Source organism: Saccostrea echinata, unplaced genomic scaffold, assembly GCF_033153115.1.
Source record: "Saccostrea echinata isolate AGI-Se365-2 ecotype Australia unplaced genomic scaffold, CSIRO_AGI_Sech_v1 ptg000054l, whole genome shotgun sequence".
Classification (NCBI taxonomy): Eukaryota; Metazoa; Mollusca; class Bivalvia; order Ostreida; family Ostreidae; genus Saccostrea; species Saccostrea echinata.
In genome coordinates this window covers 30,917,266-30,989,354 of record NW_026889803.1, presented here as the reverse complement: position 1 = coordinate 30,989,354, position 72,089 = coordinate 30,917,266, and the positions used below count along the sequence as shown (strand labels likewise).

The following is a 72,089-nucleotide window of genomic DNA, read 5'->3' as shown; positions in this document are numbered from 1 at the left end:
TTGAAGTATTTGGAGCAGGTTCATTCCCAAGTAAGTGTAAGCCCCAATCTAAACCAAGTTTGTATGGATGATGCATCTAGGGATGTACATTTTAAGACTGGCATCAGATGCTGGATCTGTCCTACATTCCTGGATATGTGACCATGTTAAAGTTTTAAGAGGAGTTTTATTCCCAAGTAACTAAAAGCCCCGTGGTCACCAAAATTGCATGGATTGCATGCACACTTCCTGGCTTGCTTCAGATGCTGAATCTGATCTAATTTTCTGAGTGAGGTTAAAGTTTTTTTGAGCAGGTTCAAATCTTTGCTGAAAGCTGGGGTTTTATTTGGATAAAAACTATTTACACTGGATATATTTGGAATATTTTAGCCTGGATAAATTGCTCTAATGCATATAAGGATTTGTGTAACTTTTCTATCTAAAAAAAGTTGTGTTTCGACTTTGTTTATAAATTGTGTGCTACTTTCGATTCTTCACTTGAATTTATTCATGTTATTATATGTGTAATAGAGAACAGAGCAGATAAGATGCCCCTGTGTAACGTGGGAATGGAAACTGCTTCAAAAACATGAACCTGGTCATTCTTCTGGAAAATACTGGCTGAAGATGAGTATCTGAAATCCGATTGGTACAACAGTATATATATATATATATACATATATATATATATATATATATATATATATATATATATATATATATATATATATATATATATATATATATATATATATACAAGATACACCATCCTTGCAACTCTGATCAATATACAGTATAAAGTTACCGAGAAATAAATCTGCTCCAACAACTTTAACCTGGGATGCTGTCATCAAGGGAATGGAATAATCTCGGAGCTCCCACAACGTCATCATTCAAAACATTTGAGTAAAAACTGTGTGAGCTCAAAAAGGCTGACTTACAAGAACATTTTTAAATCAAATGAATCTTTGCATGCAGAAATGTGAATACTATATATACTCGAGAAACCACCGTCTCTTTCAGTACTCTTAGTTCATTGATTCTGTTTTGACAGTATAATTTAACTGTATAACCAAAAGCTTATGGGAACATGGTGCCAAGTACCTTCTTCAAGATCTTGTATCTTGTGTGTATCCAAGAAAATACCTACAACCCCCCCCCCCCCCCCCGGCCAAACCATGGTGCTAAGTACCTTCTCCAAAATCTTGTATCTTATATGTATCGAAGAAAATACCCCCCCCCCCCCCACAAAATATATATATCCAAGAACATATCCCCCCTTAAAAAAAGCTATATAAAACATGAAATCAGTATAGAGGGTTTTTAAATACTTGTCCTTCAAAGATTGACTACTATTCTGCCTTTTCCCCTCCATAATTCGAAAGATATTTTGTTAAACATTTTATTAATGTTGAAAGCATAACAACATTTAAAATAGACATTCTCTAATGACACAACTGTAATGCAGCACATTTTCTTTGTAGATTGTTTCAAGATGGATCCTTTTAAAAAGATTATGCATTTGTTCACTTGAAAGTTAAAGATCAATATACATAGTAAATAGAATAGATATTTTTTTATAGACAAAATTTGTAGAAATCTAGATCTTTCAGAGAAAAAAAACCCACAGAAATACCAAGCATATACATGTAAAATATAATAATGTTCTCCAGTTAAGGAAATATGAAATAAATAAAATATGCATACAAATGGATTTCCTCATGAAATAAAAATAAAGTACAAGAATAAAATATCACTGAAATATATATATAACATAATATAAATGAGCAATTTGTAAAACATAGATCGGTTTTGTTCAGAACTAGTAAGTTTTTGGAGAACAGTTTTTTTTACAACAAAAACAATGACTATAAAGAGAGAAAACAAGGAACAACACATACCAACAAACATTTAACATTTAAATTTAAAAACCTACTTCTTACACACAGTTGCATTCGCCAAGAAAAAAAATCTTCATCTAGTTATTAATATAGTCTAACCTTGCTAACTCACACTTGAAGGGAGCTGAGAAAAAAAAAATTGAAATATCCATGGATTTGATTTGCGATACATGTAGGGTTAAAAGATATTTTTTTAAAAAGTGGTTTGGACTTCCAACTGACTTCAACATATCAATGGTATCCAAGAATTTTTTTTTTGATACAGAAGTTCAACTATACAGGATTGTAATGGAGACTGTTTTTATAATGTGCAATAAAATCATTACAAAAGCTATAGTTTTCTTTAGGCCACACCAATAAAATTTGTTTGTCGGACCCACATGCTCGTATTTAAGCAAAACTATACAAATAATATTTATTTCGATTTCCCGCACCATGGAAATTCTGTGCTATTTTCTATTCAATTTCCGCACTATTTTTCATATTTTAAATCTGCTTACTCTGCAAATCAGAAAAAATATAATTTTCTGCTCAAATTTTTTCACACTCCTCCTAAAAATTTGCCTACAAAAAAGTAATAATATTATTATTTCACCGCTTGCCTGCTCATTTTTTCATCAAATGTCCAATGAACAAGAAATTAAATTGTTGTGCCCTAATTAAATATTATTTCCAGCCACAGTTGAATTTCTAGTCCTGTACATTTAAATTACCAATACGTCTGTATATCCATAATTAAAGAAATCTGATATGAGTGTTAATTCATGAGGTCAAATCTAATAACTAAAACATATCTATAGAATGTATTTTTTTATATAGAAATTCAAATATTTTTTTTTTATTCTTAACCCCTACTTTTAATTCATCATCCAGAAATAATTGGGAGGAGTTCAAAAGAATGTTTTGGTTTTTTTCCCAAGGAATAATATAGAAGATGAACAGAAATAAACGGCAATTGATTTTAAGATAAAATGTATCTACCTCCAAGGTGCCAACATGTCTTCATTATGACAAATGTGGCCAAAGAATGATTTTCTTTTTTAAAAAAACACTGTTACAAGAATTCACTAGTATCTTTCTTGTGTCTTTAATTTTGAAAATTACTCAATATGTGTTGATGATTTCAATTATTAGATGTTGATCATGAAAAAAAAAATCCAAACTTCATAACATGATTGACTAAACAGACAATAAACTGACAACAAAAATAGAGACAAGTCACAATATATAGTAATAACAATTGAGCACTAATAACACATCAGATCATCAAACTACAGCTTATCAGGCTTGTTAAAGAGCAGCCATGCCTCATAATTTTCTAGTTCTACATCACTGAAAGCTTCACATAATTATTTTAAAGCCACACTCTTTAAAGATAAATAAAATTAAAACATTAAGGTTCATTGATACTCTGATAAGAGAGATAACTCTTAAATTAATGATATAAATGTCTATTATTCCTTTATAGATTTGTCAAGTTGAGACGTCTTTTTTTTTTTTGTTTAATTTTGCCTCACAAGCCATGATTTAACTGTTTGTATTTTACTTGTTAGATACAGATCTTTTGGAAAATCATAAAAGTTAAGGCAACATTTAATATGAGTGAGCAGAGGGTTTATGAACCTTAATATAATATTGATTACTTTTAAAACAACACAGTCGAAATCTATAACAATTTAACCATCTACATTTACACTATATCATTAACATAATCCTTCATAACCAGCAGATCATCAGGTACTCTCCCTTCTAGTTTGAAAGGGGCATCTGTTAAATCATGGTTGCCATTATAACAGTCTCCATGGTGATTGGCCTGTTCCTGAGGTTCTATTTTTATACTGGTTACTGTTTCCATGGTAGTGTTATCCACCACAGTTAATCTCTCTGGTAAAAGGGCATCAGTACTCACATTACCTGTACATCCATTTTCAGGTACTGAAGAAATATCTGGTTCTGTTACGGACATTTCTGAATCCACCTCCTCATTTTTTATGATCACAGATGCTTCTTGATCTCCCGTCTCCCATTCAATAACAAAGTCACCTACAAAACAACAAAATTAATAAAATATTATTCCTTTGGGGACAATATTGTGCAAAGGCAGAATCTTTAGTTTATCTACTAGTAATCAACAATTTACAAGTACAATCAAACCTCGTTATCTCGAACTCAGTGGGATCCAGAGAAAACTTCAAGATATCTGAAGATTCGAGATATCGAGGGTAAAATACATGAGGAATAAGTGGTTGGGACTTCCAAAACACTTTGATATATCTATGGTATTCGAGATATCAGTGTTCAAGACACCAAAGTTCAACTGTATGTAATTTAAATTACGGTAATTTGAAATGCAGAGATATTTTCATCTGGAAAATAATACTGCCTTGTTTTTTACAAATGTATGTGCCTGGGTACATTTAATGCTTTTACATTTCCATTTCTCTTCCATTTTATAATGCTACAATAATACTTAATAATTATCAGTATATCATTAAAAATATCTCAATCTATGTAAGTGTACACATGTATGACTTTATGCCTCACCCTTTGATCTTCTTCCTCTCTTCCCTTTACCAACTGCAGACTGTTTGCCAGTGTTCACATCTTGAGCCTTTTTTCTTCCACCTCTCTTTGAAGGGGCCACAGCAGTTTTCTGGGATATCTTACATTTTTTCTGGACACATTTCTCTAGTTCACTCTTCTTTGGTCTCCCCTTCTTTTTTACTTTAGAAGTTCCTTGAGATTCTCTTCCTACTTTCTTATTCTTAATCTTGCTTTGCAAATTACTTTTCTTACTATCTGATTTCTTATCCTTAAGGTGAGATTTTTTCTTTGTTTGGCTCTTTTTCCTCTGTGGTGTTTTTGTTAAGTTCTTCAGATCACTTTTCTCTTTGTTCTTTGTTTTTGGTCTCCCTCTCTTTTTAAAACATACTCTTATATTACTTTGGACATTTCCCTTCTTTGATTCCTCAATAGTTTTCACAGATGAATAATTCCTCAATGGTTCCTTCTTTTTATCATCCTCCACATCATTTCTTTCTTTGTTCTCCCTACTTTCACTTTGCATGTCCACTTTACTTTCCTCTTTTTGTATACATTCATACTCTTCTTGCTGGTCTGGTTTCTTTTTAAAAATGAGTTTTGGTAAAGTTTGTCCAGGAATGTCATCCAACAATGAAGATGCACCACTCCTGGATTGCTGTTGTGTATCCCCAACATTCCCGTCTTCCTCCACAACTTTTGTGAATCTGAATGGCGCCTTACCGTGACGTCTTTTTACTAAACTCGATGCACCTATCGCAAATCTTTTGGCTGCACTTTTCCTTCGTCTCTCCAAGCTTTCTAGCACTTTATTCCTGCCCACCAGCTTCTTTCTATGTGCCCTTAAGTAATACTTATACTCTGTGTCCTTTCTGGCTAAGTATTTCATCTGATGCTCTCTAGCTCCCTTGTGCATGTTGTCAGGATTCATGAACCAAGATTTGGGCTTTTTCCCAGTTTTGTCAAAATTGAATTTAAAGCCTTTTGTGGCCAGGGGCAGTCTAAATCCTCCCTCATAAATGGTTAGAGTTGCAGGAGCTTGGGTTGAATCTTCATTCTTGGAGTTCTCTGAACCTTGAACGTCTTCTGTTCTTTCATCGTGTGTCAGTGGGGTCAATGTGACATCTGTATTCAAATTTTCAAGAATACTGTCATCCTTGACATCCTTAACATCATCATTCCCTGCAGCAATTGACAGTTTTTCAGACAAAATAAGGTTTTCATGTAACTTTTCAATATCACTCTGTACCCTCATGTCTCCCTGTTTCACTTTCAGCTGTTGTATTTGAACACTAGGTTTGTTTTTCTTTGGTCTGCCTCTCTTTCTTTTTTCCTTAATTATGCGGGCATTGGCAGCATCTTCCAGTCCTTTGCCTTCAATAACAGTTGCCAAACATGCAAAATCCTCATTTCTCTTTGCTTCTCTTAACTCAGAGGGTAACTCATTTTCTTCTTTGATTTCCATAGCTTCCCTTGTTTTTGAAACAACAGAATTTATACAATCCTCAACCCCAGCAATTGTGTCTTCATCAAAGGCATAGTCTGTAAGTGTACCATCATCTGAATTTCTTTGACGTATATGATTTTCTGTTTTTAACTTTCCAAAATCAACTTCAGGGTGCATTCTTACATGGTGCACTTTTAGTTGCCCATATCTCTTAAATGGTTTCTTGCAGGCTTCACAGAAATAAGCATAGGAATTACCGTGCATGGATCCTATATGAGATAAAAGATGACCTTGGATTTTAGCTGCATATGGACATACGGGACAAGGGTATGGCCTGTCTGAGTAATCATGGGTTTTCATGTGAACATTTTTATTAGACTTGCTGGAAAACTTCTGTCCACACATTTCACAGGAGTATGGTCGATATTCTGAATGTAAAGCAACATGTTTCCTTAGGGCAACTTTGACTTTGAAAGCTCTATTGCAAATATCACAAGAAAATGGTCTTATATCAGAGTGTCTTTGGAGATGCTTAGATAAGCAAGCTCTTGTTCTGAACCCCTTTCCACATTCATCACAGATGTAATCTTTTTGGTTTGTGTGGATTTTCATGTGTTTGGTTAAGTCACTCTTTGATTTGGTCCTTTGTGTACATCCAGGGTGGGTACAAGCATAGTTCCTCACATCACTGTGTTTGAGCTTATGGCATTTGAGCTCAAAATTGGTTTTGCATCTAAAATCACATTCATCACAGGCGATTGGTTTGTTGTCATTATGGCGATATAAATGATACTTGAGATCTTGAACACGTTTAAATGACTGAATACAGAGATGGCAAGGATAAGGCCGCTCATCTGTGTGACGCAAGACATGATGGCGGATATTTCTCTGCCATTTTGTTACAAAGTCACAGTTTTCATATGGACATTTGTATTTCTTTTCAGTGGAGTGTTTAGATTTGTGTCTTTGCAAATCTACATTTGACCTAGAAGCATAACCACAATCTGGGTGGTCACACTTGAATGGTTTCTCATGGGTATGCTTAGCTTCATGTTCCATCATAACCACAACAGATTTGGCTTCAAAATCACAGAAGCGGCAGGACTGTTTTGGGATGGCATGGACTTTCTGATGTGCTATTAACAGTCTCTTTGTTGGGAATGAAGCCTCACATTTTTTGCAAGGATTGTCTCCAATTTTGGGTGGACGCCCTATACGATGCTTCTTTCTTCTTCCGAGCACTGGAGATTCTGCTTCTTCTTTAACTGGAAAATAGTCTGGGTCGTTGTCAAAATTGTCTTCCTCTGATGACTCAGGTTCTTGCTTTATGTTAATGTCAGTTTCAAAAGAAAATTCAGCTCTTGCCTTCCTTTTCTTTTGTAAATTGGATTCTTTGCAAACTTGACTGCCTTTTTTTCTCTTAGAATTGCTTTTGCAGTTTGCAATATTCTTTGAAGATTTTTGGAGACCACCATATTCATTTATATCCCCAACACTGTCCTTCAGTCTTGAGATCTCAACCCTCATTTCTTTGGCACCTTTGAATTTATTGGTTTTGCTATTTTTCTTGCTCAGATCTGTACACAATGCTTTATTCCTTGTTGATTTTCTCTTATTGTCACAAACTTGTTCCTCTTTGTTTTGAAAGGTCTTCTTGGATTTCATGGAGCTGCTTTTACTGGAACTTTTACCTTTAGGTCTTCCCCTTCTCTTTGGTGCTGATTTTAAACTTTTTGGTATATCTTCAGATTCTGTGTCAAGTTCATTGAGATTCATTCCCTCATTAGCTGCTATAGGTCTTCGTTCCTTATCTATATTTTCAGTCATTGAAACAAAATCTTTATTGTGATTGCACGGACTTTCCAAATTTTCAATGCATTCTTCCTTAACTTGTATCTGGAAACCATCTTTGTAGAAACTAATAGTTGAGTTTGTTAAACTCTCTTCTATTTGATTGTGCACACTTTCTGAATCATCTGCTTTGAGTATTTGAAGATTATTGCAGCAGGAATTTTGTGAAATATTATGCTTTTCAAAATTATCATTGATGAGCGCCCTATCAGGCTCTTGGCTTGTTTCTAACACCTGTTTCTGGTTTACATCTTTGGTTGTTATAAATGCATCTGTAATACCCTGATTGGTTGTGTCATTTTCTACTTGATTCTCTGAGCTATGAAGGTCTTGGCTGATCATTTGATTTTCGCTATTTTTGGTTATTACTTCATGGAATTCAAACTGTATATTTGTTACGTCCCTGTCTGTTAAACATTTCTCTACCCCCTTTCCAATATTTTTCTGTTCAATGTGTTCTAAATTACTCCTAGTTTCTACATTTTTCTCTGAATTACATATTTCTGTTGGACTTTGGGCATCTATAAGTAAGTCTCCCTTGGTTGCCTCTGTATCCATGTCTCTTTTTCTTTCCTGATTTCCATCCAAGTTTGTTAAGATTTTCTTTTGACAGACAGCTTCTTCCTCCATTTTTTGTCCTATCCACTCTACTGGTCATAATTCTACAACAATAAAAGTATTTTATCAATCCTTATACACGAAATGTGCTCAAGCAGTTTCAAATTTTTATCCACTGATTATTAATGAAGGAAAGTCGTTAATTTTGTTTTGAATTGAAATAATAGATATGATTCAAATTAATTTTTTCTTTTTAAGAGATTAGATCTGCCACTAGATCTATGACTTCATTGTAAAACAAGAGTTCCATGTACATATTTCTGATATTATATGAAATAAATAGTACATAATAATTGCTCAATTTTCCCACCACCCATCCTACATTATGTAGAGAAAATGACAATGCAATAATATAAGCATCCCATTTTTTATTCAAAGGAACATGTACATCATTACATCCTTATTTCTCAACTAATAAAAAAGATATTTATCGATATATAGTTATGCCTCACTAGGAATGACTTTACCAGTCCCCAGAAAAACATGCTAAAATAAAGTGTCATCACAGGTGACTTCAATATATATGAGATCGAGTAAGGGATCAAAAAACAATAAAAAGTACAAGGTTTTTGGCCTTTTTGACCCCAAAAACAAATTCTATGGTTAAAAGTTTAGTTTAAAACTTTGTTTTAAATAAAGTTTTTTTTACCTCGTTCTCTGAAAAAAATAATGAATATTGTTTATTCAGTGAAAAATTGACAAAAAAAAGAAATATTTACATTACACATGTATTTTGCTTTAAAAGTGTGTGGAGAGCTATGTCATTCAAAACACCATAACAAGGACAGGGGGTCAAAAGGTTAAAGGATGCATTTTACTTTGATGTCACAAACACTGAACGCCATGGATGTGCAACGTCATAAGTGAAAATATAAATTCTCATTCACATTGAACAGAAGCTGTTGCAATGGCTCTTCCATTAACTACAACTTACCCGAAGGATAATACAGGGATTTCGAAATATAAACTATATTTGCGGTCAAAGCTAGGAGTTAAAAAATGTAAACATAAACAGTGGTTCATTATTTTTTGAAAGATATAGTCTCATAACTGCAACGGTGTGTGCAAACAAATTTTCATGATGTGCTAACACATATTACTCAATTTGTTAGCACACACCGTTGCACTTATGAAACTAAATATATCTTTCAAATAATAATAATTCAATTAATGCTTAATAGTCAACAAAGTGTGTGTGGCGCATGCTTAGTAACATTTCTTTCCTACTTAAACTTTTTTTTTTTTAATGTAAACAAACCAATAAGTTGCCGTTGAAGCTGAATTAAGATCTAGCAAAAAATGCACTCTATGCAACTGAATTTCTTTCACATGTTTAAAAAAATTAATCTAAAAGAACAAGACAGTGAATACACTAACCCTAATCTCTCGGATGGTATGCGAGGTTTAACCCAAATCCGTGAGCGGATGCTAGACTAACCCTAATCAGTCAAATAATGTGGGAGGACTAACCCTAAGCTCTCGGATGGATTCGAGGCTAACCCTAATCAGTCGAATATTCAGGGGCGTAGCTTGACTTTAAATTCTAGTGAGGCAAAACCATACATATAGCAGCAAGAGGTCTGGGGCCACCTTAAGCCCCCAGCAGGTTCCGGGTGGTGTCATGGAAAGGGGGGGGGCACTCCGACAGAAAATGGAGTTGGAGGTTTTAAATGCAATGAAATTTCATTTGTTGTACTGGTTTCTTTATTTAAGACTTCAGCATGATTCTACATATTGTAAAAGAATGTAAAAGAGTTAATAAATATGTTTACTAAAACTTTTGAAACATTTAAAGGTGAAAGCGCATCTTATTAAACTTTGCTTTTATTTCTTTAAAACTTCAATTCAACATAATAGAACTGCTTAAAATCTTAAAAGAAATGCCATTAATTTTACATATTATCTGCAATGTATTGTTGATTATGGGGAGGGGTGGTGGTGGTGAAAAATCTAGTGAGGCAGTTGCCTCATTGCCACAATGGAAGCTACGCCCCTGATATTTGTGCAAGAACTAACCCTAATCTCTTGGGCAGGTGCAAGACTAACCTTAACCAGTTGATAAGTGTGCAAGACTAACCCTTATCAGTTGGGTGACATAAATCTTACGTCATAGTGCAATGAGTACCTGGATCTTGCGGATCTGGGGACCGGTAAGTAAAGTCTACTCCCTCACTAGTTAATAAATTAAGAAAAACAAAAGATTACAGTTTTAATTCTTACCTTTCCAGTTATATGTATACCTAAATATTCTTTAAATGTGTTTGGAACATCTGGCGAAAAATTTCCAGGAGACCTAAACATCTGTAATTTAAAATATGATGAGAATTCTATGAATTAACGTAAAACCTGAAAATCTATCATCATGATTATCAAAAAGTCTTAACTGTAAACTTCATAACAAAAAAAGTACAAAAATATTTAACAAAGTATTTATAGGAACCACTAGTCTTGTGCAAAAAAATAATGATACTGAGTGAAATTAATTCTTCACAATTTATAAATCCATCATGAACAAAGATTTAAAATTACCAATCTCCAATCATCATACCAATCAAGTTGTTCTACTGGAAGCATTTTTTAAAAAATATCATACAGAGCTTAAATTGACAAGTTAACAGTGGCTGCCAAATTGGCTAACCTTGTCGCCTACCTTTCTTATCCAAAATGTCTGTCTGCATAAATTATCTTCGTGATATTCAATGTTCATAGATATTTTATAATTGAACAAAACATTTATTTTCCAATGAAACACAAGCAGTACACTGTTACTTTACCAACCAAGATGCACCTTAATGATTCCTTGTTGTGTTCTTCTTGGTGAACATCACTTTTTTCCAAAATAAATAATGCAGGGTGCGACTAATTGCTCCATAGACGTTACGACTAGATATTCAAGAATATGCAGCATGTGATGTGCTCATCAGCCTACCTATTTATATAATTATTTCATTTCAAATTTATTTTGACATAAAGAAGATATTATTTCCGATAGTATTTTCATATTAAAACTGGTCCCATTCGCAATATATTTTGCAATAATAAGTATGGTATTTCAATATTATTGAATGCTAATATGATTGTACTAAACCTGTATTTATTTCACTTTGTAACACATTAAAATTAAGTATTAGTGGTGAATTGTTTTTATATTTTAATATTTAACTAATTGCGAACGTGCACAATACTTATGGTTAAGTACTTGCATTTTACTGATATTATATTGTCAGTAATGGAACTCTTCTGACAGCGAAGTTAAAATAGGTTGTGTAAATAACGCCGGTTTGGAAGAGAGGACTAAGGGGAAGGGGACACATAACAATCAGCCGTAATCCTCTTGTTACAAAACCAGTTTCACCAAACGGAGGTTTTGGGATGAATTAGCATATATTTTTGTTTTTAATTTCATTTTTATCGGAAACTGTGTCTTTTCAATATGTCTGAAATTGACAACGAAACCGAACAGTTTCACGAAGATAATGAAAATGATAATGAATTCGACGCCGAAGCTCAGTTATTGGAGAGTGGGGAAATTGAAGGAGATACAAATGCCGCAGACGATTCTACGGCAGATGACCCTGTAAGTAATACACTTTAATTTCAAATAAGCGTGTATACATATGATAACAGATGTGTATTCCAGAAGTCCCACTCTGTTTACATTTATATATCCCAGTTTTAACCCGAGCACAATTAGGTGCCCATATGGGTGATATTTATAGCCAAAATAAAAAATTTCATTTTTTTGCACTGTAAATTTATATCCCATTAGGTATATTATATCCCAAACGGGCTATTATATCCCATTTGGGCGATTGGTCCCAGTATGATATGCAGTTTTTCACGAAAAAGTTTTTTTTGGTAAGAAATAGGCAAAATGTTGCTAGTTTTGACTATTCATGTACATGTACTATTTTACCATGGATTTAATATAAAAAAAAGCAACCCATATAAAAGATAGTTCTACCATTGCAGCTTTTGAATACTTTTAAGCTCAGACAAAGTGATTCCGGAAATCCTGCCATATATTGCTATATTTTCAGCTGTATTGTGATATATATTGCAATATTTTCAACAAAAATTTAAATGGTATTGTTATATTAACCTCCTTTTACATGTAGAATGTATAACTATGATTACATGTAATAAACAATAAAATATATCTTTTGTCTTACTGTTTGGCATGATCGCAAACCTTTCTTTATATTTTATGATTGAATTCGTGAATCCAAATATTTTGCCAGTATATCGGTATTACAAAAATGTATTGCAATTAGGGATGCGCGATTTTATCGGTATACTGGTATATCGTGATTTTTTATAACGTGATACGTATCGTGATACGGAGACTAAAATACTGGTATTTGGTATATAATTATAAATTCCAGAAATTATTCATTTATTTGTTCAAACCATTGAATATCAATTACAGAAAGTGTAAAGAATGTTGAAAAAATTTAAACAATGGCACCCAAACATGCTTTATATTATAAAAATGAAAATTTAAAAAGTGAAGCTAAGATTTTATAGCATCTTTGTAAGAAATATAATGGAAATTCATTGGAATTTGTTGTAAAAATTGTGTGTAAAAATATCACAATATTATCGTGATATTCTGGGAAAAAATTGTGATATATCATGATACAAAATTTTATGCGATACCCATCCCTAATTGCAATATGATATTTTTTGTCAACATACCACAATATACCAGAACATCGGTATTATTGCCCAGCCCTAAAACCAACAGCATAAATGGCTTAGCATTGTAAAAATATGATACTGTAAAATTTTAGATGAATTTTAAAGCATACATTAGGCCTGAATATTAAAGCATACAGTAGGCTTGCAACACAACACAGTATTGTGAATTGAATGCAAAGTTTTAATGTATAACACTTTCACTTTAGTACTTATGTGTTTAAAAGAAGGCTAGAAATTTGGATTCCATAGTTGAATCCAATTGATTATTAAATACACTTTGAATGCATAAGTTTCATTGAAAAAGTTTAATTATTAAGTTTTATTGAAATTCAAAGGAACTAGAAGCAATCAAGGCAAGAGTAAGAGAAATGGAAGAAGAAGCAGAAAAACTTAAAGAAATGCAAAAAGAAGTAGATACACAGATGAACATGACGTCCCCAACCACCGCTAGTAAGTTGAAATGGTGTTTCTGACGGATTTCATTTGAAATATACTAAGCCAACTACATGGCCGATGCCTGACATTTTGGGATCTAACTAGTAAAACTGTTCGGGACTTGCGATAAGATTGTTTGTGACTTTGTTTGAATTACAGTCAAACCTGTATTAAGCAGTCACCCTCGGGAACCATTAAAAGTGACCTTTATAGAGAGGTGACCTTTGAAAAGAGGTTCATCTTTTCTTAAGAAAAATTCTTTTCCAATTTATGTAAGATCTGTGTTTTAAAATACTACATCATAAAATATTAAAGAAAGATGTGTTTTGGACATCAATGGTCTCAGAATTTAAAAAAAAAAAAAAATAAAATTAATAGTCTCAAGATTAAATTCAAGCTAAATTTGATGACTCCAACAAAAATATATTGAGTGTAATAGGACACTGCATTATCCTCCATCCAAACAACAACAAAACTTTCTTTTATTATGAGATTACATTATCATGTTGTGCCATGAATAAAATATAATGTATTTTTATCTAAACTGCCTATAAAAAAAACAAATTTAGTTAGTCCTGATAATTGTATGTTTAATAATACATAAATAGTAGCGTAATAAACGGACAAGTCATAATATTCTCAGTTTATCAAAGCAGGGCATAGTACAAATTGATATCAAATTTACAGGTGTTGTGAGCAATGAAGCGTGACTAATCCTAACGGTCGTCTTAATAAGGATACATCAAGTATAATCAGGACACATCAAGTATACAAAACAGTTAATTAGGGTTTCTACAAATAATACCTTTCTTATGTGTTAAAAACGGCCTGCCATGCATTTACACAATTACACCTATCGGAGTTGGGCATGCCAAACGTGAACTAATAATTAGGAAACACCTAATTATTGTATCCATTAATAGATAAACAAGGATGCCTTGTTTTTTAATATCACTCAGAATTTTTTAAACCAGATTCCAATTCAATAAGATTAAGATTCTCGTATGTCCGTTTTCCTGATAACCTTTTCGGTCACTAGCAACCTTTTAGTTTTGTTAAAAAAACAAATAAAATATCCAATATTTTAAATAATTTAAATAAGGCAAATTATTTTTTCCATGATCTCGCTACATAAGACCAATTATTTACATTAGTGACAAAAATTGGGAGTCATCTGACTTTAACTCTGGTCACGTGATCGGACAAAATGGCCACTATATACGAGGTAAAACGGCGATTTTGCATGAAATTTGATGATCGCTGACCGTGTTATGCAGGTGACCGCTTAATAGAGTTACATTATATAGGAAAATTCATTGGAAGGAAATAAAATGACCGCATAGGACAGGTGACCGCTGGATAATGGTTACCGCTATGACAAGTTTGACTGTATTTAGGACTTCAATTAATTATTTTATAAAAATATTTATTCATTGATTTATATTCAACAAATATATATACAGTCAAACCTCGTTATCTCGAACTCGATGGGACCGAGAAAAAACTTCAAGATATCCCAGTATTCAAGATATCAAGGGTTTTATACTTATTAAAAGAATAATTGGTAGGGACTTTCAATTCACTTCAACATATCTTTGGTATTCGTGATATCAGTGTTTTCGAGATAACCATGTTCACAACTGTATATATATTTTTAAAAAGTACACTTAACACACAATATTTCAAGCTAGAACATTATTTTTTATTTGATGCTTGCACAAAAAATGATTGTCAAAGTATTTTTGAAGATAGGTACATAAATTTTCCACTGCCCCATATAGGTGCGAATTTTAACCCCATTTCCATTTGCAAAAAAAATCACCCGTGTTACTGAGTTCCGATATTTTTAAACCATATTTGTTTGTTTCAATTGTCTTTTGGGAATTTTATTTTATGAAACTTGGAAAAACAGATACTTTTTAGCCGGGCTCATTGCTCGTAGAGCAGTAGTCGGCTTTTGTTACGGTGTTCAACCAGAAATGCTGCCTCCTCACCGCCATATCAAATTTATGAGTAAGAATGTAGTATGTATGCTCATCCTGCCTTTGAGTCGATACAAATATAAAATTAAACAAAATAAATGAAATTCTCTAAACAAAAAAAAACATTAATAATATACCTTCTCCCCTCTTCGACGATTAATTGTTTAAAATATGCCAAAGGTTTTCATCAGGTCTCCCTGTCTGGGTCTCTATGAATAAAGGTTGTGTTACTAGGCAGACACTAATGTTGGGAGCACATGACCTGATGTACACTCCCAGCTGAGGACTCATCTGTACATAAACGTTTGACCTTGCTGCATCAATGTTTAATTACTTTTGTAAGTGGTATAAGACCCCGAAACGATACATGTGATAAATTTTTTACGCTGTTAAATTTTTACTACATTTAATTCAATTTTTTAAAAATTATTTTATTACTATATGCCATGGGGATATATTTGTTGTGTTACATATTCTCCCAGTGTCTGAACTTGTTATCATTGGGATTGGGGCAGAATACAGGCCCCTAGGACCCTTTAGAAAAAATCTGAGTTAAGGGAAGCCTTGTTCTATTGATGACTGACAATTTGTAATTAGTCTCTTCTTTGAATGAAAGCTCTGAATAATTAAATAAAGGTCAAATTTATTCAACATTTGTGTTTATTTCTTGAAAATTGTCATATGCTAGATGATTTCCCAGTTAGTGATAAAATTTTGTTAAGTTCCCAATTCCAAGGGCCCAGGACCCATTCCAAAAATGTAGTGGAAAATTCCTGAGATATTTATTTGGTACGCCACATATATTTGATACAAAATATGTTTGCAGCATAAAGGCATGTATTATTGGTTTCACAAAAATAAATTACTATTATTTAAATGTTTAATTTGTAGGTCCTTTTCCAACACCAGAAGAAAAGATGGATGCAGACACAAGATCAGTTTATGTTGGGAATGTAAGTAATACATGTACCTGCATTGCACTATTGAATTTACCAGTTAAAAGAAACATTATTCACTGAATAAACTTTCTCAGATGATATGGATAAACCAGTACAGCAGAACTTGTTTAGTACGAACGCAGATGTAGCGAATTTATAGATATAGTGAGTTTTTGGGATCCCTGGCGAAATTTTCAACAGTTCCTTGTAAAATTAAATGGTTATAACAAACTCTGATATAGCAAGTTTATGGATATTGCGAACTGATTTTGTGTCCCGTAGGTAGATGTTAAAAATTTTAAAAATTGCATCTTTTATGAGGAATTTTTTACATGTCTCATTCATGCAGTCACCTTGCTTGTTTGTAACTTTTGCAAGTATTTAAATGTTTACATGAGCAAGCTGCTTTTTGTGGGTCCTTTTCACAGATCTTTGGTATGTTACTCTGTTTATTGGAATTTTTGTACAGGTTGACTATGGAGCCACAGCAGAAGAACTGGAACAACATTTCCATGGATGTGGCTCTGTCAATAGGGTCACCATACTCTGTGATAAATACACTGGCCATCCAAAAGGGTAAATTATTTTAAAACAGCATTCAAATCCGACACTTAGGGGGAAAAAAGTCCAGTATCAATCAGCTTGTAAGCATTTAATAGAATGAATTAAGAGTAACATTTTGAATGTACTAGTGAATGGATATCTCTTTGTAAATAGAGGTACCTATGTTCTTGTCTATGTGAAACTGGATAAATTGAGTGTCCTCTTTCAAAATTATTATAGCTTATTCTAGAATGAAATGCTATTAGCATTTGTATGTACCAGTATATATTTTGTAGATTTGCCTATGTGGAGTTTGCAGACAAAGATTCGGTGACCACTGCCCAAGCCCTGGATGAATCATTGTTCAGAGGCAGGCAGATTAAGGTAAGATTTGAGTTGTCCTGTCTGGAAAGGCATGATGTAGACTTATCTGACTAAACTTCCAACCATTTAGCATTTTAGTGGTGACTAAATGTAGGATCGAATTGACTTTGAAAGCTAGATCTAAATTAAGTTAAAGTTCTAGAGTACTTTCCTAATTTATTTTCTTTGCATTATTTAAATTCAAGAGCACTTTCCTAATTTATATTCTTAGCATTGAATCAGTTGATTCATTTACGAGTACATGTAATTGCTGAGTTTTCTATGTTTGGCTTTATCAATGATTGGCTAAAGCCATTTCTTTAATCTTTTATGAACTTACTTGTCTAAAATTACAGGTCAGTGCAAAGCGAACCAACAGACCAGGAATCAGTACAACCAATAGAAAACCAAGGGGATTCAGACCGAGAGGGAGGTTTAGGAGTCCATATGGAGGGGGAGGATACACACCCAGAAGACCAAGGTAATGCTTTTGGGGAGGGTTTCATGTTCATCTGTTAATGAAATAGCAGTGGTACATTTTTTTTTATATAATTGCATATAATAAAATTATATTGAACAGAGTAGGATAAATGGGAGTCTTTTTTTTTTCATAACATGTTCTTTCAGTAAATTTAAAATGAATACATGTACTCCACAATTTTAACCAATGATAAACAATCAAAAAATAAGGAAGTGATCTCAGTCAGCCAAGTAATGACAAGTTGGTTATAGATTCTTTGATTTTTAGAAATTCTTGATTTAGCATTTTTTTTCTCTCTCAATTTTCAAAGTTTTCACCAATTTTGTAAAATCCAACATCTTTTCTTTATAAAGCTTCTGTTCATTGTGGGTAGAATTGTTTTAATATCCAACTATGTTAAATGTTTTCCATCAAATTTTAACGATTGCGATGATCATAGTGGGAGTTGTTTCTTAAAAACTTCCAATAACTTTAATTAACAAAACTTAACAACAGTTACATGATAAAGACAAAAAAAAAAAAAGACCATCTTCAAATTTGTTGGTAATATAATTTTTAGAATTGAACAATATGGCATGTGTAAGAACTGATATATACACGGGAATGCGAAACTTTGGGTGTGAAATATCAATATCACCTGTCTGTTTCACATGCTTTTAGCAACATAGGTAAGCATTTTTGAAGTTGGATGAGGTTTTGACTTACTGCAGTAATGCTGCGGCCTAAGAGATTGTTTTTGTTTTTTTTATAGTTTCCAGGTAGTCATCAGCTTGTATCTTTTAGTAAATATAGAAAAAATCAGAATATAATCATGATCTTGATCTTTCTTGGAATGATCTTGACTTGCAGTTGACATTGCATTTCTGATATTTGTACTTAAGTGATACTTATTCATGTAATACTTAACAGTGTGCAAAGTACTTGTATGTTGACTAAGTGAACCACAAGACCTGTATCTTTTAAATGGTATCAATGAACTTGAAGGGATTTTAAATGTCTTCTTTGTTATTTTTGAAAAAAAATATTCAGGAATTGCAAATCCCCCCCCCCCCTTTTTAAGAATTTCATACACCTGACATCAGTCTTTTGTTATCATGGTGAGTTATATCATCTACACAAGTTTTGGAAAAAATTGCACCTTTTATGTTATACTTTATATGTTAGACTTTATAGGGCATTACTTACACCAGACAGATAATTGTTCTAAAATATCACTTGATTTTATTGTATTTTTCATTTCAGTCGATTCAGAAGAGCTGCGTTCTATTCTCCATACTGAAGATAGATATCATCAAAATCTTAACGTCAAAAACAAAACAAAAAAAAAAATACAAGAACAAACAAAAAAAAATCTCAAAAGAAAACAAATACAGCAACAAAAATGATATTTGGCATTTATATTAAAAGAAATAAAAGGAACCTAAACCATCAAAATATTCAAAAATCTTCCGGAAAAAAATGTTTATATATTGAATAAGAAGGTTCATTTTTATTGATTATTCACTAAACCATAAGATTTTAACGTGCCCATCTTGTTTTTATCATGTTCATGTGTGCAATATGTTGACCAATATTTGTCGTCTCCGGTTTATGTTAGGACAATTCCTGAGAGAAAAGATTTAGATGCTCGTGGGAGGGTCCATATGAAGGCTTTCTTTTTTTTTTTAACATTTTCTTTGTGATTTATTTCTTAGTTTCTTTTGCAGATTGGTGTAGCTTGGCTTTTTGAGCGGTGCCATGCATCAATACTGTGTAAAAATCACTCCAATGTGCATATGTATATCTGTTTGAAAAGTAAATTCTGTTTGCTTTAGTTGTTTTTTTTTTTGTGTGTAAAGTGATTTGTGTTTGGGTTTTTTTGTAAACCTTTAATGATCATTGGAGTGGTTTAATTTCACTAGTATATATATAAAAAGAGGGGAAATTAAAAAAAAAAAAAGTTAGAAAAAAAGATAAGAATAAAAAAAAATCAGATAACCCCCATAGAAAAAAATAGCATTTTGATTTTTGAAAAAAAAAAAAAAATACACAAAAAAGAATTGAATAGGAAAGAGGAGGGAGTTGTCTGGCAGAGGATGAAGTTACCTGTAGATGGGCCGATGTTATGGACGTCAAGAAGATGTGTCTCTGTATTGACTGATTTTTAGATTCAATAAAGTATGAATGAACACTTTTTTTTTTAATTTAAACTCGAAAGAAGTACGAGTTCTTAGCTTTTGATGGTGCAAGTTTTACCAGATTTAGTCTTTCATTGATGAACTGTTTGGAAGAATTAGGTTGAACTTTGACTGAGTTTTACCATGCAGATAAAGGTGTGGCCCAATGTCAATCATTACTGCCACCAAGCATTATCATCATAGATTATAGTATTATAGAATTAACTGGAAATCAAAAACAGAAAGCAATGAAATAGTAAAGTACTGATAAGTACAGAGAACGGGACTCATTTACGGAGTAAAGGAACAGACCATTTTACATGAAACGTACATTGTACATGCCCGGATCTGGAGGGAGGGTCTAACCCCCCCCCCCCCCCCCCCCCATTGGATTTTGCAGAGTTATTACATGTGCATACTGCAACAAATAAAAATTACTTTGGAACCCCCCCCTTCCCGCCCTCTAGAAAACGTGGACCCCTACCACCACGAAAGAGAATGTAGTTGAGTGAAACATTGAAAATTTTCACCCTAAGAGAACCATTGTCAACCTAGGTGCAGTTACACTTGATTTTTTTTTTTTTTTTATATTATATTCAATATTGAAGGCTGTATACAAATACTGTGCGCACATAAAATCTGTGTGCAGTCAATGTTTTTTTTTGAGAATACCTGTTGTTAAGCAATATGTTGACTATTACTATGTTCTATCACGATTGAGGGCGCGGTTTCATTATTCAGAGGATAATAGTCACTGTGTTTTTTAACTATGTTCCTCGAATCAGATTCAACTTATTTACACGACAGTATAATATTATCAAATGTTTTGATCTGGGGACTTCTACCACTTCCAAAAGTAAACATGATGCAGCAAGGTCAAAAGTTTGCAATTAGATGAGACATCAACGGGGAGTTTTGCAGCAAGGTGTACATTGTACATCAGGCCACGTGATCCCCGCATTAGTGTTAACCTGGTAGCACAACCTCTATTTAGACAAGGGAATCTGATGAAAACCTTTTGCATATTTTAAGCAATTATAAGTCAATTGAATAACAATTTCTCTTGTTGGAAAATGTGTCGTTTGCACGAGATATTTTGTCGTTCACACAACTTATGATCTTGTTTGCACGACGTATGTGGTTCGCACAAGAGAAGTTTTTTTTTCTTTTTTTTTCGCTCGATATTATGTTGTGCAACGAGATATTATGTTGTGCAAACAAGATGATAAGTCGTGCGAATGAGATACTTATTTTTTGCGAACGAGATAATAATCTCATGTGAAAGACTTAATTTATCTCATGCATTCGACAAAAGTCGAAGGCCATTATCGTCATAGACGATAACTATGACAAATGACGACTTCAACCTTTCGATCATCGTTTGCTTTATTTATGTAATCTTACACTATCGCCTGCATGTGATGTCTGTATGTCTCCCAACTTATTCAATATGCAAGAGCATTCTCCAAGCACAAGCAATTTTTAAATCGAGGCAGGCTACTGACAAATAAATTTATGTAACGCAGGCCCATAGGAAGCAATTTCACTTTGAGGGGGCACAACTATACATTTACAATTTGGGGGGGGGGGGGACTATCAAGTACCAAAATTCCTTGACAAGCAAAAAAAAAAAAAAAAGAAGGTCATCAGACGTTATTATTGAGGGGGCACAAGCACAGGCACGGCCCCCCGGTTCCTACTGCCATGTAACGGGGATTTCAACAACTTAATTTAAGGTCCGCATTTCAAAAATCTATAATGGCCTTATTTGAAAATTTAACCTATCATTGGGACGTATTTTTGACTGGTCAACACGTTTCATACCTATTGTAAGGCCATTGTTTTTGTACTAATTTTGACTATGGGTTAATTACTCTGTCTACCTGGTCAATACATAGGGGTCACAGCGGGTGCGATCGGTCGACAGGGGATGCTTACTCCTTCTAGACACCTGATCCCGCCTCTGGACCTCTATCAGGCGAACCTGTTCACAAATTTATCTTTCTTTTTTCTCTCTCTCTCAAGAATTTGAGATCGATCACTGTTCGTTATCTTCATCTTTTTCATCATATATTATCGTTTGTAGAAGTTAAAAAAAAACCGTTCATAATCTTTATTATTATTATTTATTTATGACTATTACACAACAGATTTGCAAATCTGATTTTACTATCTGAGTATGGTTCAAATGAAATATGACATGGCTGCAAGTTCGACTTTTTTTTATTAATGGAAAGGGGGTTTTCTAAATTATTTACCTTAAAGTGGAGCTATTGTTCTTGACTTTATCCATTTTCACTTTCAATTGACGACATTATTTTACAACCCTTTTTCTTTTATATAACGGCAAAAAAAGCTTGTGTCAGTCATTTCATGTTCTTTTTTTTTTTTTCAAAGACTTACATATCTATGTCCCTGTCTGTTTTAATTGAAAAGAAACAACTTGAGGCATTTGTTTCAGTGAACAATGGTGAACTGGTACACATTATTACAATTATCATTTTTGTGATATTGTTTAAATTAACCATAGACCTAAAGCTTTAGGTCTATGAATTAACTAAAAGTACCAAAAATATCCAAGTTTCAATTTTTTATTTAAAACAAAGACACCATCTGGGGTATATGAATACAGGCCCGTAGCAACGGTTTCAAAAAGGGGGGGGGGCAACTTCCCAAAATTTGTCTGACAAGCCAAAAAAAAAGCTAATTTACCGTCCAAATCCTTGAATTTGCCACTACTTGACCTTACAACATCAAAAAGGGGGGAGGGGCAACCAGCATCTAAAGGAAAATTTACTTTAGCAAAATACTATATACTCAGAAAAAGTGGGGGCGGCCCCCGCCCCCTTCCCGCGTTCTACGGGCCTCGAATACAAATATATCCAAAAGATTTTAAGTTTTTGTTCTGCAGGCGTTCTCTCCCTTTATGTGCGCTCTTTAGAAAGAAGGCGTGAAAAGAGTAAGGTTTCGTTATGCAAGGTGGCCGTGGATCGGCAAGATGATTATTCCAGTGGGGGCTATACCTTTTTCCAGTATTTCGTATCATAAAAAACACAGTATAATCTAACTAAGGTATGTAGTTGTTTAAAGGAACACGTTACAATTTTTATTATTTTTCTTTCCATTGTAAAAAGCCAAATGTTTACAGGTGTAGTTGAGATAATTCGAACTTTCAATTGTTTTATAACTTATTTATGTCAACAATATCTTTAGTAGCACTATGCATTTAATATACATTTCTGAAACGTTGATAAACAGTGATAAATATTATATGTGTAATTTCTGATAAGATATTTATGGTGCTGGCCTGTTAGAAAATTAATTCTTGAAGTACAGCCATCTGTACACGTGCAAGCAGAGGCCTGATTAATTATACATGTATCTACCTAATTGCCTGAGATGAGTCTGGTGTCCCTGTCCTATGGGAAGAAACTGAACATTGCATATCACTACTTTTTTATTTATTTTTTTTTTTTTACAAATATATTTTAATGGTTTTGAAAAAATCAGAAAGTGCTTGCCCTGTCACCTTCAACTTAGAGTACAGGTTGTAGTTGATTAATGAAATCCAATTTGATTACTGTGTTCATCATATTTGGTTGTTATTTCAACAGGTTTCTGTCTTCAAAGTGAAGTGAATAAAAAGTGCAATGACCCTAGGGAAGCTTCTCAGTGTATACCGAGGAATAGCCAATAAAAGTCAGGTCTTATTTAATGACAGATACTTAATTTGGACCACCACTACAGTTTCGGTTGGACTTTATGGGGCTGGGGATCTTCTTGCACAGCATTTGCAAGTAAAAAAGAAGAAAATGAAAGGCTTAGACACTGTTCGCTCTGGAAAGGTGGCAGCAGCGGGTTTCATAATTGGGCCATTCATACATTACTGGTACATGTACCTTGATCGAATATTCCCAGGACGGTGTTTCAGAATCGTGACCAAAAAAGTTGTGATTGATCAGGTCATCTGCTCTCCAATAGTGATCGCATTGTACTTATATACCACATCATTATTTGAAAAGAAAAGTTTGAGTGACATTAACAGAGAGATTCTACCAAAGAGCATAGCCCTCTTCATCGCAGAACTTCCTATCTGGCCCCCAGCGCAATATTTTAGTTTCTTTTTCTTGCCTACAAAGTACAGAGGAGTATATGACAATATTATTTCCTTTGGATATGATACTCTATTTTCCTATGTGAAATTTGATGCAGACTTGGGTTGGATTAAAACAGAGAAGGAAAAACATGATTCATATAGTGATGTATGTGTTGAAGATAAAATTGATTCATTAAAATCATTATGATTTTACACAGTAAATTAAGATGACGTATTAAGCTGATCAGTTATTTTTAATTTTTAAAATAGGTGCCAATAACTTAGGGATTTTTATGTTATTTCTTGCATTGTTTTTTTTTTTTTTTTTTTAATGAATAATATATTTATTTTCATTAACATACAACAAAATATCGAGGCAAAACTTCCGCAGAAGCCCTCTGTATATACCTCACCTGGGGTGCCAGGAGCTCCCTGGATCTGTATTTTTATTATAATATTTAATTTACAAAATTATATACATTAAATGAGAAAAGAAAAAAAAACACATGTACGTATACATATCATTGTTGACATTTCATTTCTATACATATGCTTATATATCATTGTATAATATTTTTTGTAAATAAAATAAGTTTTCTAGATGAAATATCTATACTTAATTTATATACTTCTCAAAATACATATAATCACAAAGAAAATCATATTTGGTCAGCTAACTTTTTTAAAAGATGGTAATTTAATTTAACACTTTTTGCATCCTTTGCTATTAAATAATACTGATATAATGATGATTTTAAAAAAGATATCATTGCATGTGCATTTACATTTTCATTTTGTAATCTACATTTCATTTTATACTTGTATATTTTGTAACCTACAATTGATATGATATTATTAAAAATTTTTGTTGTTTCATTAAACTCATTAAAAAATACTACAACAATATTTTTCCAGGATATATTTAATTTCAATATTTTGGATATTTTTTCCCATAATCTTTTTGTATCCGAACATTCTAAAATTAAATGTTCAATATATTCTATTTGTCCACAACTTGTACAGTTTTTCTCCACCTCTTTATTCCATTTACTTACATTATAATTACAATTCAGCTGGTTATGTAAAAGTTTAAAATTGAATTCTGCTATCTGTTTATCGAATACATTTAATATCTTAGCTGTATAAATATTTTTCCATTGACCATTTGTTATATTGAATTCTTTTGACCACTTCGTTTCCATTATTGGTCTTTGCTTCTTTTTAGAAAGTAGAATTTTATAATAAAATCCTGATTTTTTAAATTCTGGGTTTCTACTTTTTCCTTGAAAATAAAAATATGGTTTTTGTATATTAGTGTTTTTTACATTACAGTAATCTATATTTAGCTTTTTAATTGCTTTTTTCATTATTAGATATTCACATAAGTAATTACTCTTTGATGCAATGATCTCTTTTACATCCGTAATATCTTTCATACCTTCTGTTGTAAACAGATCTTTTACGTATCGAAAACCACTTCTTGCCATGTTTTTTTAGATATAGTGGTTTATTGTCGTGTTTAATGAAACTGTTTAACCATAAGTTTTCTGTAATTTTATTACGCGGTAATAACGATTTACATTCGTTAAAACTACAGAAAATATTCTTGTAAAATTTCGAGAATTTGTTTAAAACGTTGAAATCATTCGGATTTTTAATATTGCTACGTAACAGATATTCAAAGTTTATTCCATAACTTTTTAATGCGTTATCTAAAAAAAATTCTAAGCGTAGAATTCTCATTGTATAGCCTTTTGATCCATCCTGCTTTTACGCTTTTAAGTTTGCATTCGATATCTATTAAACCAAGACCACCCTCATTTATTGGCCTTATAAGTGCATTGCGTTTAATTCTCTCTCTCTTATTCCATAAAAAATTGTAAATAATTTTATTTATACTTTTAATATATTCGACATCTGGATTTTCGAGAACTGTAAACACATATAATAGTTTAGACACTATGAATGAATTAATAACGGTACATTTTCAGAAAAAAGTTAAGCTTCTTGTTCTCCATGAATCTAATATTTTTTCAAATTCTTTAAGCTTATGCAACCAATTTTTTTCATTATTAGATATTTTGTCGTGTCCTAAGAAAATTCCGAGTGATTTAATTGGTTTATTTTTCATTTTAATTCCTTCTATATCCTCTCGTGTGTTTTTTAGGGGTCCCAAGAGAATACCCTCTGTTTTTTTCTAAATTTAACTTAGTACCAGACATTTTCCCAAAAGATTGTATAATTTTAATAGACGCTTTTAAGGATTCAGTATTTTTCATTGGCAAAGTGCAATCATCTGCATGCTGTAAACATTTTATTTCGTCTGACTGTCCAATTTTGAAACCTTGTATACTTTCAGAGGCATTTATTTTTAATACCATGATTTCAATAACAAAAAGAAAGAGCAATGCTGAGACGGGACATCCTTGCCTAATGCCTCTTGACATTGTACATTTTCTAGTTAACCAGTTATTATTTTTAACATGAAAATAAGGTTTTGTGTATAAAAGTTTTATCCATCTTAGGAAATTTTCCCCAAAATTGAATTTTTTAAGAGTTTGAAACAAAAAGTTCCATTCAACTGAATCAAAAGCTTTTTGGAAATCGGCAAACAAAAGTATTCCTTCTTCATTATTTTCTTCACAATAATCGTATATATCTAGTATTAACCTTGCATTTTCACCAATAAATCTTCCTTTGATATATCCAGTTTGATTTTTATTAATGAGTTTGTCCATAATTATTTGTAGTCTCTTTGCAAATACGAAGGCTATTATTTTGTAGTCGCAATTTGTTAAACTAAAAGGACGATAGTTATCAAGATTTATTAAGCTCCCTTTTTTGTGTATGAGTGATAGAACAGAAGATCTCTGCGTAGATGATAATTCGCCTACCTCGAAAGATCTCAATAGGCTTTCATATAAATAAACTTTTACATATTTCCAAAACATCTTATAAAATTCCACGGGAATTCCGTCTAATCCCGGTGATTTATTCAATTTCATATTATATACAACTTCTGCACATTCTTCAATTTCAGGAATTTTATCGCAATTTTCTCTATCTTCATCAGATAGGTAATTAGTAAGTTCCGTTTCTTGCAGATATTGATTAATATCGTTTACTGATATATTGCTAGACGAATACAGTTTTTCATAGTAGGAACTTAGTGCGTTTAAAATGTCTTGAGTTTCATAAACACAGTTATCTCCCACTGATAATTTATTTATGACATTATGTGATTGGTGTTTATTTTCTAATCTTAAGAAATAAGATGTGTTTTTTTCTCCATCGTCAATCCAACGAGCTTTGGCTCTCACCCTGGCCCCTTTTGATTTATATGCATATAACTGATCTAGTTCTTTTTCCAAATTTCTTTTATATATCATATTTATATTATCAGACTTAGACATTTCAATTTCTTCCATTTCCTTTTCTATTCGTTTAATTCTATTTTTTACGCTTTTGTTTTTCGATTTAGAATATTCAATGCATAGCTCTTTTATTTGATATTTGATCATTTCCCATCTTATTTGTGGATCTGTTTGGTTGCTAATATTTTCAGGTAGATCTTCAAAAAAGTCTTTAATAATGTTACAAAATTCCACGTCTTGTAAAATCGACGTATTCATTTTCCAGTAACCATTACCTCTATTATTTTTCAATATAATTTCTTGCATTGTTGATGTAATATGTGTTTTTTTTTCCAATTATGTACATATACTGCATATAATTGTTTACATTAAATAATAAAGACTGGGGATCAAGAATTTGTTTAAATGTTCCCCAGTAAATCAAAATAAAGATTTTATGCATATGATGTGTCATTGAATTCTACTCATGGACCTCTATCAGGTGAACCTCACATATCTTGAACCTGAATGTAACTTTGGACCCAGAGTATGATATGATCTTGTATACATGTATACACTAAAGGCATATGGACACATACCAGTAGTCATATATCTGTACATGAATTTTGACCATCCTTTATTCTTAGCTATTGTAATTAATCCCGTCTCAGAGATTTCAGTTGGTATGCATATTGTATCTCCAAATAGTTTGGTATACATTGTATGTATATTATCATGTATGCTACATATATTATCCTTCAAATTGTATAAATGGCCTATGATTTAATACTTACTTTTTTGCTAGGTTAGTTTGGCAATTTATTTGACAGTATGTTGTATGCATCTTGTTCTAACAAGCACAAAATTAGGATGAATGAGCTTTGTGACTCATGAACCTGTTTCATTCAACTGCCCATTTCTGTTGGGTTGACAGAGGAGATGTAAATAATGCACTTCTCTTTTTCTTCCTACATTATATGTCTGATTTATAAGATCTGAGCACCAGTGCATGATTATGTCTTCAATCATCTTGTTACTGTACACAGGGACACTGTGCAAGAAGACGGTTACTTGCGAGTTATCTTTCTTGGAACATGAAACATTAAAAGTTCGGCGATGACTTATTGTCTAGTATAAGTGTCTTAATCAAAAATTTCTTAGTAATAGTGCTTGGAGAAATTTATTTCTAATGTATGTACATATATGTAGTTGACAATGTGTGAAACTGTGTGCATAGACTGGAGAGAAAAAAGTTCAGGACCACACTGTGCAAATGAGTTACCAGCCTCCCTTGCAGAATTGTCGTTCGTTCCTCTCTCAGACACGTTTGTAGAGATTGATGCGTTACTGTTTTAACTTTTAAGTGTAGTATCAATTAAAAATGAGAGGAAGAACCTTGACACTTACTGATTTAAAGTGACTAAGCTGATAACCAAGCCGAGGGCTCGGAAAAAAAGCTAATGATGGCATAGGCAGTTGAAGCGTGGATAACGTACAGTTCTTAATCACCCCCCCCCCCCCCTCCAACTGTAACGCGAGTCTTTATTTTCTCGAAAATATGTGATTTCGCCGTCAATTCCATCTATATGTCGTTCTGTGCAATCGGATTGTACTTTTATTAAGGTTTAAAATTTGATCATATATGGTTTTTCATTATACTGTATAGGGCTGGGACGATACAACATTTTCTATATCGATACATATCACGATATTTGAAGCACGATACGATATGTATCACGATATGTTGAATTAGTTATGAAATCTTTTTTGTATTGAAATGAACACAATATTTCTTCACAAAAATAAGAATAATTTATTCAAAGAAGTTGTATATCTGTTGTAAAACAAAATTATTTTACACAAGTGGTGTTTATCATTATGTATTTCATATTTATATTTTGCATATTTATTTTATATATTTAACCCAAAATGTTAAGTAAACAAAGAAAAAAAACCAAAAAAAAACAGAATTTTTTTTTGCGATATTTCGATATTTCTTCATAGGTATCGATATGCGTATCATCCTCACATTGAATCGATATCTCGATATATCGTCCCAGCCCTAATACCGTATATGTCTACTGTATGACTAAATTTTGAACCTAAATAAAATATTTAGATGCTTATTTATAATTGAAAATGAAGTTTTATTTCAAATACATAAATGTATATAAAAGATAAGTTAAACTGTAAAAACGTTGCATTTATTACAGTTGTTCATCCCGAGCAAAAATGTTTTCAAATGTTCAAGTGAAATGTAAAAACTGCCCGAGTAACCGGGTACTCGATCGGAAAAGTAAGCGAGTAACCGGTTACTAAAAATCGTCCGATACGCAAATAGCCGGTTACTGGAAATCGTCTGATTTGACAATACTAGGAAAAATACAAGAAGACACTGAATTAATTTGATGCTAACTTGCAATCCCTATTTTTGATTTGTCTATTCTGTTTCTATTTTCTAATTTCTATAGATATCCCAGGAGAACCCTGAAATTGTATTTAACACAATCCTTGTAACTATGAAAAAAAGTCTTTGACACATGGTATTTTCATATTGTGACCCATCCTGACCCAGATCGATGTTGCTTAATTAATTTTAAAAAAACAAATTACAAAAATGCACTAGTTTCAGTTCATATCATGCCAATACCTGAACCTTTTTGATGGGTGTGTATGTTTACCCCAAATTAACAGACGGCCTATTTCGAGCTTTTCATTGATAACCATTTGGCCCTATCATTACGCTGTACATGCCACCATGTTAATTCCCTGCCTCTGTATGGTCGGTGTCATTCGTTTGCACCAAGTGGCAAGAAACCGAGATCAGGTTAAAAACATTTTTATTTAGGAAAACATATCAAAACACAAATCAATACTTACGTAGTTCCGATTTGAATTTTATATGTCATTCAGTCCTTTATATACCCCCAACCACCTCCCCAAGGTCAGTCCTGAAAGTGACGTATGTGATGTTATGCACAATGTTTCTCTAAAATGGACTTGAGAGAACTTTAATTTTTTAACCCATACGAAAGAATCTTAACTCTTACTTTCAAGTAATTTTTTGGATATAAAGATAGTATTAGTCAGTCTTCAATAGATTATATTCTAAGCATAATGCCAAATGGTATCGCGACGCCAGAATCAGCCAAGATTCATTTGCACAATCCTGTGTATAGGTTTTAACACAACGTCTTTTATGTAGTTCTCTGAACAAATCTTTAATTTAAAACATGAATTTGCCTGGTAAATTATCGTGGAATTTAATTCTTGCAATTTTACGTCAAATCCGCTACTAATTTATTGTTTGTTAATAATGAACAGAGCTCTTTAAGCTATGTTATTCTCTCCAGATTGTGGATAATTCGAAACGTTATCAAAAGAATGCATTCTTGAAGTTGCAAACATGTTTTGTCTTAATTGCTACAATAATTTTTTACAAGTTATTAAATTATAAGACGAACATACATTCCTTATTTTATGTTAATCATGGGACCATACAGCGAAGTTATCAGAATTTGTTGTTGGGTAATTATAGTGTTATGATCCTGAGCATCGCATGTGGATTTTTTCCCCGAAAACAAAAATTGTTTGAATTTGCATACGGTATAGGATGCAGTTCTAGTTAACTTTTTAGCCCACCTGAGCTGAAAACTCAGGTGAGGTTTTCTGATCACATTTTTTTCCTGCGTATGTCTGTCCCCCCTTCTGTAAATGTTAACACTTTCGACTTCTTCTCGAGCTAGAACCACTGGGTCAATTCCAGCCAAACTTGCCTCAAAGCATCCTTGGATGAAGTTACTTAACTTTGCTCAAATGAAGAGCCACGCCCTCTTCCAAAGGGAGAATATTAAGAACTGGTGAAAATTCAGCACTTGATTACTTATTCACTCCGTGCCCTGGAGGACGCACGAGTTCGTTCAACAAATGATGTCACTTATGACGGTCACTGGCAACAACATGCACTTCCCTCCAACTGTTCCATCCCAGTTCTTTTCTTTCTCTACTGTGTATTCAAACAATTGTGTATTCGGATCCATGTATTCTTTGGTTTTCTTCGCTTTCTTTTACCTTCAGGAGCCTAATGAAACTTAATAAGTTGGAACTGGTGTCTCTGCGGAGAATATGACCTATCCATTTCCATCGCCGTGCTTTGATTGTTCGAGAAAGTGTCCCGATGGTTCTTGTTCTTTCATAAACCCGTGGATTTGAGATCTTATCTGGTCAGGATATCTTCAGAATTCTCCGAAGCATATATTATGGAATGTATCCAGTCCTTCATCATCTTTCTTGGGTGGTTCCCCAGAGCTCAGAACAATACAGTAATACAGCTTTGACATTTGTGTTAAAGATTCTTAGGTTTTTGTACTGTACTGTTCTGACTTCCACACTTTGTTTAGGGATGAAAATGGACTTCTACCTAAAACTAGCCGTCTGCTTCTGTTCCTCGTGTCTTCTCTATTGTGGGCCAAGGTAAAGGAAGGTTTCAACGTTTTCTACTCCTTTGCTGTTCAGGCTGAAGCATTATTCTTTTTCCATTTTCCCTTATTATTCTTTTTCATGCTTTTCGTCTTAAATCAATATTACGCTACATCATTTAGTATGCTGGTCTTTTGTTGTGCGTCGCTCTGCTTGCTGGATATCAATGTTAGCTAGGTCGTTAGTATAGTCTAGATCTTCTATAGGAGATCAAAGTTTTACACGGTTTTACGTATATGATAAAACAATCTTTAAAATCTTTTGATAAAGAACAGCATAGCCATGATTAGTCATATTAATATGGAAGCATTCCTTAGAATTAGTTTTCTCATGATAATATATAGGGGGAAATGCGTAAAAAAATCTTTTGATTCAGAAGTACAGCGGGGGCCATAGTTGGTCTTAACATGCAGGCATTCTTGTTAAGGTGTAACAGTGTAGATTCAAGTTTGTTTAGATTAGAGCCCCTAGGGTAAGCTGGGGCTACAAAAGGGGACAGCTGTAGTTGTTATATGGATATATACGAACAAATCTTTTTCAAGAGTATAAGGCAATACTACACACTATATCACATTGAATTTTATTGATACGTAAACATTCCTAAGTTATGTGGATTAAGTTTTATATACCGGTAATGGAAAACGGCGTCAAGGTTGGGCTAAACTTTGAGATCATATTTCATATATGCATGTGTACAGAAAAAAAACTCTAAAAACTTTTCTACAGATCGGCAAGGCCATGTTATTCATACTGATATAGCATCCTCGTGTTGTGATGATTCAATTTCCGTTAAATCGCAACTCCTTGAAGCTAGGAAATTGAGCATTGTGGCCCAGGGGCCTCTTTTTTTTCTTTTTTCTTTTTTTTGAGAGAGAGAGAGAAGGATGGGATTATCCACTTTAATGTCCGGACAAAATATTCTTTTGAGAATATTCCATTGAGAGACAGTGAAATGAAAAGGGGCATTGAGTATCTGCCCACCCTCCAAAAGGAGGATGAAATTAAATGTTGCTTTTGTTTTGAAGATCTACCAATATGTTGAATATTTTGTTCATGTTTCCCCCAAAGAGTTGCATGTACACAGTGCTGGGGTTTCTAGGTTACTTTAATTTATTGATGAAAACCAGAGTTTCGTACTTAGGATTTTAATTTTCAACAGGTTTTGTATCCAGCTATTAACTGATCTTTTAGCCAAACACTCCTTACTCTAGTGGTGTAAAACACATTAAATATAATTACAAATAAATGAAAAACGGCACATCGATCTTAATTATTCTAAACATAACACTATATCCTCCACAGCTTGAAATCTCGTGCAGAACAGAAAGGAGTTTTCAAAATGGCGATCCTGCGCGTGCGCTCCACCAGGGACGCGGTAGTGGAGGGCTTATTATTTTATTTTCTACTCACTCCCAGAGACGCTCAAGCGCACATGCGCGACCCAGGAATCTATGTTTTGGTGAAAAAAGTGAATTGGTTTTGATTTAAAACTTTCTTTCATGCGATTGTTAATGTTCCAACTTGTAAAAAAAAGTTAGGAAAGAATCAACACCCTGGAAAGAAGAAAATTAGATAACTGCCGTAATTTTTTCCGTGTGTATGACTTAAAAAAAACGATATTCAACAGTTTCTTAAGATACCATAGTTTGTTTGTTTTAAAATTTCGATTACTGTTTCGTCTTTTTGACTGCTTGATTAGATATTAAAGAATTTTTGCCAGATCAAATGCTTGTAAAGCTTGAGGATGTATCAAGTGTTGCAAATGAAAGGATATTTTCAATTTGGACTTACTCTGGGGCACTTGGGGCATGGATTTCAGTGCCTATTATAATCATTCATGCAGATTGCTTGTATGCAAGATATTTATGATAAAAAATATTTTACTCATAAAATGAATTTATAATATACGAAAAATAATCTTAGAGGGCTATAACTGCTCATATATCGGTATCATGCAAAAATGTTGCCTGTTAGATGTCCATGAGTAAAGGGAACATTTTCAAAGATGTAATTTATTTTCATTATACGATCAACTTGGCCCGACTCTGAAGTCTAAACCTAGAGACGTGAATTTCCATGTTTTTTTTTTTTTTGTTTTTTTTTGTTTTTTTTTGTAAAAACGGTAGTTTACCCGTTAGATGTTTATGGTTAAACAGTATAACGTTAAGATGAATATTTTCAAAGATAGAAAATTTTCAAGATTTGATCAACTTGACTCCACACTGCATGGGACCTGAATTCTAAAAACAAGGAGCATGCATTAAATAATTTATAAAGAATGCTGACAGCTTATTATTACATTACTTTTTTTTTTATATAAATGACCATATTAACCTTACCTTGGAATTTGAACCGTGAAGGCTTTCGGAAGATGCTAATTTCTCACTGTCATGCAAATACTATATAATAAAGCGAAAGATACATTTTACGTTACTTTTTCACTTGTAAATAAGTAACACCCTTAAGTCCATTAAGGGTTTTACAATTTTATTTAGATTATTTAAATGAAAACATTTTCCTGCTGAATGTCTATGACAAACGAGAAAATTTGCAACGATAACATGACATTTTTCTTGTACATGTATATAACTAACTCCATCCCATCCTAGAATCTTAATCCTAACCACAGAGGACATGATCTTTTATTGTTTTGTTAGAGGACAGGCTGCTTATAGGAAGATTTTCAAAGGTGCATATAATGTATTTTCATGTATGATTGGGCCAAGGGACCCTGAATTTCATATAGTTTATTGATAAAGAGGTGGCTGTACAGAATTATAATGCTATATCTCTGCTAGATTTCCTGGAATACTGAAAATTTTAAGATTACAAGAACTTTGATGCAGCGACCCTATCTTCTAGTATTTCGACTGAAATAATCAGTTTTGTTCTTTTTTTATCAGCCATACACTATATTTGGTTAAAACACGTCAGAGAAAAAGATGAAAATGTTCGAAAGTTTACGAACAACACAAGAGAACGGACTTGAAAAGATAGCAATAGGTCACTTGTGACTCGGCTGTCCTAGTAATATATTATTAATTTATTATACAATAAAAAACAAAACGACAAGAAAGAAACTCATCTTTCTCACACTATAATGTCCTTTCTGACATAATTTATTTTATCAAATAAAATCTGCAACATGACTATTTTTCATGTTGCAGATTTTATTTGATAAAATGAATTATGTCAGAAAGGACAATAACCCCCTTCAATTAAATTTCAGTCTGAGTCTTTTTTAACCTTGGACTAACGTCTGTTAATTCTCTCCAACTTGATGTTAAATTGATACAATATTTTCAAGTTGAGCTTTAATGATCAAGTTTATATTTGATGAAGACCAGATATGACCTATTTTGAAAAAAAAGTGTTGAATAAGGGAAACACTGCATATACGAATGACAACCATATACAACTACGGTTCATTTCACAAATACAACACAAGTGTTGCAGAACGTCACAAGATGCATTTTGATACAATTTTTACTATGCTTCAATAAGAACAGTTCTTGCGTATAGATATCAGAATGTGCTGCATATTATAACACTAATAATGCCGTGCATGCGCAGCCAGTAACATATTAAACGAATTATTGATACACTTTCTCTAGTGGTATGCAATGCTGATGCAGTTTGGTAAGGGCGGAGACGGGGATTAAATTCCTGTGGGGTTTATTCCACTAACCGTATCAGATGGCTCTTTTGAAATTTGTGAAAATATCCGAAAGGAAAAAAAGTTCTTTATACTATTTTTACCCCCCCCCTTTTTTTTAGTGTTCTTCATCGACGTTTGACGGAAATAGGATTGAATTGATTTATTTTTTAAAATTACGTAATCATTGTTAAAGTTAGGGCGATCATCTAAACGTGTAGAAAAATCTTTTATACACATGATTTTTCAATAATTTAACACATGGACGCCATTACATTATATACCAAAAACAAACGGTGCATTTGCAATAGCAGGAGTTTGAAAATTGTTCCCAGAGCGAATGAAACAGATTCATTATTCAACTGCTGCAGCTTATATCTTTCCTTAAATAAACCAAAATGTTATTAAAGAGATACCTTTCCAATTCGAGTGTGTTCAGTTCGCATACTTTTAAATACACAGATCAAGTGAACCCTATGACTGAACCAAAAATACACGACATCAAATTGTTATCATCAATCGTGTCAGGATTTCAGGAAGGGTAGGGACATATTGACGGATCTATTTTACACCGGATTAACTAATCCATTGTCAAAATAGAAATCAGATGTGATAATTCTTCCGCAGAACGACTGATGCTTTGGAGCTCCCTGAAATAAGCACTTCCGTGTTATGTAATTTTCTGATAATGACACGTGCTGCTTTTCTACGAAGATAACAATTAAAACCAGATCCGTTGCTTAAATCCCGATTTTGTGTATCTTCACCAAAAATTGTTTATTTTCAAACGGCATGCAATCAGTGTCAAAAGAAGCAAACTTTTATTTTTGTTCAAAGACATTCTTTACTAGAATGAGGTTTCGTGTTTCACATTTCCGAAAGAAAAAAAATGTATCTTTCTGTTTTTTTTTTTAAGACAAACCAACCTTGGTAAAAGTATACCATTTCTTTACAACTAGAAAATTGATGAAACGAAGGAAACCGACTGGCTAAAATACAAGCTGAAATTGATAGAAGATCTACAGTATTTGGATTTGGTGCAATGATATACCGTATCTACTTGCTCTTTGATTACGTCTTCATGTAAAACTCCTCATGCTGATAAGCAATATCTTGTTTTATCTAAATAACAGAAGTTTAATTTCATTATTTCATATCATACTACATGTATTAATCGTCACATTTTTTACAGAGATCTGAAATTTCCATTTTCCAATATCTTTGCATCTTAGCCTGTCTGTATGTGTGACTGTGCGTTTTCACGTGAACTTAATTCATGCCTATTTTAATATTATTATGCCAGATTTTTTAAAAAATTATATCCATGGGATTATGGACTTTCTTATGTAAGGAAGCTAAGGATCATACTGCTTCAAAGGTTATTCTTGATACTATAATCGCCTGTCTATAGCACTATCTCTGCACCTTGGCGGTTATCAGGGAATTAGCTCAATACTGGTATATTTTGCACGGTCATAATACATGAGTTTACATGACAGATCTCTAGTAGCGTGATTCCAAATATTGCCTGGTCGAAATTGGTAGAAATTTTGCCTGGTCAAAGTGAGTAGAAATATTGCCTGGTTCAAATGGGTAGAAATATTGCTTGGTCCAAATGGGTAGAAATATTGCTTGGTCCAAATGGGTAGAAATATTGCCTGGCCAAAGTGGGTAGAAATATTACATAGTCCAGATAGGAATAGAACAATAAAAACTGGTATAATCTGATTTGATATATCAGTCACACTATTTTACACAGTTCTTGTCTAATACAGTTGAACTTCGATATCTGGAACACTGATATTTCGAATACCATGGATATGTCGAAGTGATTTGGAAGTCCTAACCCCTTATTCTTTAAGTATTTTACCCTTGATATCTCGAATCCTCGGATATCTTGAAGTCTTTCTCGATCACATCCAGTTCGTGATAACGAGGTTTGTATATACTCGGTGTTGTTGCAGACCACTCTGAAACTACATGTATGACGAAGGTTACAGGATAACTTTATATTAATGATATTTCGCGCAATTTTTTGTTTAAAACCTGTATTGTAGAGCTATTTTACATAAGGTTATTTTCGTAGATAGAAGATTAAATCCTATCTGAAGTATATTTTTAAAACATGTACTCTTATATTTGGTCAATATCTATCAAATCTATAGCAAAAATGATTTTGATTTTGCTCAGTTCATAACATTTCAAAACTAGGACAAAAATTAATATATATTTTTATTTTTAAATTATTATTGCTCATGTCCTTTACAATACCATACCATAAGTCTCACAAATTTCTAATATACTGCTCAATTTTAAGGGTAGAGAAAATGAATTATAGAAGGCGGATAAAGCTTTTTTTTTCTTTTCTTTCTTATTTCATCATGTTGCAAATTCAAATTTAAACATCTTGCTTTTGTATCTTGCAGTGAATTTTTGATCAGTGACTGTCTGTATGCAGATGTTCAAATTTACGTTGCAAATTTTTGTCCCTTACTCTTGCCAAAGTTATATTTTAGGAGAAAAGGTTCATTAATTAAGTTCGGGATTGCAAGAAGTTACTGATTGCCGGAAAATAGGTCTGCGACATGCTTTGTCAGTTGGAAAAGATGTGTACATTTTTTAATTTTTGCCAAAAACTTCAAGTAAAAAAATGTTATACAAATAACGACTCCTCATTGTCTGCTATTTTGGGACTGGTTCATTTTGAACAAAGAGAAAAAAGAAAAGAACTTTACATTTTTATCAATTTCTTGAATTTACATGACTTTGCTCCGTGTTCATATCTAAGAGCGTTGCCACGCGTTTCGGGTTTTTCTTGCATGGGTGTTTTCTTTCCATTCTAAATTGTTTGCCTTTCGATATTTCTCATATACCGGTATGCTCTGTTATAATTGTTCACATGTTCTACTCCCAAATACGTGAAAATACAATGTAGTTAAATTTGCAAGTACTTGTTTATTTTGTATAATTTTATATATCGTGCACTTGTGCCATTACACAGATCAATGCATATGTACACGGTGTAGCCTTTTTGAATTTCTATTTTAAACATTTCTCTTTCCAAGTTATTTGTAATGCAAGTTCAAAGTGAATAAAAAAAAGTCTGAAAGGCATGAATGGTGTCGAAACTGAAAAAAAAATTGAAAAATTCCTTTAAAATTTAAAACAATGTTAGCAAGATATCACAAATTACAGTTTTGCTGTGGTCTTAATTATAAGGGTCCGAATCAAACGGACACCTCGAAAGGAAATGAACGTCTGTATGTTGTGGAAAAATAACACATCTCTTTTTAATTAGTTGAGAACTTAGAAGGATTTATAATAGTATTCTATTTGGTTTTTTTTTTTAGTATTTTCAGTTTACAGAACATTTTCAGTGAAAACACCTTAGCTACATATCTGTTGCCTGGAGTCGATTGAAATTGATCCCCAGCGACTATCTACAGTTCCCCATTTTATGAATTTTAGATATCTTGATGCAATTTTATTTTCAAAAGAAATCAATATGTATTCTTTTCTTTTTCGGATACTTCTACTGATATCTTGTTTTGAACACTCGGGCGGACGATCCCTAGATGACTTCGCTCGACACCACAAAGGAAAAATAGGTGGTTCCAGCATAAGATTATATGGACTAGACATTATATTGTTGAGTGCGGAGCACTGACTTTAGATTTTGTCGAGCAAAATAATGTGAAATTCAGAAACCCTTATTTCTTTGTCTTTTTCTTATTGGTAAAATATTCTCAAAATTTAAACCTGGTGTAAAACTCAAAAGTACTGAAAGTACTGAGAAGCGCTAATTTGTAGTCTCTGCTAGGCAGAATAACTGCAATCTTTCTCCTAAGGGATCAATTATCGTTCAATATATAACACAAGAATTTTTCAAAACTATTTTCCTCCTTCCTAATTCTCAATCATGAACTATATTTCTGCACTTGCTGCTTTAATTGCCATTGCGACATCAGATATCCAGAGCAATATGCTACATTATAGTAAGGCTGACTAATAATACATGTATTAATAAATTTGGCCAATGGGTGGAGTTTATCCGGTGACGCTAAAATGAAAGTAGATACGTATCAAAGCGGTTCAGTTGGAAAAACACCTCATAACCATATTCACATGTTCATGGGCGCAGACATTTTGGACATCCAAAGTTGTGCGAAGAAAATGCTACAGGGCACATGATTGATCATTATGAAAGAAGACTTGTCATGTATTTGACAAGTGAAATAAAGATGATAAAAATATCATATCAGGACTTAGGCTTCTTTGAGATATATAGGAGATACAGATAAAAATTTTCACTTCGGTTAGAGATTTTCATTCGGTGCTGAACGTACCTGATTGTAAACAAATGGAATTTTAAAGTAAAAGTGCCGCAGCACGGTTTATTTTTTCTGGCATGTGTCATGTTCTAAATTTTGATTTTACCGGGTGGGAGTAAATACAAAATTTAGAACATTTGTCATGTTCTAAATTTTGTATTTACTCCCACCCGGTAAATTCAAAATTCAAAATAAAGAGTATATATATTCGTTGCATTCCATTCTTATCAATTGGTCATGTACATTTACTAATATATATCTTTTCTTGTTCGATTTTGAAGTCTTGTTATTACCTACGGTTGTACAAGTGTATTTACGAGGGATTATAATGCATCTGGCGCTGAACAGTATATTATAATATTCATGCATATATAAATATATATAAAAATAAATATAACGATAATATAAACAGCAATGATACAGTCGGCTATAACAGTGTTTAATATGAGGGAGAATATTAACTTTTGTTATCATGGCTATTGTGAATCTTGCAGGTCAAATGAATTTGACTGAGGAACAATAATCTCTTTTGGGTATTTTTATTCCAAATATCAGTACAAAACTACTTACATACCACAAAAACACCAAGCCAATGACATGAACAAGTAGAAAATATATTTACACGATGATAATATTTACATATGAATGAAGGCACATTCACTTTCTCTACATATTCACAATGAATCAATCTTAATGTTGTGTTTTGCATATGAATAGATGCTCCCAATGAACTAGAATATCCCGATTACGTCACTTCCAGGTCACGTGTTATATCAGGATCCTGAATTTTCATTTTAAAGTGAGTCTGGTCGTCATGTAATGACGATTGTTTGTCAACTGGTGTACTGTATTTCATTTTATTATCTTTGTGCATTTGCATTTTTTGCTCTTGGTACATTTCGTACTTTGGGTCCATATACATTTTATTTTCTGGGTTGTATTTATACATTTTTTGTTGATGTTGATGTTCGTGTTGGGGCATGTTATAGCGTGCCAGTTTGGCCAGATTTTCGGTGAGTGTAGGAGGCGTTTGTTTCCATCCGTACCCCGTCCACCCGTAACTACCGTCTAGCTCAGTTTGTGGGGGCATATCATGTCTCTCTATTATGGTCGTTAGGCACGTACTTTGGGTGTATGGGGAAGGTGGGGGACTTGTTTCGTCCTCCATGTACGGATCGAGTACAGTGAACTTTTTATAAGTTCCCGGATCTGAAGACTGATCCGGATATTCACCCTCGGAGGGCTGTGAATTTGTCAAACTGTTCCTGTGGTCTTTATAATTTTTGCCGCCATGGGGACGCGGGAGGGAAAAATAACCAACGGGAGGAACACTCTTTTTGCTTCCAAGTGTGGTGGTTGTACTGTTGCTAGACATTTCTATTGTGCTTTCTTTGAGTTTTTCGTGATGCTTCGCAAGTTCTCTTTCCTTCCGCTTCCGGTTTTTCTTGCAACGCCATGAAACACATATTGCAATGATAATAGCTGTGATTATAACCCCACCTAGGATACCGGCTCCTATAATGTACAGAGGCACCTCAGATTCTGCAATATAAAATAACAAAGGATTAATCAGATTATTTTTTTCGGGTGCTTGTTTAATCATTTCTTAAAACATCAAAGAGATCATCATCATTATCAGACAAAAATCTATTTATTCAATAGCTATCACCCATTATGTGGATCGAAACTGAACCCATTCCCTTGAATTCCAATCTTAAAATATAACAAAGCTGCTTTTAGTTTTGTAATGTTATTCCCCAACACACACCAACACGGCGTTGATTGTTTTATAAACAATTTAACAATTCAAACAAAGACTAAAACCATATGATATACATATCACCTAAGACAAAATTAAAAGAAAATTGTATAAAATTGCAATTGGTCTGTGGGACCCAAGAACATTATGCCTAGTTTCCGTTTACCGCCATCTGCCAGCGGTCTGGCTTTTGTATACTATCGCTCAGTTTATGATGTGTCAGATCTAATCAACAGAAAGATGGCCGGAATAGATCGCGCGTGTAAGTAGGTAAATATTTATCAACCTGAATTATTCTTACATGCAAGACAATGAAAAAAAGATCTGATGCTGCCTGCAGGAGTTGTGCCCACTCGGGTACCATTATTTTACGTGGAGATTTGGTAATATTAATTAAATTTTGACTAATTTATACCTTAAATATTAGGGAATAATTTTAAACTGAACTTATTTGCTCGGTGTGTACAATTAACGTTTTCTCGTATTTTTAAATTATCAAAGAAAAGAATTTTAAATTTTCTTGTCATTGTGCATCCTCAGACGGACCGCATTTCAGTCGTACCTTTTCAACTGATAAACTACAACAGTGAACTTTTTGCACTAAAATTCGGCATATTTTTGGTTTTAACAAGGAAGCCGTGAGACATATGTCAATTGTTGCGATAAACTTTGAAGTAAATTGTTAAAGCAGACACAGATGAATTGAAAGTTTTCTATGTCTTTTCTATTTATCAACAAGGTATAGTTAGGAAAGTATTTTTTTTTTTTAATTTTATGTTTTTTACATACCATCTTCTTTTCCAGCACATTTATTCTCGTCTTGTGCTGATGGACAATTTTTTATGCCATTGCACAACAGAGATCTGCTAAGACAACTTTTGTCACACATGAATTCAGATGAAGAACACACCAACTCATTCTTGTTTGAGGAATCTGCAAAATTAATGCTTAAGATATTATCTTAGTGTGTCTTGTCAACAGTATCAAGGTATTTGAAATGAAGTCTATTTCAGTGATGATGGCTCGATGAATATAAATGTTTATTTTTCTGATTACAAGCTGATTTTTTATGCGTAATTGTTGGAGTAAAATCCTACCAATAGGACCCGTTATAAATGTTGGCCTATTTGCCTCCCTTAGAATAGTGTAGTAAAACGTCATTTCCGGTTTGATTGACAAAGCAGGGGAAAATACTCTTATGAATGCCACACTGCTGTCGATTATAATATCTGGAATAGAGCCCATACAGTATGATCCTTTAAGAGCGCTTCGAGTGGTGGATGTCTCGTAAATTTCGATTCTTGTCGAGTCACAAGGAGAAGATAGTTGTACGCGCCAAGCCACTTTGAAATTTGACAGGAAAACCTGAAATGAACAAATTGATATGCATGACATATTTAATGACATACAGTAAATACTTTCCAAAAGCAACAAAATCATGTATCTATTTTCGGGATATTCTACAGTATATCGAAAATATTGACGGCCATATTTGAGGTAGAATAAAAATGATGGAAAGTCCAATGCGCTATATGCATAGCGTGCAGAATACCTTGCTCCGCGGTGGCGCCTGTATTTCCCATGTACAATCTACGTTGCCATTCAACAACGGCGTCATATCCGCAGACGACAAAAATCCGTGCATACTGCTAATAGGCATTCGACATACACTCAAGGCCTCCAGTTCAGGTTTGTAGTCTGCAATAAAATACAAAGCAAGAATAGGATAAGTCAATTCCGAGATATAAAATACTTATGAAAAATTCAACCTCTCTTGACTCAAAATCCTACCCTCTTTCTTGATGAAACTATATATTCCTTTAAATCCACCATAATTTGCAGCCTTGTCGCTCTTGAATCTTAGCCACAAGTACCTCCCGCTGGAAATAAGTAGTGGCGGAAATCGGTTCCCGCAAAACCTTCCGAACAACTTGGAGTACCCGAATGGTCCGTCTCGAACCTCCAAGAAATCATATGAGCATTCCTTATTTTGACCGGATTCCATATCAAATTTTTCTCGGAAGTCGAGCTGAATTTCAAATCCTGGTTGTGCTACAAAGTATTACACAAATAGGAAATTAATTATATCAAGACTTGAGAAGGGAAACGCATGTACATTGCAAATAATTAAAAACTTAAGAATTGTTGCAGCTTGTCTATAAACAATCGTTCGTTCTTGACAGCTTCTTTGACTCAATAGTTTGAAGAAGAAGAGTTAAGATTACTCGATCCAGTAATGAATTTTCAAGTAACACAGACTTATTTGTCAAATAAGTTTAAGATCTAGATGAATTTATTATTTGTAATGGGAAAAGTGATATCAAATGCGATTATGTTTATTTTTTTCTTTTCAGAAGGTCAGAACTTTGCATAATTTTTCATACTATATAGAAAAAAGAAACAAGAATTTTTCAACTCCAAAAAAGACTAATAAAACTTCCTTTCAGAAAAAAATAGACTACGGACTCTCTATTTCTGATATTTTAGGTAAACTGTGGTTCCAGCACGTGCATAGCATCGTTAGTTGCAGCTTTCAGAAGGCATGATGAATGGTTACCTAATCTTGCAATTTAATTCGTAGGAAGCTTAAAAAGCTATTTAGCGACAGGTGGACTTCTGTCTGACTCGCGAAGTAGAAGCCAGTGTCAGAAAGTGTAATTAGAAAGACGTATTTATTCAAGAGATAAGAAAATGATTCAGTCGTTTGAAATTACATATGGTTCTGTTATGTTTGAAATATTATACAAGTTGATGCAATTTGAGGAAAACTGTTGAGTTAATCCCTTTGCAAACTTACTTCACATACAGAAAGCATGTGTACGGCCGCATAGACGGAACTATTTTTCTAATGAGTTTCCTCAAACTTATTTGGACTCACTATAGAATGGATGAACACACCCCAGAGATATTTTATGAGTAGAGGGGGCTACCTCTGGACTAGTAATGAGTTATAAAAAGGACAGGTCTGGGAGAGTAGTCCACATAGATCAATTACATGTATTCGGTTCTAATTAATAAGAAATAACTTCCTATGTAAAGAGTTAACAAACACAATCAAGACACTTGATCTGCATACTAGTAACAAGCTGCTAGATCCAAACTCCTCAACTCCAATAGATCAAGCATATTTGACCCCTAAATTTACGATGAATGCACTATTCTTTGTTCTCAAACTGTTTTGGAAAAGCATCTTCAGAAAGTTAAAGGGTCAAGTTTGCCAAATATCGATTTGTCATCGTGCAATATTATCCTTCACATGAAAATTTGCTTTTCAGGGTTTCCTGAAATAAAGCTTGCAAAACGAGCGATCTGCTGAAAACAATTACCGAAATATGTTTACAAATGTTTTTCATGATAATAATGAAATGATTATATTCAGGAAATGTTTTCAATTTTCTACAAATGCAAATGTTTTAAACTTATGCAGTTGAATTTTTCCCCCGTTAGAATGGATTGTAGAAGGCGGGCACTTGCGTGCAGTATTGCTGGAAAGTAATTATTTTTTCTAATAGAACCCCGAATGAACAGATACATTTTATACATTTCTCCCACAGGGAAGAGATCGAACTGGAGGCATTTTTATAGAACACCGCGAGGCGAGACACATTTTCGTATTACTCCTCGCTATTTTAATTTGACACAGGCAGCCCCGATTGAGCCAATTAAGCCCCCAAAATATCAGAAAAAAATGGGAAATGAATTAAGCAACATCTAATAACTTTATAAGCCTTTTAATTTTTGTTCAAGTACAAAGGTTTGAAAAATATAGAAGTCAAACTTCAAGACTTCAAGAGTTGAATTATTAATGTTAATTCGCAACGAAATTAGATTATGATTTCTAAAATGCACAAAACATTTTTTGTTTAGATGCAGTTTCTTTTATCTGTTTACTAAAAACTTTCAGACTTGATGCTTTCTTTGTGAATGATGTCACTAGCAGACGACAAAGACGTATTATTGCGTCTCATGTCTGTACCATTTACTTTGCCGTCAAAAAGAAAAAGCATTTTAAACACCGTATAATTTAAGTAAAAATCTGAAAATCAAACCAAAAGGTAAATGCATTTTTTTTCCGAACTCTATGCGTGCTTTTTAAAAATGCACATCTGGATAAAAGTTTTCTACAGAAACATCACAGACGAAGAAATGCTTAGAAGAGCAATTGACACCTTTGTGGATCAAAGTTTACTTAAGAAGTGAATCGCATCGATAATGACATTTTACTCTGCAATTAAATCAACATTGCCTGGTGTTTATTGATGGCAAGATGGCAGAGCAAGGCGATACCTGGGGCTTCCTGCAGAAACAGCCGACTAGGGAGAACTATAATCGTTAATTCTTTTGATGGGATTAACAGCTATCTCTTTGTGACTCCGTGATGATGTACAAAACACATTCTTTACTGATCTTGAATGTTCTTCTAATGATTGATATAAAAGTTTTTTTTTTTTTTTTTGGTTCCGATCAGAATGAACGAAAAACCTTTGCCATTGTTGAATCAGCACTTTCGAGAGTACAACGAAGTGAATTTCAGAAATCTCCTTGTCTTTTATCTTTCCACTGGGTTTTTCCTCCTTCAAAATTATCAATGTCTTCAAGTTTAATCACATAAGATGCTCATTTGTTTAAAACTTACCAATTCTCGATTTGAAAAGTAATTACTTGCGCGTTTGTGTGGTGAACTTTTCTCACATTTTAAGTATAAAAGATGGAATAAATGTAAGAATATAAATGATAATGGAAAGTGTTCGGTGTGAACTGCCATAATTTCTACTTCAAAGAGAGTTCACGCCTTTTTTTTTAACTTTGTTAATAAAATATCAATGCTTTTTAAGATAACATATTGAGTGACTCTTCACATAGCGTGAACCGTAATAGCTATTATTCCGCAGTATTTTTTAAGCTTACATACATCATTTGATCTAACAACTTTCCTCTTCTTGCCATAACTCAACAAATTAGTGTTAATCGTCAGAGACTGACAGATAAGTGTGTAGAAGCATCTACCAGCGCTTGTCCAAATAATCGTTTTCGAACAGGTGAACTCTCCTTACAAGAGAGGTACAAAATTGGAACAAGATGACGGACGCAAGATGAAACACTAGAAATCAAGCGATGCCATTAGTACGTCTTAGGAAAATGATCTAAACTTATGGGGAATCTACTTTGGAAAATAACTAGCATATTAAATAGCACATAACGGTTTGTTATTTCTTCTATAACTATGAATTATTTGTAAGCCACACGACTGAACAATGCGTTCGGAATTCATGACTGCCGATTTTCACCAGAGTGCGTTTGTTCAAAAGCACTTTTTCGTGAGTACGACAAAGTCAAAAATTACTGACAAATTAGGAACGATCAGACCATGTCAAAGTGTAGAAATCAGTGCAGAAACAAACAAAAAGCATAAGGCTTTTACGTGAAGAAGCCTTCCACAAGAGCTTGTTCAAAAGAACCTTTTTAACATGTTTAATCCATTTTTATGATATATTTCTTGACGCAGCTGAAGATTTTAAGTTTCATTGTCATAAAATCCTCCATTTCTTGTTGATAGACTGTCATATCATTTTGAACAGTATGAAGAAGATGAGGGTTATTTTTGCATGATAAATTCATTATCGTGGAAAATTTTTTATAAGCTTTAAGCTTTGCACTTTCTAGTAAAAGGGTACATAGAAGTATATACCTGTACAATGATTACGAAATACATTTCCTCACCTTCTATAGCTCTGACACACTCTAAACTGTTGGGATACTTTTCTGGGAAATTTGGACTGTAGAATTCCATAGAACCAAAAGTAAAATTGGTACAAGCATGATCTATTTTGTTGCCCAAGAGGTGCTGGTGATTATAAGTCAGGGAATTTGGCGCATCTGTAATCATATAAAACAAATAAGCAAGGTTTAAATTTTGTTTAAGAAGTGAAAGTTTTTATTTTAATTTAAACCATATTTTGTTTGAAGATGACCAGCAGAAAATGTACAGGCAAGTAGCACAGAAAAATCAAAAAAAAAAAGTTTTAAAAACTTATACTTTTTATTTTAATAGGACATGAAAAAATTATATGTTTAGGGAACTTGTTGTAAGTTGAATGAAACTTGGAGTCTTTAAACCATATGATACTAAGAAGACTACATTGCTTTTAAAGTCAAAACGATTTTTTCATCAAATTCATATTAATGGCTAATATTCCACTTTCATTGACTCATTGATCTTAGACAAAGTGCTTAGGCTGAAGTTTCTAGTATAATAATAATTCAGATTATTTTTGCATTGATTCCACAATCCAGATTCAATGACCTCATCACAATAACAAAAGCCAACACATTACAAGACAAAAGCTTTAGATGAATGAACAGAATCGTACACCGACTCATTTCTTACACGATGAAGATAAAGGATATATTTATTTTCCCTCGGATACCACGTATCTCACAGTATTTACGAATTGATTTAACCCGACATTTGTACGATAAAAGACGCGCGTGTGATGATCGCCTTCGCAATTTACTATCTTGCTTCCGACTTTCCAGATGGGACAAACTACTGACCCTTATTTTCTTAAATCTTTAAAAGCGTTGATAAAAATTACTGGCACTTCAAATCAATTGCGCTATTTATCATATTGTTTTTCACATTTTGTAGGTAAATAAAATGCGTAGCTCCAGTTAAACTAACAATTTTTTTTTCACACCTAGAGGCAAAATTTTCCTTTTCACACGCAATATGCACTTTGAAGAAAAACAGGAACGAATGTTATCTATTTTTTTCCTTTAAAATTATTTTGAATTCATTAAAGGTATTAATAATTAGTATTGTTTTTAGACTTGAATGGTTTTATAAAAGGTATATGGTAGAAAAAAAAATATAAGACGAAAGACGCTCTTTTATTTGTGTATTATCATACGCTCAATCATTCAACCAGTGTGAGATTCAATAAATTGTCTTTATCAGTCACTGTCATTTTTTTTGTACGCTTTCCGATGAGTAACGTCTTGGAACAACAGATGTTTGAGGCTTAAAGTAATAGAGACTGAGAAGGAAGAGTTTTAGCTTCCCAGATTTAAAGATTTTTGATGAGAGAAAAGGGACAAGCCTCCTTTTGCCCTAAACATCTTTTGCCATGTCTAAATGTCAGAGTGTCTGGATCAATCAGGGGCGATTACTCCGCCATGTGAAGACATGGATCCAATTCCGAACTTGCAGATAAAATCACTTTGAAGACCAAAAGAACGCCAAGCACGTGGCGATCTCTGAGTGCTACGATCCCCCACCATCACCCAGTTTGGACATACATTATAGAAATTCGGCCGTGCATGCTTTGAAGTGATAGACTATATCTTCTTATCTACATCGTCCTCTTATAAATTATATACAATTCAGAAGAATGTGTAAATACAATTAAACAGATCACACTGCTTAAATCTTTGTCCGGTATTACTGTAAGTTTGAGAAAAGAATTTGTAGCATAGTAAGGAAGTTTTTTGTGATATGCACGTGCCTTTAAATAATCGCCTGCATTCTTTGTAGGAAAAAAATAGAAAACGAAGCAGGCCTCGTCTGACATTTTAAAAAAACGAAATTTAAACCTGTAGCAAACAAAGTTTTATGACAATCTGTTTTTGATTTTTACTTACCTGTTTTATTAGCGTAACAACTTTTCAGAATCCAAATCGAATACACCAACCAAAACATGGCGAATGAAAAACCTGTTGAATAAAGCAGATGTGAATATGAGCAGGTTTTGATTCAAAAACAACTACCTAAATAATGATAGTTTTTATAAGAAATTGGCAAACAATGAATCGTTATTATAACCTTTTCATGTCAGTCTTCTGTGTGTAAAATGTGTTTATCGTGCACTTGCAACAAACTAAAGTTACGAGCACCTCGTGTTATTCTTTGAACAAAATGTTGCCTATTTGTTTCTTGCTTCCTGATACTAATTAATTCCCCATGTGTACTGTTCATCTAGTCAGTATGTATCTTAAGCTTGAAAAAAAGAAAGAAAGGGATATATTCGCCATGACAACCTTGGACAACCCAGGAATGGCATATATCCCTGGAATGAAGGTATTCGAATAGCCTCTGTGGATTAACACAAAGATGGGTTCCTCGAAATTGCACCGTCGATTTTTTTTTCTTTTTGGCATGAATGGCATAAGATATCTGTTTTACACGTGCAAAATCTGATTACTTTCTGTGTTCAAGGTAAAAATATAGCGATCCTCCCACTAAAAGTCAAGCAGGAGCTAAGGAAGCTGTCACAAGAGCCTTGTCGTAAAGCAGCTAGTGACGCAACGGGAAATGAATGTACATTACAACTATGGAGGTCGGCTGTTGTTTTGTGTACGGAGGGTTATGAAGATGTCTATGTAAATTACTAGTTTGTAATCAACTTCTGCTCATAAAAGCTGCATCATACCTAGCTCCATAACATATTAAGGCTTATTTGTTTCACGTGCGCAGATTTCAAGAAAGTTTTTACAATTCTTGCTGAACAACGTTTTTCAAATTTCAGCAATTTAGTTTTCAAGGCCTTTTACATCAATGATTGGACGTTTAATTGGGGATAAAATCTTGACTTGCTTACGCTTGATTGTTTTCGTTTGTTTTATTTTGTACTTGTCAAAACTGAAGCTATCAGAAACACATACAGCAAACGGCTATTACAGATTTAAACAATTAAATGGTACTCTGCTCCTAAGCTTGCTGAAAGGAACTGTTTGTCTAAGCTTGGATGAGAATAAATAGACCTTAAAGATCGTAGTGCAATATTGTTTAGAAGGCAATGGTCTTAAGATGGTCCTGCGCGTGCAAGGAAAACAATTAAGCTATCTCTTCGCAATGTTTCTGAAATCAACAATTTTGTTTTCTTTTACTGTAAATCCGTATCACAAAATGACTTAAGCGACGTGATTCACATAAGTACCGTATATAGATTAAATTACAGATTCTTTTCAGTTTTGGTCACCTGATCAAAAAGAAATTCAAAAATTGTTGTGAATGTTTGCCGCATTTTTTGTAAGATAGAACGGAACTGAACCAAATCAGATTTGACACTTGAATCTTTATCTATACATGAGGCGAGTCCATATTGAGTCTTTTAGTATCTTCACTTAATGAACTAAAATTTGTACATGGTTCTGTAGATAATAAGACGTTTCGAAAGCGATAATATACAGAGAATTTGAGCATGTTTTTTTATATTTCTAATCACCATTCATAAAAAGCATGTTCAAGCGAAAAAATACTTTGCATAATAAGCATTGCTTAATTGATATCGGTTTGAAAGCTCTCTTTTGTCCAAATTAGCAAACATGAAACGTAAAAAGTCGTTTCAAACTCTGTTCAACATTCAGCAAGAACAAATTTCGTGATTAATTTTTCAAGTATCTTAAAGAGCACAACTGGTTTTGATTTTTTTTTGTGAAAGGAACCGTCTTGCTAACAAAGCGTTTGATATCAGACAAGCGCCAGGAGATAATTTTGCAAAATTTGCCACCATAGGCGACCTTTGCAAAGTTGTGTGTTACATGCACAACCGAGAACCCGTAATGTAAAACACTAGAGATAAAATTCATTGGCAATAAAGATTTCCAAAAGATAAGTAAGAACAAAACTCGTCAAGTCTGCTGCCCCGAACATATAATCAACATAACCTCAACATTGAAATGAAAGTGAGAGCGCCATTAAAAGACGGGGAAGTTAATTGAAGGTATGCATCATTGAGAGAAAAATTATTCTAAGGATGGTCTATATCTTAACGAAAATTTTCTTTCTCTTAAACCGATCCCTAACTTGAATCAACATTGTATGATCAAACACGTTGCAAATGATACTAATACCCTTTTCGAAAAAAAAATATGAAAGGTGTGTAAGAGATTCCTCTAGAATTTTAGATCTTTTTTTCACATTCAGATATTGTCGCCATGGATATTTGTTGTCAAATACAAAATGTCAACACAAATAAATGTTGTAGAGTGTGGCATTAAGTAACAATATGAATAGAGAGATTGAAAATGTCATTAAATGCACTATCCAGTGCTTAGATTGGATCCCAAAAGAACAGAAGACACACCATCATATTAAGGTACAAGTAGAAACAATTACCGAGCCCCCAAGATCAAAGGTTAACCCACTGCTAATGATACGACGAATTTTCAGCGGTTATCCTAAGCCTCCATAATCTGCCAACTTGGGTTCTGGCTCGTGCATTTGATTAGGACCAGAACCACTGATAAAACTCAGTCGTTCTCCTGAAGTGCGGACCTATCATCAATGTCAATTTCTGCGGACCTATCATATTTCGTCTTCCGGTTTTGCATTTTTTATTGCACTTCGGATCACCATTTTGCACGGAATGTGACTATGATATCAGTATGTTTTGCTAGGGTGGCAAAAGACAGTTTTCACACTTTATGTCAGTCTCGTGCCAGAACACTTGGCAGATCATGCATGCTCTTGAGATGAGAGAGTACTTGAAATTGCTGGTGAAACAATGAATCATAGTATTACAAGGCACAATACAGCTGTCTGGATTGTATGAGAAATATCAGTTACAATGTCATTAGTCTTTTCAAGATATTGGTAATCTTGAGTCAAAAAGCAAAGTATTTGTACAAGTTGTAGCATAGTAATGTTTATTTCAAAAGCCAAAATCATTTCTACTGCGCATTGCTTATCAATACCTATGCAAAGAACTAACGAGGAAGGGTCCCTAAAAGTTGAGACTTCGATTTGAACTTTAAAACTTTAACATGTAACTATTGAATTGATCACAAGCATGTTAAATGCTCACAGAAAGCAACTTGGGGTCTTAACTAAAATAATAAAATTAAGGTTTCTGTGGCGAAATCCCTTCGTGGTAGAGTAAGTATTTAATCACTATTAAATTCATGTCACAAATTATTTTCCTGATATCTTAGCTTGAAAATGAATGACTCCTTAAACTAGAAAGAAACAATGCATATCAGAACTGGTGAGAAAAGAAAAATGAAAGAAAACATTTACCATAGTTTTAGCGGACGCAGTTAACTTCTTTTTTCATTAAAAGTTACGTCAAATAGTGAGGGTGGTGCCAGGTTTTATGGGATTTGTGTAGATTACTTGCGGAGACACGGATTTTCACTGGGAGCTATAATTCTAACTTGAAATTAAACAGCAGCGAAGTGTTTGAAAATTGAAAAATACAATGAAACACCATAAACTATCCCCTTGACACGCAGAGAGAGAGAAAGAAAGAGAGAGGGGGATTCACTTGTCTTGTATACAACTGGCTTTTTTTTCAACTGAAATTTTGTTACAATAGTTTTTTTAAGTTTTGTTAAAACAAAGATAAATACTGATCTGGCAGAGGGAGAGAGAGAGAGAGAGAGAGAGAGAGAATGTATAGTAGCGGTACAGGCCGTGGCACATGGGTGGTATATATAACGATTGTCATGTTAATGGTCGTTATTTATTTTTGCTGCATCTATCTGTTTTGCATTAGGTGAGAGAGTGGGATCGTTTATTTGACGAGTTGCTAGTCGTTGACAACATATAACTTTTCTTGTTGTTATCAGAAATATATCCATTTACAACAGACATTGTGTTGAGAAGTCATTGGTTCATTTTCTTTTTGTGCCCAACTGTTTTGGTTTTTGTCCAAAGTAATGATTATTTCTTTCTGCTCGTTATTAAAGCAATTTTTCCCTTACATAATTTTCTTTGGGTTGCCAATTGTTGCCTTTGTAACAATATTTCACTTCAATTAAGATAAAAATTATAAAATGGAAAATTTTAATATTAAAATAATTTCTTACCTTTAAAAAGACTTTCCATTCTCAAAATGATATTTAATTTTTGTTTTCACTTAATTATTTTTCCTTTCTCACGTCAAAAGTGTCAGCGATTTTTCAAATGAGATGTTTCATTAAATCTTTTTTTATCACCCCCGTTTCCTCTTCTTATAATTATCACAACATCTAAATTCTTATCTCAGTTCCATGGTTCAGAGGAATAAATACAAACTCGACGTCCAAAAAACACCTTCTCCGTGAAAATTAATGGTTAATCCGATAGAAGTTCTGTGAGAAAAAAAAGAAAAATGACACACATTAATATTTTGTTTATTTATAATCTCGGAGAAGAGATGTATATTCTTTCTTCTGCACTTTTGGTTATGACGACACGAAGTGAGGCTGAAATATGGGCTCGTTGGATTCGGTCCTAGCGAATGAAGATCTCTGTGCCAGCGATGCTCGTTTATCTAGATTCACATAACGCCTAGATGAAAACGATAAGCATCCAAAGCTATATAGTAACCTGTCTTGTTAATTCGATTCATTACAAGTTATACTTCATTCTTACACGTGTTTTTTATTTTTCGCAATGGCATTAAAACCAAAAAAAAAAAATCCTTCTGGTAAAGCATTCTATTAAACCGATGCATTAATTTGTTATCAGCGCACGGTTCAAGTATGATCAAGATTATCCAATGTTATCTGTATCTTAAGATTTGGAAACGATAGTTGTAATGAATTTTCGAGTAGAATTAATTTTTGGAATTTTTTTTATGACAAAACGAAACAAAAACTGGTACGGCAATACTGACAATAAATGAAAGAATCATGACATCCATTCGTCAATGAAAACAAACTTCTAAAGAATCGTTGAAAGCGCTTTTGATACCAACTATTTTTAAAACAAAAAACTTTGCTATGAAATAAATTATCCACAAGAAATTGCACCTGGATATATATCTAGAAGTTAAAAAAAAAGAAAAAAGAATAAGACAATTTGATGAACGAGCTTTTTTTGTAGGGTGAAAAAATATTTCTATTTATCAATCAAGATAGCGAAATACATGCGAACAAAATAGCTTCCCTCACATTTCGTGTAGAAAAAGCGATAAATTTGTTATTTGACATGGCTCATTTGAATAAAGAACGATTGAACCAAACTCTTAATAAAATATGTAAAATTGAAACTTTTATTCCACATCTCATGTGGGAAAAGTGAATTTTATTGTTTTACTTTGCTTCATCGAATGAAGAACAATTTAGCTCCAAAATTTAACAACAAATACATATGTACATGCAAAACTTAAGATACAAATTTCAATCTTCAAGTATAAAACTGTGTAACCTTTTTTCCCCTATTTTCTAGATATTAACTTTTTATATTGTGAAGCTGAGGAATACATGGGTATAGATCATAAGGTTTAAAGAAACTGAAGTTGTATTTTGCGTTTTCATGTAAAGAAAAAAAAATTTGTTGTGTTTACCTGTATTTGCAGAAAAAGTAACTAATTTATCAAATAATGTTTCTTTCCACGGTTCATGAAGAAACATTATTAAGTCTTATCAACAGTTTATTATATTTTTTAATGAAGTTATCTTTGGCAATTTTGTATTATGTCTATAAAACGCAAGGAAGGGGCATGGTTGGTAAAGCCTTCCTCTTTTTACACAAAATATGGAAGAAGAAAAAAAACAAGCAAATTCAAAGAATTGTGGTACCCCGCTTTCGGTGACTTAGTGGATGGGATGCCATTATTTATGGCTTATAGTAACTGTCTTGGTCAAGCTTTAAGGTCAAGGGGTCAAAAATCATAGTATGCGTTTGGAAAGGTCTTGCCACAGGTAATTTACATGTCAAATATAAAAGCTCTGTCTCTTCTTAATCAAAAGTTAGAAGCAAAGATTAAATTTTTAAAAAAGTAGTTTAAACTTCAAGGTCAAAAACCATTGTACATTTGGAAAGGTCTTATCACAAGCAATGTACATGTAAAATATATAAAATATACTTTTTCTCATTCAAATTTTATAACCAATTTAAAGGAATATTAATTTTTTTTTTAAAAGTAGGTCAAACTTCAAGGTCATGGTCACGGGGTAAAAAAATCTATAGAATATTTGAAAGAATCATGTCATAGGTAATGCTAAGGTCAAATATGAAAGCCCTGTCTCTTCTTAATCAAAAGTTATAAGCAAAGATTAATTTTTTTATAAGTGGGTCAAACTTCAAGGTCAAAAGTTTAAGGGGAACAAAAGTCATAGTACATTTAGAAAGTTATTTTCACAGGTAATATTAATGTTTGATATGAAAGCCCAATCCTTTCTCATTCCAAAATTATGACCAATTTAAAATTATTTTTAAAAATTAAAAGTAGGCCAAACTTATAGGTCAAGGTCACGGGGTCAAAAATCAAAGTATATTTAGAAAGGTCTTGTCACAGGTAATGTACATTGAAATGTGAAAGCCCTATCTCTTCTCATTCAAAAGTTATGACCAAAGTTAAAGTTTTTGTGACAGACTGACAGACGAATGAGATTTAATGTCCCCTCGCTTTCGCTAAAGCGGGGGTCAATTAAGTTAGACCCCCTCCCACGGTTTGCATTGGCATCCCCGCTTTCAAAATCCCTGCTCCGGATCTGTGTGTTGCCTTTTCTATTACAATTTTAAAGTGCGCTTCAGTAATTAGGAGCATGATAACTTGAACACATACTCGTGCTTTCTACGAATTACAAGTTTACAAATGCTTTAAATTCAATTCTAGAATGTTGAAGCGCGTTTTCTCACAAAGATTGATATTTGGAGGATGGTTTCAAATGTACAATGAGATCACGGATCACTTGTTTCATGAGAATTCCTACACTTTGGCAAGTTTTAAAACGAGATAAAAGCTGAATCTTGCACGTGTAAGAGTACTTGCCAAAAATCAATTTTTGGTGTGGTGCACTTTCTCTATAAAATTTTTGACACATCCTGGGCCCCTGCGATGGCGGAAGGCTCGCATCACCTCAACTTGGGAGGGAGTTTTATTTCTGTGTACAAGAGTGACGCTTTATCAGATAGAATTATAACGGATGCGTAGTGAAGGCTTGCAATTATCTATTGACGAAGACAAATACATAATCGTATTAACAAAAGACGCCAGACTTTTGCTATTATCAAATTTACAGAATGTACTTTGTAGTGTTTAGAGTAGTCACGAAATGTAAACTTCAATTAATCTGGCGCAAAATCTTAATTCCACGTTTTCTTTCAACATAGAATTTTCTGATATCATTTTTTGGACATCAAGAATCTTTGAATGATGAAAGTACTATTACTAAAGAAAAAATATCTCCGGTTTTTGTGTAAAAGTATTTGCTTGTGCAATTTTTTGTTTGTTTGTTTGTTTTGTTTTTTTTTTGTTTTTGTTTTTTTTGTTTTTTTTTTGGGGGGGGGGGTTGCTTTAAAGCAAAATCAATTTACAAACTTGCTTCTTTGGCCAAACGATTTGAATGGATTCTGGTTAAATAAAAGCAGGAGGAATTTGACGTATTCCATTGGTCCTGCTGGAACACAGCGCTCCAATCAATCAACGACTTAAATCAAGAGATGGAAAGGAAGATTAAGGCCGGTCTGGTAACAGAATGACTGATATAAATAAAAAGAAGAAACAGCATGGTCATCGATATGTTTTTCTACATGTCCAGATAAGTGGCCAGAAAGAAGATAAGAAAGCAATCAGGTGAATCAGATCTGGGTTTGTGTTACGATGTTCAGAGTGGCCTTTTTTAACTTCCCCTCAGATAAGAGTTCGTACAAGAAAGATGCATGGAATGCAACACCCGATGCACCGGACATCGCATTATGTCATGCCATTAGAGAGGTCTTCCCGATTGTAAATGCGATAGGTTAATTCGTTCCAGATTAGTTTACTCCCGCACTAATTATCTTGGGTCTGGCATCGTGAATTATCTGTTGTTATGACCCCATGCACGTGCATCGGTATACAGAATATACAAACTAGCATTCTCTAGAGAAGGTGCCGAAGACTGGGTGGCACTCTTTGTTGTCGCACTTTATCAAGAAAATATACTTATTATAAAGTCCTTAGTAGATTCGATTTAAGGTCAACATGCTTATTAATAGAATATTTGTATACTGAAATTGATATATTCTTTTCTTTATTTTGAATGACAGATGCAAAATCTCTTTTTTTGCTTTGATCATCGTACATGTACCTTAAACTTAAATCAAAGTCAAAAGCAAACATCGATGAAGTTATACTAGTGCAGCAAGATCGCTGATACGAATTTCTGAATTCTCAAATTTCTTTGTCTCGAAGAGAACAACATTTTCTACATCGAAAAATGTTTGTTTTGACAATTTAAATTCAAAGAAAATTGATGACATATATACTGAGTAAGTGAAATACTTACTTTATCCTCAGAAAACTGTTCCAAATATTATGACTCTGTAAATCCAACTATCATTCCTCTCTAAGTTCCAGACAAAGATTAATGGTCCAGCAGCAGGGGTGATCCAAGGTTTCTCAACTGACGAGGTTCAGTTACGCCCCCTGGTGAGTGCATGCGGACTCTATTTTATCCACAGGATGCTCTCGGTAATTCTCGCGCTCAACGGGAAGCATTCTCATAGAAAGACAACTTTATTATATATGAAAATAAACTCAGCTGAGGCTTTTGACTCATTAATTCGAAGATGGGAGGGATGGTCAGAAGAACACGACAGACGGCTTATGTACTTATTTACCCCTCTATCTCAAGTGTCAGCTAAAGAGTTGCTCTTAATTTCTTTTTTTAGATAAAGAAGGAACGTTTACTTCGAACAAGAAAATACGATAAATTCAACTCGTTTTTTAATACATTGAGTAGTGTTGCATTTTTACTCTTACGTGAATGCATGGTAGTTTTTGAAATGGTTGATTTTCGGTATGTTTTTATTTCCAAATGCAGTTTTAAAAAATCTTTTGAATTAAGAAAGACCAGAGCAGTTATTGATATAGTTCAAGGACGATTAAACAGTAAATAAACAAGTTTTAGTCTCCATTCACCTAAAAAGCGATATTTTTCTCAAGGAAGAACGTGGAAAAGTTTATAGGTTCGGTCGAAATTTACAATTTACGATTTCCTATTAACTAGTCTTTAAACACCCGGACTGTCCTTTTCGGCATCTAAAGTATCCCTTTCACATCCTTCTGGTAACGGCATCGAGGATTAATTGGGTAATCAAATTGTCAGTATTTTTGGGCTATCTTAAGACCCCCAGAGGTGCTCACTTAGGGTTTATCTGACTCCCGGGGCGTTATCACAATTTATCGCCCTATCGCCACCGGCCTGCCGTTTGTCAATAACAGATTTCATACAACAAAGCGCGCATAAGTAATTAATATCTTCTCACTACTATCAACGGATTCTTGAATTTTATAAAATTCTTAATCTCTCTTCTTTTTTATCTGTTCACTTATTTTCATTCATTCATTTGCTTCTTGAAGAGACAACGGCTGTCGATTCTCTATAGTTGTGGCAATTCAAAGGCCCTATTCCCAATTCAAAAAGGTACCTTTTTTCCCCACTGAATATGTTAATTTTCCCAAAAGACTTTTCCCACAAAATTAAAAACATATAATGTACATGTAGTTGATTTTCTTGCTAGTCATATTATCCTGTATTCTCAAAAAAGAAATTTAGTTGATAACAATCACACGAAACCTACTATAAAAGGATTTTTTAATGTATAGTGATTATCCCAAAATTCCTCAAAAGGTCTCTTATTTTCCCAATTTTTATGGCCCCGGCCCAATTCAAAATGTGGTGTGAGAGCCCTGAAGACCGAGTCTTGAAAACCAATATACACTGTACATTGTAGTTTTAAAAGGAAGCTCAAAACACTAATGAAAATGTTTTATGGACATTGAGAAAATTGTATGATATAAAGATGTACATATTGAGTTTATCTATTTCATTTTCAACATAGGGTACCTGCCTTTTTACCCCCCAAAAATGTTCGAAAGACAATGAAATATCAGTGAACATTAATCAATGTCGTTTACTTACATTTGCAATATGCACTGTACATTCAAATGTTCTCAATTACTTTATCTTAAACTATTCTAATATTAAGTATACTTTATTCTAGTTCAAATTGTGTCATTTATTGTATATGTCTATTTATTCTATCTTACATAAAGGGCAATTCACGTTTATTGCTCAAAACTACCACGGATTTAGAACTCTTTAGTGTGCAGCGTTTTGAACTTCATTAAAAGTTGCTAAAACAACCAGACGCTCGGCTGTCTTCGTAGTTTCAAGCTCATCGGGGATTTACGGAGACAGCCAATGACGGGTTCCATTGTTTCGACCGACTTTGAAGGGGGAACTCAAACGTTAATTCTTGTACAAATAAGATTTGGCAGAGGTGCTTGACACTGTCAATTCTCAACACAGGCGATAGCCGATCGCCTTTGTTTTCTTGTTGATAACTCATAAAGCGAAGAAAAGTCAATGTACTGTATGATCTTTTCTGTTTTTTATGTATTAAATTATTAATTGGTGAAGAGAGGGCATTTAGTCCAAAGGACAGGCACTTGTTTCTGTAATATTTTTTTTTCAAACCATAGTATAATAATAACACAAGGTATCTATTACATGGAGTACCTCTTCCCCTGAATTGTATACATTTACACTATCTTAGAACAATGCATTGACTGTTTATTTCCATTCTCTTCTACGATAATTTTATATCTACACAACAATATATGGCATACTTGTCTTTATTATTTTTTTTTATAATCTCCGTAAATAGCGTCAAAAGTGCTTTATGTACTAATCTCTGGCGGAATATGTTCCTAGAATTTGATTGGCTCAAAATCTGTCTCTGAAATTACAGGGAAAATATCGTGATGTTTTTTTTTTTTATAATATAAGAAATGAAACATAAGCAAATTTATTTATTCACTGCAATATTCAAACATTAGAATTGAATTTTTAAACCCATTATTTTTTAAATTTTGCTCTCTGTCCGAGATTATATAGTAAATACATTTAAATTACGAGAGACGAATTTTCAAGTCGGCGAGCAGAGTTTTGACGCTATAGCTGTTTACGGAGATAAAAGAAAATAAAGACAAGCATGCCATATGTGAACCTTGCGTAGATAAATTATTGTAGAAGAGAATGGTAATTGCATTTTCTGAAAGTGTAAATGACTGGAATTCTGGAGAGGGGGTTCTCCATGTAATTCGGAGTTAGATACCCTTGTGTTATCTTTATACTATGGGGTTTAAAAAAAATATTATAGAAACAAGTGCTTGTCCAAAGAAATGGTAGTAGTAGTTGACTTGTTAACTGAATTAAGAAATAAATCCAATATATGTAAATAATGACAAATTTTGACCCGCAATTTTGATATTTTATCCCCATCCAATCAGATTGTTCAGTAAAGATCGACCCAGTTAAAAAAAATATGTTTTGAGTATTTCTATCTGATAAATACCAGGGACATACGTCTATTAATGTTCCTGTAAATACACACATTTACAATATAACACAAAATCGCAAATAATAAATATATGAAAATGGATTCTAAATGTGAAGGGTTAAAATCAAAGTGGCGAGACATCAATTTGAAGGATCTGTATTGAACTCATAGCTACTTTGCATTGAACCAACAGAAATCCTTCGATTTCCTGTGTGTGGTCGCACAGCATGAAATTAATCTTCTATGAAATTGAGAGTATTCATCTAGCATAATTTATGCTTAGAGAAATTGACATCTCTCGCTGCAAGATCAAGCAATTTAACCTGAAAAAGAATGTACTTTCGCTCTATACATCTTTACTACTACTTTAATTCATTTTCAGAATAAAGGTCTCCTAGAAATGATTTTCGTTAATTTTACAAGTTACTTAGAAAAATACGCCAGTTAGCTTTCCATCAATCATTTAGATGGTTAAGTGATAAACTTCGATAAGGTTAAGAGTCTGTTTACAAACTAATGAAGATCGAGCTACTAGATCATAAAGTGATATGTAAACACACACGTGCATTTGGACGTGCACCTGAAAAAGAGAGCATGCAATTGATAAGTTGAGAGATGGCCAGTCATCATTTGGAGTGATTCACGAGCAAGATGAAGTGGCCATAGTGCTTACGGATTGTTAAATTGCCATTAGTCCAGTTGCAAAAAAAAGGCAAAACTTTTGGCAATTTAAGATAAAAACTAATGCCAGACAAATCAAAGAAAGTAGACAAAGACCATTTCATAATAATATATCTGTATTCAAAATGTCTAAGCCCAAATATGCTTGTATTAACTTTCTCTGTCCCATTCTTTCTTCTTTTTTTCAATTATATTGCAATACTCTATATTTCAGAGGTTTGAACTGTGTTTGCCTCTTCGAACGTTGTCTCATTGTACGAAATCGTATCGGAATCTTTGCGGAATCGGTTGATAAACTTGTTCAGGAAATGCAAAAGCAATGCCCAAAGAGCTTGGAAAATATTAAACATCTTCAAAACGAACTGCCTACAAGTTCATACATCGGATTCATTGTACTAAGTACGCTTAATCAAACATAAACAACAACAAAAAAATGCGGTGATTCAATATATTCTGACAGAGAGCCCTAGCAGCTATAGTACGAGTAGTATAGGCTTCAGAGCCCCTTTATAGACTCCGGCGGTAAAAGGAGCAAAATTTTAAACAGCTGCATGGGTCATCAAGAACACCCTCTATTACTAATATTCTGTGTATCTTTTGTTAAAAAGCGTCAAACCATAGATACCAATTCTTCTGTATGAATATACTTGTATAGTTGTGATGATACAAATGTTTTAGAAAAGATAATAATACGTCTACTGATTTTTCCTATACAAGAGGCCCAAGGGCGTTAATGGTCACCTGAGTATAATACAACATTGTAAAGGATTTATAGAAGTACAATATGAAACAAAATAAACTTATAGATGAAACTATGTTGCCCAAAAGCAAGAGAAATAGGATAATCAACAAAATAATAAGTCTAGTACTCATTAACAAATCATAGAGTAGATCTGTTTACTTGTTTTATTCTCAATAGAAAAAAAATTAGTTCAAGTAAAATAATACTGATATAGTGTTCTCCAAACAGAGGTTTAGGAAAATGAAAAATTTGCCATTGATCGAGAGAAAAAGATAAAATGTCAGATTAGATGAAGGCGGTAAAAGAAGTTACAAGGGTAGAGGATATCATTCAGAAAATTCAACTCTGTCGAAATGCACTGAGTCTTTTGCTTTGCTTAAGTTTGCTTTGTTTTGTTGATGTTTTATGTTTTTTAATCTCAGTTGAGTAATATTTTTGGTGAAATAAAGGAAATTCTGATTTGTGAGTATAACACCCAGAATCTATGAAGGGAGGTAGAGAAGCTTATTTACACAAACCCAGATTACCCCACTCCCATCCCCTCTGAAAATCAATCAAAGCAATTCCGAAATGAACACTAATGGAAATGTAATCACTCGATCGTTAAGCAGTGGCAATATAGTAGCTACTTTAAGGTAGTTCTCTACATCGTCACAATATTAACTGGCTTCCGTTTGAAAGCCATTTTGCTCCGAAATGGTCTGATTCTGTCCAGAACAAATTAACTGTACATCAAATATTGAAATTCTTCATAAAATAAGAAATATCAATCCTCCTACCTGCATTCAAGACTTTTCACTCATGTCATCTGCAGCACACAACCTTACTTACATGGTAGATGATAAAAGTATGTCTTCCTTTATCAAAATATTGAATTTAGATTTATCTGTAAATGTGACTCTACGTGAACATCTTCATAAGTTTATTTGACAATTCAAAAGCATCATGTGAAGTATTAAAAAAATCTAAATTAAAATAAGGAGTATCTGTAATATGAATGAAATATTTTTTAAAAAAAATACGTTTGGATATTGAGTCTACGATTAGAAAGGAATGCATGCAACAAACATCACTTAGAAACTGGCTTCTTAGGAAAGAGAAGAAATCAAAGCTATTACACTTTAGGCATCTTGTTGCTAAAAAGAGTGGACCGAAAATTCTTGGTGTGATTATGCCATGTGATTTCAATAGTCTATGCTGAAGCTTGCAAGGGAAATGGGTGAACAAGGCGTGCAGAATGCCTGATGAAAACATTTATCGGCAAAGATTATTCTGTTATTCAAAAAAAAAAATTATGTGGTATTGGTGGTGTTCGAACCCTAGCAATAAAATTCCTGAGTATCATTTTCCTTTAAGACTATATCGCTGACCACTATGCTATATAATTCCTGATGAATAGTGGTATTTAAATCACGTTTGTGATATGACCCTTGACTAAATGGACTTCAAGTATTTCTCGGAAAAATGCGAATGCTGTGTCATAAAAGTGTATTTTTAAGGTATAATGGGTCTTTGTTCCATGTTTATTTTAATTTTATTTTATTCAATGTATATTTTTGCTCAAACTTTCAAAAAAAAAAAAAAAAAAAAAATGGAGCGAAGACCCACTCATATCGACAAATTGTTAAAAAAATCTTATAGTGTAAAAAGATTATCCTTTTGCTCTCTTTATAGTGCTTGTGTGCTATTTTATAGGCAAGTAATTTCAATCTTTTTAAAATTTAGCAAATTGTGGAAATTTTCACATAAAGTAAACTTTAATGTTAGATGAAATATCAGAGAAAATTTTGTTATAATTGAGATTAGTTTTTCACCTTCATGTTTGTCGCACTATAGGCATTTCGAATTCGCTCGCCTTGTTCGCCCACCTTCTTTAAACAATCAATTTTATTTATTAAAAAAATAATAATAGCCAATATTTCTTTTTTTTTAAATAAAATGTGCTATAAAAAAATTTGGGGGTTATCAAGGAATACTCAGTTACTGAATAACTCTACAACAATGACTCGTATTCAGATCGAAGCCATTAAACTTTTAATCTTATGTGGCATGGAAAGTTGTTTAATTTTAAGTAATTTTAAATATTTAATGTAATCCCAAATTTTAACAGTTGATCAGTAAAACAAACTTTTTTTCAAACAATTTCCTCTGAGGGAAATACAATTAATCAAATAGTAAGAACTTATTTTAGCGACATCATCTGAAGTACCTTTTATTTTGTGAACCTTCTGTAATCTCCGTGCTTTTAACTGAGCGAAGTTATAGAAGAAAAGCTAGAGTTAAAACATGAAAGGAATAAACACATGCTATATCTTTAAAATTTCTATAACTTCCCTTTTATCTATACATCTTATCTTCGACAAAAGGGGGCTATGTCTATATTTAACACGTGCACTTTGCTAGTAAAAGCAATTATTAAAAATCGAGCTACAATTTCTTCTTGCACCTCTTTTACAACATCTGAAACAAGTGAAAAGATGAGTAACTCGCCTAGGTTCCATATCGGCGAAATTAAATGATTCCAGTTATGTACGATATGCGTATGCCAGTCCTTGTAAATGCATGTATCTACCGATATACTATTCCTGGTGGTAACGAATGTTGCAACTGTTCAACATTCTCCCTGACAAGTTTACATGGCCGATTGTATATTCATTTAGTAAGATATACAATCATGTATTTCAAAAAGAATTTTGAAGTCAACAAGCCCGAGGAAAAATTTATGAAATGTGAATTCAATTTATATCATCCAGTATTATTTCTCGTGTTGCCTATTCTTTCTAACAAGGCATAAAGAACTATTTCATTGCTATATCATTGTATTTTTATTATCAACGTAATAATCGCAAAACATAGGTAACATAAAATGATGAAAACAACGTTGGACACTAGGACGGAATATATGTATTTAAACAATAAAAAATTAAAATTAAAAAAAAAATACAGTAATTCTATTAAAATAATTGGAATGCTTCTGTTAAAGAGATTCAAGACACAGATTATTGTTAAATGCAATTTTAAAACTCATCAACCTGTGATCTTTTTGATAATCCTTTTTTTCAACAGTTTTTAAGATGATTGTTTTTGTCAGTTATGCTCCATAACTCCATGGGATTAAAAACTAATCCAGGAATTATTTCGAAATATTTCGATAAGAAATAATGACCATTTGATTGTTCTCTCAGAAGCCTCCAGATTTAAAATCGCAAACCTTCGATTTAAATTTAAAAATTTACAGAAAACGATCGTTTTATGTCAACAAAATTTCTTGAAGTATCATCTAACATAGTGACGTTATCAGGATGGGTGGACGGTTTTTCTGTGGAAATTCTTTATACACATGCCCTAATACAGTCAATTTGCCCAGTGGCCAACAAACATTGTGTTCAGTGAATGTATAAACAAGGCACAATTAGTTATAAACATGAAATAATACATCTTTTCAATTTCAAAATCGGGGGTTTTTTTCACAGTAAAAAAATGAACCCCGTAGTAATGAGGTTAATTTCAATATTATCCATCAGTGAACGGAAAATATCCCACAGGATACATACGGTTGTATGTTAGCATGACATCAAAAGAACACTTATAAAACAAAGGAGTAAACACAAGCACATTGAAAAAAAAAGATACAGTAATGTACCCCAAAATGTTTTATAAGAGGGTCATATCATATTGACATTTCACAACTATTTTGTCTCGAAAGACAAATCCAAGTTAAGGCACTTTTAGAACTCATTTCATTCACAACTTAACTATAATTGCTTCCCTCAAAGTGCAATTGATAATCCGTCCAATGTAAATGCTGTCCAGAACGAAAATCTGAAGAGAAGTCAAACTTTAAGATGTTTCCCCCCTTCAAGATGGCTTTTTCAGGTTGGACGGTTTGTTAGAGTCTGTAGTTGGAGTTTCATTTACTACTTTCACAGAATCAAGTTTGTTTTCTATTTCATCCTCTGTTTTTACTTCAACATTTTCATTAAAAGTTACGCTTTTGCCTGAGGGCCTTCTCGGGTCAGAATCTGATTTTGAAATCCCTGATGTTTGATTCGAAAGTTCTGACGAAGGCACTGATTTAGGTGATGAAACTTGCGAAAGCGAAGAATTATTTCCGGAAGTGGGTGTGGGAGTACTCGGATAACTTTGTATGACTAGATCCACTTTGTCTTGTGAGCGCGCAGAATCATTTCCGGAAGTGGGTGTTGGAGTTTCAGATTTGCTCCCCTTTAAGGAATCAGATTTGTTTTGTTTATACACATTATGTTGTTTTTGGTTCTTATTGGTTAAATTTGGTATTCCATTTGAGACTTTGTTTTGCTTTAAAAAACCACCTAAAGCAGAATTGTTCTTTTTTTCCTTTTCGCTTGCTTCTTCTACAGTTATCACAGTTTGTTTATTCGAACCCTTTTGAGTTGCCTCGATTTGAAGATTCTTTGATACTTTAGACCGTGTTGACCAACGCTTTAAGAATCCCAATGTTGGGGCTACCTTTGCCATTTCCTTCCTCTTCATTTGAATCACAATCAATCTGGCTCGTAAAATCTTCTTAGTATTGTCATCCAGCGACTCCAGGTTTTCATTTCTCTCGAGCGTTTTCTTACAACAGCAGTCAACGAGTTTAGCGACGGTAAATGCGAGGATAAGTGCACCGAAAGAGACGATTATAGGTGTCAAGATTTTAGGGTAATCAGCACTTGAAGTGTTATCTTCTGAAATGAAAAAGAGCACATTTTAGCTAATATGTTCTTATTGAATTACTGAAAGACAAACTCTCTCTCTCTCCCCCCCTCTCTCTCTCTCTCTCTTTGTAAAACTTTATTCTTTGTCCGAAATTTGACGTCCTAATAAATGAACTTTTCGCCTAATTAGAACAAAAAGAATTAAATGTCTGCAAGCATGACACCACGACTAATTAAATTACAGTGATCAAGGACAGCCAAAATAATTGACACAGAACACGTATACTTTTGAACTGGAGTGCAAATCAGCTTGATAACGAATTGATTTTGGAGCCTGATGAGTCGGTGTGAGGTGTATTATGCAGATACCTTCCAGGTTACAGGTATATTTTAACGTACCGACTCTTTCATCTGATGTTTTTGCACACAATATTACCAATTATTTTAAAATATCCAAGAATAACTTTGCCTTGAACAATGTATAAATAAAATAAACCACTTTGCCCTACTTATAAAACACAGAAAAAAAAACCTATATGTAAATCAATAAACACAATCAGCGTTATATAGCCTATGGATATATGATGGCAATATAACAAAAGGTTGATAATGACTAAAGATATTTTGGTTATGTTATCATTTGGTCTTTGTGTGCCGATTTCCTGTTGTATACACATATATGTAAACTTTATGAAAATTAACTCATTAGTTAGTTATTAATTAGTTTGATACATGATATGGTGATTTTTAATTTCATTTTAAATATCAATGTCAAAGAAACCAAACCAAACCAAAACAAACAAAAAAAAAAAGACAGGCAGATAAACAGAACAAACGAATAGGGGAAAAGACAAACGAAATTAAAAAAAAATTGAAATTTAAAAGTCAAAATAAAGCAAAAACAAAATGACACGTATGAAATTTTATATGATTTTACAAGAACGAAAAGTATGTGGTAAAATCGTCCTCCAATAAATGGAATTCCTTGGTGTCTTTATAGTACATGTGAATAATTAATGCAAAGATATGACTGAAATTGTTTTTTCTTTGTTAACACACATAGTCATACAAATGGATATTATTCAAAACTACCCCATCATATCAGATGTTTATATAACTGTAAAAAAAAAAAAAAAAAAAAAAAAAAAAATCAATCGCAAAAAACAAAGGTTACTCGTGAACGGATTTTAACAAGTTATGTAAAGTATTAAAAAGCGCTTTCTGATTGTGGCTACATTTCAAATCATAACTTTTGTAACAAATCATTAAAGAAATAAAACTACAGATTTCTTTTGTTAATTGTTAATACAAATCTGTAGTTCTGTTTTAATCTGTAAATGTTCTGCAAGTAAAATAAGAGGATTATCATTGCATTTTCCTTGAGATTAAAATAATTATATCGAAGGAAACCCATTTTGCAATGGCAAATCGCATTGGCCAAATTGACTTACTAATAGTTACAGTGTATCGGAATATTGCAGTTGAGCGCCTTTGTGTCTTAATAATGTGTCTACCAAGGCAACGGACAGCATCACCATCCAAAAATAGGACTATATTACTGCTTTCCAGTCTGAAAAGCGTCTAAATTTGAACCCCCACACACTCTAACGTTTGGCAGATATTCACAATCCATTCAAATCCAAGTTACTGAGAATATGTCCTTGGCACTACAGCACCGCAAGACACTCTCTAAATCATAACAATCAATTAGCTAGATAAAGTTATATGTTTTTTCCCATTCCCCATTAATGCCCCTTGGACATTACAATAGGAACTTGATCATTGATATATGACCTTGACCTTTAATTGTGACCCTGAATCAAGGTCAAGAAACACCTGTAGGCCATAAGCAACAAAATGCCTAAGTTTTAATTCATTCCAATCCGAAGGGTCAGAATTATGTCCTTGACACTATATCACTTTTCCAGTGACCTTGATCTGCAAAATGTGACTTTGAGTTGAGACATGACATACCCATACACTTACATTTCACACAAACAAAAATTCATTCAAATCAAAAGTATCAGAGTTATATCATAGGTACGTTGCCAGTGGACCTTGAAGTTTGAAGTATGGCCTTGAGTTGAGATCAATTTTGGTTCTGGGCAACAATATAGTAAGGTTTGAATCCACTCAAATCTGGGATTTGGGTGGTATAGCCTGGACACTATTTTGTGACAGTGAAAACTACAGAGAGATAAAACCAGAATGACTTCTCCCAGTAGGAATAGACAGCACTGTTTAGTGTTGTCTAAATCTTGTTGTCTTAATTGTGAAGAATCATTTGTGGAACACTGATCACAACTGAATTTTGTCACGGCCCCAAAAACATCTTGACTGAGAACAGACTTAAGTCAACAATTTCAATTCTGTATAACTTTTCAAATGATCACAAAAATAAAACCAAATTTTCATTGAGTGTTTGCGTAAAAATAAATAGTTGGGCGTATTAACATGAAAGTCAAGTTCAGAAAGTAACACATTATATAGCACTGACCACGACAGTATTTCTGAATATCTCTTTTCAAGTGTTTAAAGTCTAAAAAATCTAATACACAAATGTATTGGTTTGGAAGGAAATGTTCCAGTTTGTTAGAGGACTTCTATATATTTCTATCCACTTATTGTCCGGTTTGAACCAATTTATCGCCAATGTAAAGAATCCTTTTAAATTCTAACAACACACAATGAAGAAATTATTAAATTAATCCTTTCTGCTAGCTAGATTTTGGGGTCACTTTTCACTAAAGTACAAGGTCAGTTTTTTTGGGTGTATTTGTATCTAAGAAGGTTATACTACATTAAGAAAGGTTTTTTCTCGATATTTTTTTAATCAATTGAATAATCTACTTTCTAGACATAAAATATTTGAGTATTCAAAAGTACAAAAACTCCCCCTTTTGAATTTAGCATTTTTTAAAATTATTTAACAAGGTTAAAATTCTTTGCAATACAGGAACTTGGATGATTGTGAATTACTATATAAACGCGACTTTATACTTCGGTTGTTCACTCATTCGTCATGTACTCATTATATATAATATTGGCACTTGAAATTTGTAAATTTATAAAAACACTTCTCATGAATATCAATAAGAAATTTAGCCAATTAAACACCCTAAGACGAATACTTTTGATTCAAGGCTACGGAAATAGTTTATACAATCACTAAAACTTTACTATCTGTACAATGAAATTTAACCCCCCACCCCACCCACACGTGCCTTGCCACTACATTTTGATTTTGCGAGTTTTATTTGAACGTAGGAATTGGGTTCGAGGCTTGAAATCTTTAATTATTCGCTGACTGAGATTATTTTCTTTTATTATAAACGAATTTTTCTTTCGAAATTAGATGATATATTTGATACTACTGTATAGTTGTAGAACTTGTATCTTATCCTTTTGACTTTGTCGATAAAATATGTTCTATTCAAATGCTGTGTATATCTCCACTAAGGTAGTATTTATTGTTTAATTTAGATTTGATTTCACTTCCTTTTTGTTAATTAAGAAATAATGAATCCTTTTTTTTAACTTTAATTCAGGTCGGTCATGTAATGAAATCCCATAAGGGCTCTATGGTATACTCACCCGTATAATTTACATCCTGAGAAATGTTTAAAAATTTAATGATACCTTATTACTTATATTTACATTTGTGACTGATTTGTAGTAATTAAATTCTTGAGAACTACAGTTTTAAACCCATGAAATAATTTATTTTTATCATATGTTTACCCCCTTTATCCCGTGGATATCACTCAGGTTTTTTTTTCACACACCACATGGTTTTCGCTTAAACGTTATGAAGTAAAATAATGTGAAAATTTCATGTACAAAAACAGTGTCAAACTGTTAAACTCGCCAAGACTTGGGGAGAAACAAACACACACACACACACACAACTCGTTGGATAAAAACCATATCCAACCACAAATCTTGGGAGATCTTAAATGGCCCGGTTTACATAAAGGGAAAACATTTGCAAGTGAAAATGTGTATTGCTGACAAACATATACATGAGCCAAGCGTACGGATTCCTAGTCCGCGAGTTTTTTTTTACCATGATTGAATCGAACAAATAAACTCGGCAATGCAAACAGCATATGTGTCAGAAGATTAAGGCGTAACTAGTCAATTAAATCACTTGACTTACAAATAAAATTACGTATGTAATTGTGATTTCGACAACGGACTGGCTCCTCGGATATCGTTTATTAGTATTTATCCAGCTGAATGGGTTTTAATTGATCACTAATTTGTAAATCACCGTCAAACATGAACACCCCAATCAAGTTTCCACGTGAATAGAAATGTCAAGTTAAATACTGTTGCTTCAAATTTAAGAGGATTATTTCCAGAAAATTGCAAAGATTTTGAATTTTGAAAGAGTTTACATTCAAAATAAAACGCAGACGACATTAAAGACATTTTAACAGCGTTTTCCTGAAAACTAGCTTCTTTTTGTAATTTTTTGTATGATTTCTATATGACTTTCATGACTTCACCATGTAAAATGTATTATCGGATTAATTTTCAGTATATATATTTCTTGCAAGAACCCGTTGGATTATCCACAAATGATTTCAGCAAATACGTATATCACAAAACTTGTACACATTAAAATTTCTGTTCTAAAACATTTTAACCCAAAGCAAGTGTTTGTATAATTTCAAAATCATTGCCAACTTTGCTATGTTTGTGATTTAGAAGTGATTAAGGTCACTTGAACACCCATGATTTGTTTGGCGTCGTTTAATCACTGCAGAACAGGTTAGTAAATCAAAAACATCCCTATTTTTTTTTGGTTTCACACTCGAATAATTATCGTCAACATACATTCATGGGAATTAAAGTTTAGTGAAAGACCCAATAGGAAAACTAAGATCAAAATAATGATAAATACATTTGTATAGAAAAGAACAGAAAATAATAAAAGTTAAATTGAATATTGGTATAGCTCCGTTTTAATTTTAAGAAGAGAAAAGAATTCTTAAAAAAAAAAAAATAACATTCGATTTGAAGTAAAATCAAAAAGTACCTGCTTGTACTAAGACTGGGAAAAGCGAAAGACTCAAGAAATATCCATTTTCGGTCAAGCCCATATTTTCTGT

At 33.1% G+C, this 72,089-nt stretch overlaps 5 protein-coding genes across 7 annotated transcripts in view; 2 read left to right on the top strand and 3 right to left on the bottom strand.

The window, feature by feature from the left end:
- Nucleotides 1-1,609: 1,609 nt before the first annotated feature.
- On the bottom strand, nucleotides 1,610-8,061 carry LOC133204786 (RE1-silencing transcription factor-like). Its single transcript, XM_061340534.1, has 2 exons — nucleotides 4,425-8,061; nucleotides 1,610-3,923 (listed from the first exon to the last, which is right to left on the bottom strand). Exons 1-2 carry the CDS (start codon nucleotides 8,059-8,061, stop codon nucleotides 3,571-3,573), a joined length of 3,990 nt encoding a protein of 1,329 aa, XP_061196518.1. The 3' UTR covers nucleotides 1,610-3,570.
- Nucleotides 8,062-11,637: 3,576 nt separating this feature from the next.
- On the top strand, nucleotides 11,638-19,950 carry LOC133172479 (polyadenylate-binding protein 2-like). The gene is made up of 7 exons (XM_061307364.1): nucleotides 11,638-11,914; nucleotides 13,374-13,488; nucleotides 16,347-16,408; nucleotides 16,863-16,969; nucleotides 17,233-17,320; nucleotides 17,656-17,780; nucleotides 19,023-19,950. Exons 1-7 carry the CDS (start codon nucleotides 11,771-11,773, stop codon nucleotides 19,057-19,059), a joined length of 678 nt encoding a protein of 225 aa, XP_061163348.1. The 5' UTR covers nucleotides 11,638-11,770; the 3' UTR covers nucleotides 19,060-19,950.
- A 2,972-nt stretch (nucleotides 19,951-22,922) lies between these two features.
- LOC133205841 (mpv17-like protein 2) lies at nucleotides 22,923-24,348 on the top strand. The gene is made up of 2 exons (XM_061341726.1): nucleotides 22,923-23,008; nucleotides 23,551-24,348. Exon 2 carries the CDS (start codon nucleotides 23,587-23,589, stop codon nucleotides 24,238-24,240), a length of 654 nt encoding a protein of 217 aa, XP_061197710.1. The 5' UTR covers nucleotides 22,923-23,008; nucleotides 23,551-23,586; the 3' UTR covers nucleotides 24,241-24,348.
- A 16,025-nt stretch (nucleotides 24,349-40,373) lies between these two features.
- On the bottom strand, nucleotides 40,374-58,135 carry LOC133206192 (neuropilin and tolloid-like protein 1). Of its 3 annotated transcripts, XM_061342128.1 has the most exons (9): nucleotides 57,810-58,135; nucleotides 53,418-53,681; nucleotides 49,251-49,322; nucleotides 47,331-47,486; nucleotides 43,401-43,661; nucleotides 43,162-43,307; nucleotides 42,707-42,974; nucleotides 42,399-42,542; nucleotides 40,374-41,392 (listed from the first exon to the last, which is right to left on the bottom strand). In XM_061342128.1, the coding sequence occupies exons 2-9, from the start codon at nucleotides 53,434-53,436 to the stop codon at nucleotides 40,596-40,598; spliced, it is 1,863 nt and encodes a 620-aa protein (XP_061198112.1). In that variant the 5' UTR covers nucleotides 53,437-53,681; nucleotides 57,810-58,135; the 3' UTR covers nucleotides 40,374-40,595. The 3 variants fall into 3 exon arrangements, with proteins under 3 accessions (XP_061198112.1, XP_061198111.1, XP_061198113.1); XM_061342127.1 differs by lacking the exon at nucleotides 57,810-58,135 and having other exon boundaries at nucleotides 53,418-53,824; XM_061342129.1 differs by lacking the exons at nucleotides 53,418-53,681; nucleotides 57,810-58,135 and adding an exon at nucleotides 51,727-51,787.
- An 8,016-nt stretch (nucleotides 58,136-66,151) lies between these two features.
- The window catches only part of LOC133204785 (uncharacterized), a 5,977-nt gene continuing 39 nt past the window's right edge, over nucleotides 66,152-72,089 (bottom strand). The window contains exons 1-3 of the mRNA XM_061340533.1: nucleotides 72,017-72,089; nucleotides 66,478-67,002; nucleotides 66,152-66,414 (exon numbers count right to left, since the gene is read on the bottom strand). The exon at nucleotides 72,017-72,089 is cut by the window's right edge and continues 39 nt beyond it. Coding sequence (XP_061196517.1) covers nucleotides 66,152-66,414; nucleotides 66,478-67,002; nucleotides 72,017-72,080 — 852 coding nt within the window. The 5' untranslated portion in view covers nucleotides 72,081-72,089. The remainder of the gene's footprint in view (nucleotides 66,415-66,477; nucleotides 67,003-72,016) is intronic.

Excerpts from the sequence above, each read along its gene's own strand:
- LOC133204786 (XM_061340534.1), bottom strand. The coding sequence starts at position 8,061 with ATGATCAGCCAAGACCTTCATAGCTCAGAGAATCAAGTAGAAAATGAC. Across the intron at positions 3,924-4,424 it reads GAGAGGAAGAAGATCAAAGG|GTGACTTTGTTATTGAATGG; the intron begins GTGAGGCATAAA and ends GTTGTTTTGTAG.
- LOC133172479 (XM_061307364.1), top strand. The coding sequence starts at position 11,771 with ATGTCTGAAATTGACAACGAAACCGAACAGTTTCACGAAGATAATGAA. Across the intron at positions 16,409-16,862 it reads GATCAGTTTATGTTGGGAAT|GTTGACTATGGAGCCACAGC; the intron begins GTAAGTAATACA and ends ATTTTTGTACAG. Across the intron at positions 17,321-17,655 it reads TCAGAGGCAGGCAGATTAAG|GTCAGTGCAAAGCGAACCAA; the intron begins GTAAGATTTGAG and ends CTAAAATTACAG.
- LOC133205841 (XM_061341726.1), top strand. The coding sequence starts at position 23,587 with ATGACCCTAGGGAAGCTTCTCAGTGTATACCGAGGAATAGCCAATAAA.
- LOC133206192 (XM_061342128.1), bottom strand. Across the intron at positions 47,487-49,250 it reads TTGTTACGCTAATAAAACAG|ATGCGCCAAATTCCCTGACT; the intron begins GTAAGTAAAAAT and ends ATATGATTACAG. Across the intron at positions 42,975-43,161 it reads AGGCGCCACCGCGGAGCAAG|GTTTTCCTGTCAAATTTCAA; the intron begins GTATTCTGCACG and ends TGTTCATTTCAG.